Raw genomic sequence first — 72,089 nt, 5'->3', positions numbered from 1 at the left:
GTGACGCGGTTTCTTCCCTTCTTATAATTTTTGGCGCAAAATCATCACCTTGTTCGGCGCAATTGGTAACAAATAAAAACGCGGATCAATTTTTATCTCAGTATCCCCAGGCCGTCGATGCAATAAAAACAAAACTTTACATGGACGACTATTTAGATAGTGTAAATTCAGTAGAAAGTGCGAAGAAATTAATACAAGATATTACATACATACATGCTCAAGGCGGGTTTAAGGGTGGAGGTGAATGCGAAATTACCTACTACAACCATTTGGTCAGTCAGTAAGATATACATTTTTTACGGAATTTCTAGTTTTAAGACATTACCTCCTACACAATTTTTAGTCGTAAGATTTACATTTTTTACGGAATTTATAGTTTTAAGACATTACCTATTACATAATTTTTAGTCATAAGATTTACATATTTCACGAAATTTCTAGTTTTAAGAGTAGCATAAATATTTGTATGTTAGAAATTTTAATAAATTTAACTGGTAATTTTCGTAGACAAGCAGTAGGTACCTAATAAAGATAACAGTCGCATTCTTTGCCTATTTTGTGAAGTATCTTCACGGGAGGAGGTATGGATCTTCGAGAATGCGACGTTTACATATTGCTCAATAAAATTTAGCCTTCAGGAGGCCCGTTCCCATAGTTCGTATTTTCAAAGTTAATGTAGCTTCCCACATTTGCAGATTCGACCCTACAATAAAACAATTCTTTGGCCTGGTATTTTTATAAACATATTGCCTTGTTTGTATCATTTATGATTTAAGAATTGGTGACATTTTACTGCAAGCGGCGGCAGTTTTCAAATAGAGCTGTTCGCCTTCGATTTTATGATGACCCTAGTTAAACCATTATGCCTAAAAATATTTGCCAATACCTTTCCCACCCCTGTCCCATAGTAATAAAAACCCCAAATAAAGTTTCATCTTCCTCAAAATAATTCCTTTAAAATATTTCTATTGTTTAAGTCACGTTTGTATCATTAAGAATAGTTAAATGCATTTTATTTTATGTTAAGAATGTTGTTTGCCAACGAGCGGGTGGAACATCTTTATTTTGGTAAAATGTCCTTCAGAATTTAGTTTAAATACAGATACCTCCCAGAAAAAGGACAGTATTAGAGTGTTGCTATAACTGGTAGGTACATGCGTACCTACGCAGTCAGTCGTGAGATAATTACTAGGTTTATGTAAACCTAGGGAAAACTGAAGAATAAAGGAAACTAGACCTTTATTTCTTTCAGTTTAAGTTTTAGCAGAGGAAAATAAGATCCTCTGCAATTATATTGTGAATTAATAAATTTTTATGTCAACAAGAAGAAGTGTTTTCCTGCATTCCATCTGACGGCGTGTTCTCGTACCACGATAGCAGAAACACTCATAATAGTAGGATTTGCGAGACTGAAAGTAATAATAACTAAAATATGAAACCTTGTCAGTTTTTTTATAATAGATACAATGATATTTTTGTTGACAAATACATTAGAGACGTCAGAAATAATTTACATTTAAAATCAACACCGTTAGTAAACTCGAAAAAGAATTTGTCAAAAATTTAAACGTAACGAGTACATATTTCAAATAAAGAAATATTATTTTTTAATTAATTGAAATATAAAAATTTCTGCCCTAATTTATTGCTTTCTCAAATTATTCCTACAATCTGTTCCAATTTTGAAAATTACAGTAATAAAAAATTAAAGGAAATACGTTTATTGAACTTTAGGAATATTTCACATCACGGATATCATTACAGACAACCAAATTTGGTATTTAGATTATAATGTCATGGTAAAGGTTTTAAAAACGGATTAGTTACTAGAATTATCGGTTAGTCTTTTTAAAGAGAAAACCATTGTGTGACTGAGGGGAGCAGGTTATGGAGAGATGGAGACAAGGAAGTATAATATTGTGTGACTGAGGGGAGCAAGTTATGGAGAGATGAAGACAAGGAAGTATAATATTGTGTGACTGAGGGGAGCAGGTTATGGAGAGATGGAGACAAGGAAGTATAATATTGTGTGACTGAGGGGAGCAGGTTATGGAGAGATGGAGACAAGGAAGTATAATATTGTGTGACTGAGGGGAGCAGGTTATGGATAGATGGAGACAAGGAAGTATAATATTGTGTGACTGAGGGGAGCAGGTTATGGAGAGATGGAGACAAGGAAGTATAATATTGTGTGACTGAGGGGAGCAGGTTATGGAGAGATGGAGACAAGGAAGTATAATATTTTGTGACTGAGGGGAGCAGGTTATGGAGAGATGGAGACAAGGAAGTATAATATTGTGTGACTGAGGGGAGCAGGTTATGGAGAGATGGAGACAAGGAAGTAAAATATTGTGTGACTGAGGGGAGCAAGTTATGGAGAGATGGAGACAAGGAAGTATAATATTGCTAAGTACATGTTTTTTTGATCTGGTCATTCAAAATTTCATCACCTGAACGACACTATACAACAATCTGACGACACCATCAAAATAAAAGTGTATGCTACTTTTGGAAACATATTAAAAGCTTGAAATACAAAAATGGCAAGCTGGTAAGCAGAGATGTGCAAAATGGGTACCCAAAACCATTTGAAATGCAAAATGGAAATGGGTCAAAACTTTTCCATTTGAAAATGCAAAATGCAAAATGGGTTTTAGAAAAGCATTTCAAATGCAAAATGCAAAATACCTATTTTCAAAATGAATTGAAAATGCAAAATGGTTTCTCAGGTCAAAATAATTATAGAATTTTTAAACAATTTTGTCATTTAATAATGGACATCAATTTAGAACAAACATATTACATGATGGTAAATCCAAAAACACCACGACTACAGATTATGAAACCACAAAAAATTTTCGCGGGACTAATGTTGCCAACGTAAAAACATAGAAACTGCTATCTAACATTTAATATTACAGCGTCATGGCCCATGTTCAGTACCTATTTGAATCAGTATTTTTTGTAATCACTCAATTGCCAGGGCTCCTACCAGGGAGCAACTTGACAAATGTAAATTATCTCTCCTTGCGAGGTTTAGGACCGACTGATATTTGGGTCTTATGAAAAAAAGATGAGTGGAGATGGTAGGAAAAATGTTGCAAAAAAGCATTTAAAATGGAAAATGCATTGAGAAAAGCATTTAAAATGGATTTATTTGAAATAAAGCACATCTCTGCTGGTAAGTAACTTGATGGTAAAAGCAGTCGCTCGTAAAACAGAAAGACTCGAGTTTTTTATTTGTTTAAAAAAAACATTTAAATTGCATATTTATTCCAAATTTTGTAAAATTTCAAAATTGTTAATAGCTGGATGATATTTCTTGGAGAGATGAATGTGAATAAGAACTGTTCTTAGTCGATCGGGGTTATCATTATTTCTCCAATATAATGAAATATAAACACAAAATGGGGTTATTCCAAATTAATGAGACACAAAAATATGGTTGAAGGACAACTTTTTTGTATTTACATTAAAACTTTTTTTCACTTTGATTTGAAAATAATTTTAATCCCTAAATCATCTGTTTGACTAGATTTTGGCAAAAATATGAATTTGTTGCGTTTGTGTCCAAAATGTCTTTGAGGTCTCATTTTTCATTCAATATTCAGTAGTATGCGGGATAGGCACCGTAGGCGGCATAGGGAGCGGTGTAGGCAGAAGAATAGGCCAGGGGGGCGCTGTAGGCGTACGGGCTATAGGCACTGTAGGGAGAGGCGTATGCCACGGGGGCGGCGGCGTAAGCCAGGGGGGCGGTGTAGCCAGCTACCACGGCTGAGGGCTTGGCGTAGGCCATAGCGCACAGGGCAGCGAAGAAGAACTAAAGAAAACAATATAATACATTATTAAATTATTACCATTAAAACCAATACCATTTCGGAAATAAGGTGTCAAATGAAATAAAAACAAAAACATTAGTTGAATTTTGGTTTAATTATTTAACGTACCAGTTTGAACATTTTGTACTAGGGTTTGGATATTTCTTCAGGAGAACAGAAGTGAATGATGCTCTTTGTGGATGTGTCATTTGCTTTTATACGGCCGGTCAATGGGACGTTTTAGCCTTGTATACAGTTTGTACATGTACTGACTTAGTAAGTTCATAGTCTATTCGGTTTAAAAATACACACGAAGGACAACTAATACCTCCATGATCCGGTTCCTACGTGTGTTTACAAAACAAAGGTTAAAAACTGACATTTATCTAACAACAATTTGGGTACATGGCGGCTAATCTGATAGTATTATTGTCCCAGCGTCTGGACGATGTAGGCCCTCTGATTGGTCAAATTAAAATTGTCTGTTTCGGGTAACTTGAATATTAAGACACGATTCCATACTAAAATAGGATCGCCTCATAATAATACGAGATTTCTTCAAAAGCATCGTTTCTGCTCATATAATTTTTGGATAATATCGAAGAAAATATGTTTTAGAAAGTTCATAATCCATTGGATTAATTACATTACAGTGAAAATTCTCCACAGTTACGTGATTATGTTTGACGTTTATAAAAATTCACGCGTTTCTTCAAGATGGCCGACAGAGCGCACCTCTGGCGGTTTAAAAACGAACCAAATGCCTGGCGCGAATATTTAAATATGCAGCTCACAATACTTGACTACTTACCATTAACAAGCGTTTTATAAGAAGATTTCTTCTGGAAGCTTATTACTTTGTAATGGCATTTATCATTATTATTTATATTTTTTTTCTTATTAATTATATCTGATTTTATATTGGCATGTTTTATAATTTCTAAAATTTCAAAATTATTTATTTATAGCCCTGCGATATTCTTTAGTTCTGACTTCAAAGTTTCTATTGGTTCTACCTTTGTAAAAGAAATTAAAATCATCTCAATTGAGTTTTTAAACTCCTGATTTTTTTGTTTGAATTTTGCTATCTTTATTATTAAGAATATATTTCTTCATTGTTATTAGTGTAAAACGCCAGTTGAATGGTACCAGGATTGTTTAAATATATAATTTTAGAAGTATCGTTATCCACAAACAGAATTCTACGCCATTGTTTATTTCTATCTTAAGAAAGACCGTTTGAAGAGAATGTGTTTAATTTTTTTATTTAGTATTTCAACTATCAATTTATTAGAATAACCGTTATTAAATGCTATTTGTCTTATGAATATATTGTTTTATGGTTATATGCTATTTGTTTTTTTCAGGTCTTAAAATACTTCACTATAAATAATTTTGAAATTTAAGAAATGAGGAAACATATTAATATAAAAGCAGATATAATTAACAAGAATTTTTTTATAAACTCTCTTTTAAATATTTTCCCACTCAACTGGTATTTCCCGTCTAACGATATTGTAATTCCTAATTATTATAAACCCAGCCTACTCTTACCCCTCCCCCCTCCTTCCACTTCTTCTTTCCCAATTGCAATCTATATTTAATTTTTGACTTCGGTGTATACACAATAAAATGTAAACATTATATTTATTTATTTATTGGACAATTTGCATAGCGCCGCTTTTGTGAGATATCACCTCAGGGGCGCTATATTGTAATAATCTACCTTTATATATAGATTTTTACTCTCCTGATGAAGGTGTATATATAATCTAGCTTTAAACTTTATTAGATACAGTAACAGTTGTAGGTAAAGAATTACCACCAGTTGGAGTAAAATTAACACATTTTAATTAAACCGACTGCTAATGTCATCGCACAATTACCCTCCTTTTATTCATAAACACGGGTACAATTAATCAATATGTAATAATCTATTATTTAAGTCAACTTTGTTAAAACTATCTTTAATTGTGACAAACTAAACGATATTGATTCAACTTATAGACATTTACGGTTGTAACACATATTCAAGCACTGCAAGTCTCCTATGAGCTAATTATATTAGGTACGATAACAGTTAATATCAGTTGTAGACATGTAGTCAATAATAGTGTTTCATTTGAAATAATCCATCACAAATACGTAAAATTTAATTTATTCAAACAACTGTCATTCTTATTATGCGTAAATTTAGCATGTTATTATTAATTAACTCCTTCCTGTTCCGTGTTTTAACAATATATATACCTACTCACCCTCTCTCTGTGAATGTTCTAATATCTATCTATTAAATGTAACTGTTGTTAATATCACTTAAAATGGGCGAAGCCCAAGCAAGAGCCGCCCGCAGGGCCTAGCAGAAAAAAACCCGCGGAGCGGGTTTTTAACTGCTAGTCATTATTATTATAGAAAAAATACAATTTTCATAAAAAAAATTTAAGCCTCTAATAATCACTGCAATACACAAACTTTTATGATCACTTGATAGATATAATGCAGAATCCGAAATAGATAGTATCTATTTTACATGTATTTCTAGCATATTATTGTACATCAGAGCATCAGTCAAACTAGGGCAAGACTTGGCGGTTAATAAATGTAGGCAGCGTGAGAACGGGTCGTTTGTCCAACTTTTTCTTATCTAAAACGATACGCATATTGAAAAAAAACAGGATTTATTATTTCACTGGTTTTAACTATCCCGCAGCCAAGTAGGGGAGTAGATAGTACCCAAAATTACTATCCTCCTTATATTAGCTTAAATACTTGACATGTAATTTTAGTATTTTACGTATTCCTGCGCAAATACATAAGTTACCATTAATAATTAACTGAATAATTGTGATTTCTATAGTTAAAAAGCCCATAAGGCAGAAAAATGCATGGGGTCGTCGGGAGACCCAATTGGTTACAGACGTTTTGTTTGGCATCTTGGCCTGTCAAGAGTTAAGAAAGAACCGCATTACATAATTCCATTTTATGGCCCTTTTGTTAAGGTGTAATTTAGATCAGTTGGTATTTGTCATTATGTGGCAACTCACATTGTGGGGGAATTCTTGTGAGTTGTAGTATAACAATATATCTATTTTATCACCAAATTATACACGCCAATCAATTCAACCCACGTTATAAGGGTTTCAATGTCAGTTGAAGTAGATGTATGATATGCATCTAGATTCAATATATATTTGGGACATACCCCGATAAAAACCCAATGAGTATATCGAACAACAATGCAAAAACATTAAATTATTGGACGCTTTAGATGTCTTTTAGTAAAATGTCAATTGCAAACATTAATTGTATCTAATATTAGATTTGGTTTTAGTCAAATAACTAGTTACAAAATTATGAAACAGACAACTGTAGGTACTATTACGAATATTCTGTCAATATAAAACGTCAACAACAATTCAAAGCACTACAAGGAAGGTCAGATTTCATTTTAACGATAAACAAATACAAATTTTAGTAAATCAGCGTCATAACTTTTAGAAAAATAAATCCACGAAAATAAAGTATTTTTGATTTTATGCAAATGGATCCCGTTTTCATAACTATTTTACGGGGTATTTTTTTTAATTCTTTCCTATTTTGGATTCTTAAAACCGGTAACGTTTGTATCCTTTTATTATTTCTTCAAAAAAAAAACTTTTTTTACAATTCCTTGTAAACTTTCAAAAGAATGTGATGTTACAGGAGCACCTCGTTCCAAGTCACATTGTACATCGTTTCATGTATTAATTGTAAATTAGGTTAAACTTTTATTAAGTTTTGTGTAAGTATGCTAAAAAACGTGAAAATTGTAGCAGAAAAACCTTACATAGTGTTTATCCTTGTTAGGTTAGGTTAGGTTAGGTTGCATCTATATTCTTCCTTTTGAAGTCGGTTATTTTTTGAATGGTTGTTATTGCAAGAAGGAAGATTTAAAATAGTTTTATAGAAAAATTATTCTTTTCTCTGCCTAAAAGTCGTTTACGTTGTAATTTATGTTATAATAAGGATCTTGTGAATCGTCCCGAGTTTGTATGTGCAAAATTATCCTGGTTTTTTTAATGCACTTATTGAAATATCGTTTGAATATTTTATGTTTTAGACTATGTTTTTAATGGCATTATTACACAATTTATATTTATTACACAATTGGTTCTGGTGGTGACTCTAAGGATAATTTTCGAAATTGCCTTTTTTGCTATGAGAATTGGATTAAGTGTGAAATCAGACAACTTTCCCATAAGATAAGACCATATTGTAGATAAGATTAGCCTAAGTTTAATAAATTTTCATAAGTTGTTCTATTTCTAAAATGTATACATATTATTGTTTGGGAAAACTAGTTAAGTGTTTTAAATTTGTTGCTTATCTTTTCGACTTGGGAGTTCCAATTTAAATTTTGATACTTAATTATTCCTAGGTATTTTATTTTTTTTATTTCATTCAATTTTGGGCAGTTGCAAAAAAGTTCTTGGTTCACGTTTATACAAGTATTATGTTTAGGTTTTGTAAGAAAGGTTTTTGGTGGTACGCCTGCTTGTTGAATGCGTAAGAGCGAGATGACTGATAGGGGTATAAAAGATGACGGATGCATCTGCTCGCCCTCTTTACCAAACCGACAGCTCAGAGATAAGACGTAGACAATCCGCACTTAATTGTTAATAAATTATTATATTGGAACACGCGTTCTATTATTGTGTTCCCACCAAGTCTGTAAATGACAGTATAACAGTTATTTAACAGTGGCGCAGCCTACGGAAATCAGTAAAACATTGATTAAAAGAATCAACGCGCGAGATTTCGCTCAAAGAAATACGCGATATTATCGAAAAAGTTCGGATTGCAACATATTATTCGGGTCGGTAATAAAGGCCGGACCGAAATTATTCTTCACTGAAAGGAGTGAAGAAGAAGAAGCCACTGAAGCCAGCCAGCTTCTCGGAAGGGGGAAGCACGGAAGGGTCCAGGGCGTCAAGCGGCAGCATCTCCAAGGGTCAAAGGATCGGAGGGGTCCGGGCCACAAGAGTGGTCTGGGGGCAGCCATCAGCAGCACCAGGGTCAAGGATCGGTGTTGCCAGGTCTCAGAGCGGTCTGGGAAGAGCCATCCAGCAACAAGGGTCAAGGAGCGGTTTCCTGAGAGGGTCCAAGGAGCAGATTGGAGAGCGGAGAAATCTTTGGGAAGTTTTTTTCTGTTTTTCTTTTCTTGTCTTGTGGGTACCTTCTGGGTAGAGGAAGCATGGAGTCAGGATTGGGGTCCTTCAGTTTGCGTGACGGTAACTGGGAGAACTTCAAGGTCCGTCTCGAGCAGTACCTCCTTGTGAATGATGAAAAGTACGCATCGGATGTTAAAAAAAGAGCTATTTTCCTAAATGCTTTGCAAGATGATTGTTTTTCTTTACTGGTAAATTTGTGTATTCCAAAAAAAGTAACAGAGGTTGATTTAAAAGATTTAATATCTAAGCTCAATGAATATTGTTGTACGACAAAATGTTTCTTTGAAGAAAGGTCACAGTTCTATTCAGCTAAACAAAGGAATGACGAATCAGTTCGCGATTTTGCTGTTTGTTTAAAATCTCTTTCTAGCAATTGCAAATTCGGGAATAGTTTATTAGAGAAATTAAGAGATTTCTTTGTATTAGGTTGTAAACCCGGTAAGATTAGAGAAAAATTATTTCTCGATAGTGAATCATATACTTTCGAAAAATGTGTGCAAGTAGCAGAGTGTATTGAACTTGTAGCATCAACCCAATCTCAATCAGCTGATAACAGAGTTTTAGCTAATTTAACAGTCGGCGGAGGTCGTGTCTCACCTAATACGCATGTGAAAAAGAGAGATGAATGTAGTTTCAAGCGAAGCAGTAGCTGTAATCGGGCTCGTTCGCCGATTCATCATGTTACAAAGCGTAATTGTACGGTTTGTGGTTATAATAATCACACGGCGGTAGAATGTAGATTCAAAAATTATGTATGTAAAATTTGTGGTACTAAAGGTCATTTAGCAAAACAGTGTAAACAGGTGACAACACGTAAAAACGTGAATATTTTGTTATCGGATGGAATGGTTGGTGATGTACTAAGTATTGAGCCATATTATATAGAAGTTTCACTCGACGGAATAAATAATAAATTCATGGTAGATTCTGGAGCATCTTGTAGCGTAATTCCGGAAGAATGTTATCTCAATAAATTCAGCAGTATTGAGTTATTGCACGAAAACGTGAGCTTACGGAGTTTTGACAATACGCTCATTGGTGTGGTAGGTACTTTCACACCGATACTAGAGTATAATGGTCTACAACACCGACTAAAAATTATTGTCGTGCGTAGTTCGTCACTTTCGATTTTAGGACGTGATTTCATGAATCTCTTTAACGTGGGGATAACGGGGATCGTTAATTGTGTAAAACAAAATACATTAAAAGAGCGATTAGTGAAAAAATTTCCAGAAGTTTTTACGGATAAAATAGGAAAGTTTAACAAGTGCGAAGTGAATTTAACCTTAAAAGATTGTGCTGTACCGATATTTCGTAATCACAGAATAATGCCGTTTGCTTTGAAGGATAAAGTTGAAAAAGAATTAAGTAATTTACTTTCTAACGGTATTATAGAACAAGTTCAGTATAGTGATTTCGCGAGTCCAATCGTACCTGTGATTAAGAAAGATGGTAGCATTAGATTATGTGGTGATTATAAATCTACAGTGAATAATCAGTTATTAATTGACAAGTATCCGTTACCTAGAATTGAGGAATTATTAACCAAAGTGAATGGAGGCAAGGTTTTTGCTAAAATTGATTTAAAATCCGCATATAATCAGTTTGTTTTGAAAAAGGAGTGTAGACGTTTCACAACAATAAATACCCACTTGGGATTGTTTCAATATAAACGTTTAGTGTTTGGGTTAGCACCAGCGCCAGCAGTTTTTGCTAAAGCAATGGCAAATTGTTTATCAGGATTACGGAACATGACGTTCTACTTGGATGATATTATTGTTATAGGAAAAGATGAAGTCGACTTAGAAAAAAACGTGTGTCTCGTTTTAGATAGGTTAAAAAGTTGTAATTTAACGGTGAATAGTGAAAAGTGTGAATTCAATTTAAAAGTTATTGAATTTTTAGGTTATAAAATAAGTGAGCAAGGGATTCAACCGTGTCAGCGGAATAAAGAAGCCATTTTAAACGCGTCAGCGCCTAGTGATTTAAATAAATTGAGGAGTTCATTAGCAGTATGGCCTTATGAACCTGAAGTATGGTTCAGGGTGCATATTGATCATGGTAGTTTACATAATAAAAACTTTTTAATTGTGATAGACTCTTCTTCGAAGTGGATCGAGTGTCTGGAAGTGAACAGTCTGTCTTCAAAAGAAAATGTTGAAGTACTTCATAGATTATTTTCACAATTTGGTTTTCCAGCAACTTTAGTTAGTGATAATGGTACGTGTTTTTGTTCTGAGGATTTTGAAAATTTTTGTAAGAAAAATGGTATGAAACATATTACTAGTCCAGTTAACCACCCGAGTAGCAATGGGCAAGCTGAGAATGCTGTTAAAACCTGTAAAAAATTTTTTAAAAAAATTTGTAAAAATAATAGATTTCCTTCAGATTATAAAGAAAAGTTAGGTAACTTTTTAACTGACTATAGAAATACCGTTCATGCAACAACAGGGTGTGAACCATCTGTATTATTAATGGGAAGAAAAATTAGAACAGTATTTGACTCTCTGATTCCTAGGAAGGTTGAGGAAAGAACGAATACTTCAAGTTCTACTCGTCAACAAAAAGTAATAAGAAAGGTTATTCAGAGTCAAGTCAATCAGAAAAGACAATATAAGGGTAGAAATAAGTCAGATTTGAATATAGGTCAGAAAGTGATGACTAGAGATTTCAGAGCTCAGGGTAATAGGTTATGGGTCCCTGGGGTTATTGTTGAAAAAAAAGGTAGAAAAATATATATCATAAAAATTAACAAGTCTAATATGGTGTGGAAAAGACATTTAGACCAGATAAAAAAAATACATGTTTCATGGCAGGAGGGAGATAAGACGGAAGTCGGTACGTCTGACACTAGGGAACTGTCGACGGATGAAGTTAATCTCTCAGGTATGTTACGTAATAGAAGTGACTCTAATACTGTTTCTCCATGTTTCAGGTCTAATCCATGGCAGGGAAGACTTCGGCCAAGATGAGGACCTCGCAGTCCAGGAGGAGGAGTGGACGGGCGACGAGACAAGAGAAGGGAAGCAGAAAGAAACGCGGCATATGATAGTTAATTTTATAAAAAAAAATATGTTGTGTTAATTGTTTAGTAAATGAAATATATAAAATAAAATTGTAAATGAAATATGTAGTAATAGGGTATGATATATATAGATAGGGGCATTCAATTTTAGTAGGGGAGGATGTAAGAAAGGTTTTTGGTGGTACGCCTGCTTGTTGAATGCGTAAGAGCGAGATGACTGATAGGGGTATAAAAGATGACGGATGCATCTGCTCGCCCTCTTTACCAAACCGACAGCTCAGAGATAAGACGTAGACAATCCGCACTTAATTGTTAATAAATTATTATATTGGAACACGCGTTCTATTATTGTGTTCCCACCAAGTCTGTAAATAACAGTATAACAGTTATTTAACAGGTTTTTATTGAGGTTATCTGTCTGTTGGTTATGGATTTTAAATGTAATTTAAATTGTTTTATTTTCGTTTAATATTAGTGAATTTGAATCAATCCATTGTTTTACCGGATGCATCCCTTCTTCAGCTTGTTCAGCGAATACAGTCTCCTACGACTCTCCATCTGCGAAACTAATAATTGAGTCGTGACAGCTTAGATTGCAAAAAGCATTCATGTAGAACAGTAATAACAACGGGCCCAAGACAGTGATAAGCATTTTAAAACATAAAATTTAATTTAATTTGTAATACGAAAAACAAATTTTTTGATTGTATTAAAAATATTTCCTTTAAATGAAGTATTTATTTAGAAAAAAAATTCAATCAAATATATATTCTTAAAAGCAAATAAACCGTTTGAAAATTACTACATCGGGATCAGCTGGTTTTGTTTACAATTGACGGTAACCGGATAAATCATCACAACGATAATTCATCACATCTTTAAAAAGTTATATAAACTCATGGAAAGTGATGAAACAAAAACTTTATTAACTGGGTTATGTAAGTTAGGTTAGGTTAGGTTAAAAAAAAATTTTTTCATGGTTTCTAATGACTTTATATCACTTTTTGAAAGTGTGTTGAATTGTCACTGTATTAAGTTATCAAGGAATCACAATTGACACAGGTGTGCCTTAATTATATGCGTAAATGAACGTGTACAAAAATATACCATGTGCCCAAATGCAGCAAGGACAAACTGTGCCATTGGCAATCATATAAAAGCTAAGAACTGATCAACAGAGTGCATCATTCAGTTCTGTTCCCACTGAAGTGACATCAAATCCTCAAACAAAATGTTCAAACTGGTTGGTTTATCTTGTGGAAACATTTTTAAAATCTTTTTTTTATATGTGTGCATGAAAGCTTTCCAATAATTAAACACAAACATTTTTTGAGTTCCATAATATTCATAATTATTTTGTTTGTGTTTTTTTTTTTCGTAGTTCTTCTTCGCTGCCCTGTGCGCCATGGCCTACGCTAAGCCCTCTACCGTAATAGCTGGCTACACCGCCCCCTTGGCATACTCCGCCGCCCCCGTGGCATACGCCTCCCCCTACAGTGCCTACAGCCCTTACGCTTACAGCGCCCCCCTGGCCTACTCTTCTGCCTACACCGCTCCCTACGCCGCCTATAGTGCCTACCCCGCATACTATTGAACACAATAAGATAAAATAAGTTACCGAAGGAACCTAAGTTATATGATCCAAATTTGAACCTAAAACACAATCTTCAAACTTGTGCTCAGTGAGCCAATTAAAGGCAATGTACATATTTTTATAAAATCTATAAAAAAAAATTCTTCAAATAAAAAAAATATACACCAACATAAGTGCAAATCTATTATACTATTCAAATGTCCATTTTTCGGTTTATTTTAAAACAATAAAAAAGTAGACCCTACTATTACCACTTCCGTAATACTGAAAAAGGGGAGGGACAAAGCTGATGTGGTACCCTTTAGCCTTTAGCTTAGCAAGTACTACTTACATTTAGGGCCTTATTAACCCTTAGGATACGACCAACAACAATAGCAGTTCAGTGAAATCATGACTACCTTCAGGTGCACTGCAATTTGCTAGAGGTCTACTTCAGGTATGCTTCAGGTGCACTGCAAGAGAAGAGCTAGGTTTTAGAAGTTTTGAACGCATTTCAATATTATTCCTGAAAATTCCTCAGTAAAACGTTGCCATTGGAGATGCCTGTCAATTATTTAAATATAATTTTCAATATTGTATTTTGCTTAGAGATATTTACAAAAGGGTTAAGAAAAATGTTTTGTGGGTAGTGTATAAGCATACGTGGTAAATCACTTCTTTCCGCTTAAAAAATTACATCTTTTAGTAGTCATATGTTAGATCAAAAGTAATGTTACCAATTAAAAAAAATCGCTTTTTGTTCGATCTGGTTGGTTATAAGCATTTTAATATTAATTTGTAAAAAAATTATGTATCTTTAAATATTTAAAAAACTTATGTTTAGAATACTAAAAATGGTCAGACCTGAATCCATGTAAATGAAGAACTTTTTTTTTGCTAACCAATTAAACTTTTCTTAAATAACCTGTAAATCTGAATTGACGCCATGTAAATATGGTTCGGTAGATTACCTCACTGTAAATATGCATAGTAAGAAAATAAGCATTAATGTTGCAGTTTTACGCAGAATGACTGTTAAGATTTCAGGTACTGAAATATTAATATTGGTGCTTGTCACCCTAATGGGTGTGGCAACATTTATTTTGTGTTAGCGATTGCCGGGGCAATTTCGTATTGCCACGGATTTTTAATCCTTCTTCTCTTGTTACCATCCGTCTTGGGCGGGTCGTTTTTGACAAAACGGCAGAGCTGCCAGGTTTTCACTTACATGTGGTTTATAAAACCGCGGAGAGAGATAGCAATATTGGGCTCACCGTACATGAGCTGCCCTACGGGTCTTTTTTATTGAAATATTGAAGACAATATTAGTGATTCTTAAACGCAAATCTGAAACAGAAAAATCAGAAAAGGAAACGGTCACATCTGGGACTCGAACCCAGGACCCTTGTCTTTCCGGGACAATGCTCTACCAACTGCGCTAATGGGACCCTATCCTCATCGGTCACTTTTAACTGTATCATACTTCGAATAAGAACTACCAACGTTGTCTTCATTTTTTATCGCACATTTTATTATAAGTGACCGATGAGGATAGGGTCCAATTAGCGCAGTTGGTAGAGCATTGTCCCGGAAAGACAAGGGTCCTGGGTTCAAGTCCCAGATGTGACCGTTTCCTTTTCTGATTTTTCTGTTTCAGATTTGCGTTTAAGAATCACTAATATTGTCTTCAATATTTAAATATTATAATTTGAGGTTTTACTCAATAAGTTATTCCGAAAAATAATAATTCTTTTTTATTGTTTAAATAAAGACCAATATTCAAGAGCTGGAGTTATTATTGAAGAGTTACTCCAGTCACACTTCCTTTGGAATCTGGTGGTACCACGCCGGATTGCTCTGTCAGGAGCGTGAAGTTAAGATCCTGAACATTGGTCCTTCGAGCCGGATTGCTCTGTCAGGAGAGTGAAGTTGAGATCCTGAACATTGATCCATCGAGCCGGATTATTATTATTTGGATTGATACATTTGAGACGGAAGATCATTATTTGGAGTGGTCCAGTCGGGCCTCATCATCATCGGGAGTGGTCCAGTCGGCGTCCTCATCACCATCATTGGATTGATCAAGCGAGCCTATGGATTTACAGTCCACGTATTCATGCCTTCAAAAAATCAACTAATTTAGTAAGTTCCTATAACTACCTGTAAAGTTAGTTCCATTATCACTAAAGAGTCGTGAGGGTTTACCCCTCCTAGCTATAAATCTTTTCAATGCATTCATAAATGCCATTGAAGTTAAATTAGTCACTAATTCTAGGTGAATTGCCTTCGTTGAAAAACAACGTTGGTAGTTCTTATTCGAAGTATGATACAGTTAAAAGTGACCGATGAGGATAGGGTCCAATTAGCGCAGTTGGTAGAGCATTGTCCCGGAAAGACAAGGGTCCTGGGTTCAAGTCCCAGATGTGACCGTTTCCTTTTCTGATTTTTCTGTTTCAGATTTGCGTTTAAGAATCACTAATATTGTCTTCAATATTTAAATATTATAATTTGAGGTTTTACTCAATAAGTTATTCCGAAAAATAATAATTCTTTTTTATTGTTTAAATAAAGACCAATATTCAAGAGCTGGAGTTATTATTGAAGAGTTACTCCAGTCACACTTCCTTTGGAATCTGGTGGTACCACGCCGGATTGCTCTGTCAGGAGCGTGAAGTTAAGATCCTGAACATTGGTCCTTCGAGCCGGATTGCTCTGTCAGGAGAGTGAAGTTGAGATCCTGAACATTGATCCATCGAGCCGGATTATTATTATTTGGATTGATACATTTGAGACGGAAGATCATTATTTGGAGTGGTCCAGTCGGGCCTCATCATCATCGGGAGTGGTCCAGTCGGCGTCCTCATCACCATCATTGGATTGATCAAGCGAGCCTATGGATTTACAGTCCACGTATTCATGCCTTCAAAAAATCAACTAATTTAGTAAGTTCCTATAACTACCTGTAAAGTTAGTTCCATTATCACTAAAGAGTCGTGAGGGTTTACCCCTCCTAGCTATAAATCTTTTCAATGCATTCATAAATGCCATTGAAGTTAAATTAGTCACTAATTCTAGGTGAATTGCCTTCGTTGAAAAACAAATAAATAAACATATGTAAGATTTTACACTCTTAGCATTTCTGGTTAAACCAGACTTAATTATAATTGGACCTGCTTAATCTATGCCGGTTACATAAAATGGTCTTTGGATTCGGAATCGGTCAGCAGGAAGGTCACCCATGAGCTGGCGACACTCGCGCGGACGGACTCGGAAACATACAATACATTTATCCAGTGCTCGCTTTACTGCGTTTTTACCAAATATTGGCCAAAACCGTAAACGCAGTAATGCGAGCAGAGCATTACATCCTAAATGCAAATTCTCATAATGCAGATGGGTTATTATTAAGTCAGTCAACTTATGATTTTGTGGTAACAAAATTGGATGTTTTTGAGAGACCGAGGTAATATCAGATTGTGATAGTTGACCTCCAACACACAATAACCCATCCTGCATAAAAGGATTTAGTGCCTTTACCTTGCTCTGCCTAGATACAAATCTTACATATGTTTATTTATTTGTTTTTCAACGAAGGCAATTCACCTAGAATTAGTGACTAATTTAACTTCAATGGCATTTATGAATGCATTGAAAAGATTTATAGCTAGGAGGGGTAAACCCTCACGACTCTTTAGTGATAATGGAACTAACTTTACAGGTAGTTATAGGGAACTTACTGAACTATTTGATTTTTTGAAGGCATCTGATAAGGAAATCCATAATTTTTTAGCCCAGCAGAATATTAGCTGGAGTTTCTTGCCTCCCCGCTCACCGCATCACGGTGGACTTTGGGAAAGTGCAGTTAAAATGACCAAGGTACATTTAAAAAAAGCAATGCGGTCAACTGTTTTGACATACGAAGACATGAATACCATACTAATACAGATTGAGGCTTGTTTAAATTCCCATCCTCTGACTCCATTAACATCAGATCCAAATGATTTAAACGCACTCACTCCTTCACACTTCCTTATTGGCGACAACCTGTTAGCATTGCCTGAGCTTGATATCCATCATCTGCCTACAAACAGGCTTAATATTTACCAAAAGATGTCTACCGTTGTTCAATCTTTTTGGCACAGATGGAGCCGGGAATACCTAGCAGAATTGCAGAACCGAGTCAAATGGCAAGAAGGACGTCAACGCAGTTTACAGCCTGGTGACATGGTCATCATCAAAGACAACCAACTACCTCCGCAGTACTGGAGGATGGCGCGAGTGACGGAGATCCACCCTGGTCAAGACGGACGCGTCCGCGTCGTCTCCTTGAGGACGGCCAGAGGTGTCACCAAAAGAGCCGTGACACAGCTCTTTCTACTTCCCATGGAGGATCCTTCCTCCAACCTGGATTAAGAACCAATTACAACACTAAAAATGATGTTATGTGTGAATCAAAATGCCGTCAGGCTCAACAGTGCCAAGTGATAAGCTATTTTCTCATAAGTGGGTGCAGTGCACCAGAAGTTTCTACGTTATTAAACTTTTATTTTTTAATGTCAAGTCTGACATAGGGTTATATACGTTGTTATAAGTTTTTTGTTATTATTTTGATATCCATATATTGAATATTGTTTATTTTTGTATGTGAACTTGTTGGGTAAATTCTGAGTACCAATGTTGCAATCTCTTCCTACATTATTTTATGAAAAACGACTATTCCTTAATACTCGTTTTGGGGCGGGAATATGTTAAGATTTCAGGTACTGAAATATTAATATTGGTGCTTGTCACCCTAATGGGTGTGGCAACATTTATTTTGTGTTAGCGATTGCCGGGGCAATTTCGTATTGCCACGGATTTTTAATCCTTCTTCTCTTGTTACCATCCGTCTTGGGCGGGTCGTTTTTGACAAAACGGCAGAGCTGCCAGGTTTTCACTTACATGTGGTTTATAAAACCGCGGAGAGAGATAGCAATATTGGGCTCACCGTACATGAGCTGCCCTACGGGTCTTTTTTATTGTTTAAATAAAGACCAATATTCAAGAGCTGGAGTTATTATTGAAGAGTTACTCCAGTCACACTTCCTTTGGAATCTGGTGGTAGCACGCCGGATTGCTCTGTCAGGAGAGTGAAGTTAAGATCCTGAACAATGACATTCATTGTTCAAATACACTACCAATAGAGTTTTATATTTCTGATCGGGCGGTGGATGCAATCAGTTATTATGATATAGATTATTTTTTTGTAATGAAAGACCATGTTTGTGATTTACAAATAATCTGAAAATATTTTAATATCTAGGATAGAGCCTAGGAAGTAGTAAAAATCCAGCAACCTTCTGGCGAATTTTAACAAAAACGGTAGTAAGCAATTATCGAAATTTAAAGTGTATATTATTATTAAATGAAATATAACTGTCATTGTTGACGGCGCTATTTTTAACATCTGGAATTGAACGAATATATTAAATTATATTTACAAAAATCAACCCGTAAAAACATTTTTTTGTACAAATGTCTTTTAGATCTGGATTTGGTTTTGGTTTACGATGGAATCTTTCTTCTCAGGAACTGGAGTCAACAACTCTACCAACCTAGCCAAATCCCAATTGGATAAGACCGACATTTATTACGTATATTAACTGCTGATAATCTATCTGCCGAGTTTCAGCCCAATCTGATGTCGGGAAATGGGTTAATTTTCCCTTCTAAGATTTGCGTTCATCCACGAAAACAAAAATTAAATTCAAATACATATATTTAAAAAACAATCCGTCAAATCAACACGATTATTATTATTATGCAGTGGAGTCGCATCATAATGTGACAATACGTAAGCGTTACTACATGGTTGCTACAATGTATTTTATATGAGTTGCCCCTCATCGCATTCTAGACAAGCTGCCGATGGATTTTAGTATTTCGTTTTAGTATCTGTTTAGTTTTGAAATGACATTATTAATAGTTCCTACCGAAATGAGTTATCCAGTTCCTACCTATCTCCAACCATCACCTTGCTGGAAAAGGATTTGAAATACAGAACAATAGCAAGAACACTGCAAATTCGATTGCGTTTGTTTGGAAAAAAAAACAGAAGAAAAATTAAAGTACTGGAGACAAGTTGTTGCTGGTTACCGTGTACATAATCTTTGAAAGGAATTGGAATTGCTTAATATCATTTAAGTACCAATTCGTTGTGTTGTGGCGACAATTACCTCAAGGTATCGCGGTGGAACTCTTATAAATTATATTGTGTTGTATTCTTCTTCGTGGTAAGTGATTGGTCATCCATTTTATCCTTCTTTCATACTGTAACGTGTTCTATTACACGTAAATGAACTGTAAATCAAATCCACTAAAAAACTACAATGTAAAGCTCATTCAATTGGTTTTGAAAAATCACGAGAAAAGTGGAAAAAAGGAACAGCCTACCTTGAATACCCAAGAATCCCGGTAATAGGGCTCTCGACGAACTTGCACTGTTCACGGGGTAAAATTTCCTCCAAAACGAGATAATCTTAAATATGATTTTGATATTTGCAAACAGAGGATAAAGCATGTGAATAATACGATGAGGACACGACGATTGCACCTTCTTGCTACACGACACGAATTCAAATGTTGACTTGCGGCAATTTACAGTGCAACAAATCATCTTCTTTCCAATGTGGGTAAGGCTGTTTTTAAGGAAGGAAATGGATAGTAGGTATGACAGTAGATATATAATAGGAAAAATGGTAGATATTATCCAAAACTGTTTCAATACTAAACACATACCTTGCTTCGTCCTTACACGTATGATCACAAAATTCAAATTCCTTATAGTTCATAATTCATACTCATCTGAAGCTCTAATTAGGAAGCAGTTTCGGATGAATCATTGTAATTTTTATGATATTTTAACTACCATGAAAGAAGTGTTGGAAATTGTTAGATAACATTTAAAGATGTATGCAAATACATTATTTTATCGCAATACTTCAGCTGCCCACTGAGAAATAAATTACTACAGTGAATATTTTTGTACGTAAATTCTTGTAAATGATGTTATTGTAACATATTTAAAACGATTTAGGTAGGTACCTGCGTATCCTATTGTGGGTAAAGAGATAGGTCAAGGAAAAGGGGAATAATAAATACCTGGACATGCAATGGCGACAACTAAATCTGGTTCAGGCCATTTTTCAAATATGAATTACCGAAATTTAATAAGGACTATTCAAATTATGTATCTACAACTCGATAAAAATACATAACTACAAATTATATTTTTGCACAAACATAGTTGTTAAGTAAACGCGTTAGGAGATAAAAAAAAAAAAAACAAATAATTATTGGCAAATTTTAACTGAATTATTTTTGTATTTCGAAAAATAATAATATGTATAATTTTCCATATTTGTATAGCTATTTTCACAATATTTTGAAATTTTGTTTTTCTAATTGATTGACTAGAATTTAGCATAAGATTGACGTGTTTTCAATATGTTGCGTTAGGGTTATGTATCCTTTTGGGTTTTTATTTTTCAGTAGTATGCGGGATAGGCACTGTAGGCAGCGTAGGGAGCGGTGTAAGCAGAAGCATATGCCAATTGGGCGCTATAAGCGTAGGGGCTGTAGGCGCTGTATGGGGAGGCGTAGGCCAAGGGGGCGGTGAAGCCAGCCACTATGGCGGAGGGCTTGGCGTAGGCCATGGCACACAGGGCAGCGAAAAAAAACTGTGAAAAAAATTCAAAAATATCTGATAGTATTATTTTCCTAGCGTCTGGACGATGTAGGCCCTCTGATTGGTCAAATTCAAATTAACTGATTCGGATAAATTCTGCATTGGGGGTCTGCAGGCAAAAAATACCACTCTGCCGCTCAATTTGAAGCAACCGTAGGTTCATTTCGGTATGCAGGCGACCGGATACAAAAAAATTAAGACATTAAAAATTAAGACACGATTTCATACTGAAATAGAATCGCCACATGAAATACGATATTTCTTCAAAAATATCGTTTCTGTTCATAGAATTTTTGGATAATATCGAAGAAAATATGTTTTAGAAAGTTCATAATCCATTGGATTAATTACATTACAGTGAAAATTATCCACATTTACGTGATTACGTTTGACGAAAAAAGCACACGTAAATTCAATATGGCCGATACGCACCGCGGCAATAGGTGGCCGACAGAGCGCACCTCTGGCGGTGTAAGAACGAACCAAATGACTGGCGCGTATATTTAAATATGCAAAATTACTTGAACATCAAGCGTTTAATAATAAGATTTCTTCTAGAAGTTTATTTTAACTTTGCAATGGCATTTTTCATTATTATTTATATTTTTTTTTTGCTTATTAATTATATTTGATTTTATATTGACATGTTTTCTAATTTCTAAAATTTCAAAATTATTTATTTGCGATGCTTTAATCCTGGGTGAAGTATTTTAAGACCTGAATTTTTATCGAAAGTGTGATTCAAAAGATGATTTGCAAACTCAGATTCACTATTTCCATTTAGAACCCTGAGATGTTTTTTAGTTCTGACTTCAAAGTTTCTATTGGTTCTACCTTTGTAAAATAAATTACAATCATTCCAATTGAGTTTATGAACTCATGATTTTTTTGTTTGATTTTCGCCATCTTTATTATAAAGAATATATTTATTCATTCTGTTATTAGTGTAAAACGCCGGTTGAATAGTACCAGGAATGTTTTTATATATAACTTTAGAAGTATCGTTATCCACAAACAGAATTCTACGCCATTGTTTATTTATATCTTAAGAAATAGGGTAAAAATACCGTTTGAAGAGAATATGTTTAATTTTTTTATTTAGTATTTCAACTATCAATTTATTAGAATAACCGTTATTAAATGTTATTTGTCTTATTGTAACGTATGTTAACTCTACATACTCAATAATAACAATGCTTGTATTATAATATTTATTAGAAAGAAGACTATCACGGTTCTGGACTGAGAGGCTCATTCCCGCTCATACGATCTCTTATATACGTCTCGTACTCGCTGTCTCGCTCTCATGCTGTCCCCCTTACACACATACACCACACCCCCACACTTAAATCATAATTACATCTTTTTATTTTTACAAATTTATATAAGCCAAATATATTTAATTATTTCCATTATGTATTTAATTTCCAATTTATATGTAATTATGTATGTTCTTGACTCTTCATTCGGTGTAGCATGGGCGTTGTCCTCGAGGGCGTAACCTCCCCTCCCATGGTGTAGGTGACCTGCAAAAATCAGAGGAATTAGGAAACTTGGTCATGTCCACGTCCGAGAGTGGACCCAGGTCCAGCAAATCATCAGACCTGTCACTCTCCCCCCACCTAACCTTCCTCTCTGAAATTTGATCATGGTGGCGTTTCCACACTTGTCCTGTAGACATAATTTTTACTAAATAAACCCTATTCCCCAATCTTTTATAAATTTCTCCTAAAATCCATTTGTTTTTATCACTTCTCAAATCCCTGGTTAAAACTTTAGATCCAACATCAAAGTACTTTTTAATTTTTTTTCCTCTATAATACTTTTTTTGTTTTTGCTGACTCAATAACATCTTATCTTTAATCGTGTTATCAATCCCTTTAAAACCTTGACCTTCAACATTATCTAATATTGGAATGATTGTATTAAAAATTGATCTAATTTTCCTTCCCAAAATTAATTTACTAGGTTCAATCCCCGTAGACATAGAAGGCGTATTCCTAATATCAACCAAAAATGTTAAAAGTTTATCCTCAAAATCAGCAGGCAATTTATTATTTATCATAATTTTTTTTTTTAAATTCTTTACCGTTCTAACCCCATTTTCGGCAAGTCCGTTAGAAGCTGGATGGTTGACAGGAGATGTCAACGATTTAATATTAAAATTATGACAAAATTCCTTAAAAACTGTTGAAGTGAACGCTGTACCATTGTCACTTACTATCTGCTCCGGAATTCCGAAATTAGAAAATAATTTTTTCAAAACTTTTATTGTACAAAACGAATCTACTTCATTTACGATGTGACAGTCTATCCATTTTGTAGTTGCATCAACGATTATCAAAAAATTGTAACCACCAAAAGGTCCCATGAAATCAATATGCAATCTATTCCATATTAATCCACTGATTGGCCACGGCTGTAACTCAACTTTACATGGAGTGGGTAAACACTCCAAGCATCGAACGCACTGCTTCACAGTTGCTTCTACCTCTGAGTTCATACCTAACCAAAAAAAATAATTTCGAGCAAGATTTTTAGATTTAACAATACCTAAATGCGATTGATGTATGAAATTCAATATGATTTCCCTTAATTCCCTCGGAACCACAAATTTATTATTATAAAATAAACACGAGTCATAAGTCGATAATTTATTTCTAAAATACCAGAATTTTAACAAGTCATCCTTTAAAAACTTTTTATCCGGCCAACCATTGATTACGAACCCAGTAATGCTTGCTATGTTTACATCTTTAATCGAAAACTGCTTCATCGTTTCTTTTGAAATTGTCGTTTCCGCCTCAATTATATTTAAAAAATCCGATTCAATCTTATCAACGTTCAGACTACCAATATAATTTAAGAAATATTCGCTACCGTCGACCTCGTCGATACAATCACTTAAATTATTATTACTATTAACCGGCAATCTAGATAAGAAATCCGCTTTGTTCTCACCCGACTTGACATATTCTATATTATAGTCAAATGTTTGTAAAATCAGCGCATAGCGCTGTAGCCTATTTGCCGCTAGTATTGGCACTTGTTTTTCAGTGTTCAAAATATGTACCAAAGCTTTATTATCACAAGTTAGAACGAATTTATTACCATATAAATATTGAAAGAATTTTTTTAATCCAAATATTATTGCACACGCTTCCTTATCTAGAATGGAATACCTCAATTCCGTTTTTGACAATAAACGGCTAGCGAATGCAATCGGTCTTTCCATGCCATTCTCATATACGTGACATATAATAGCAGATATACCTATATCACTCGCGTCTGTAATTAGCTTGATAGGTAATTGGGGGTCAAAATGCACCAAAATATTGTCTGACGTCAGCAGTTTCTTAACTTGCTCAAACGCAATATTGCATTCCTGAGACCATACAAATTTTATCCCTTTTTTCAACAATTGGTATAAAGGAGACAAAATACCTGACACATTCTGTATAAAAGACCTATAGTAGGAAATAACTCCCAGCAAACTTCTAAGTTCCGAAACATTTTTTGGTACACTCATTTGGGTAATAGCATATATTTTATTTTCTAAAGGCATAACTCCTTTCTGCGAAATTCTATAACCTAAATATTCTATCTCTGTTTCTAGAAAAGAACACTTATTTTCATTAATAGTTAATCCGCAATCACTTAGCTTGCTAAGTACTGCTTCACAAATAGAAAATAATTCCTCTTTAGAATTCCCAAATAAAAGTAGATCATCTAAAAATACACGAACGTTCCTAAGTCCACCAACTATCGCCGTAATGACTTGCATAAAGATGGCCGGACTCAAGGCGAAGGTAAATGCTAAATCACTATTTAGATTAATCTTTGCTACGAATCGGTATACACTATGAATGCCAAAAAATATACTATGCATAAATTGAAGCTTTTTCTTTCTTTATTATTGATCGGAATTGGAATAAAATTATTGGTTGCGTTAAAAAAAATATAAACGTAAACCCCTGATAATTTTGTTTTTTCTTGAGGTAACTAAGAACTCATATAAGAAACACCTTTAAAAAAATACCGTTTTATGGCTAAGATTATTTTTTATAATTATTATTGACTAACTTTTTTTCATTCATATAAAAATATTCAACAAATAAATAAAACTCACTTTGGCGCTTACGTCAAATATATCCAGACTCCACTGGTTAAGCAATTGTCGCCTCTATTCGTGGTGATATAAGACGCAAACATTCTAGCATCTGTACAGAAGTCCGCGGAACGTGGCACGGAACGGAAGTCGGTTGGTGACAGTTTTTTCGACGGTTTTTTCTTGTTATTATTTTGGTTACGAGCTTAGAGTAATAATATACACTCTAAGGTTACGAGTATTATTAGTTCTCAAACGGTGAGGGAGTTTTGTTATTATATTGTTATTATTCATCACCCAAATATTATACTTTTTTTATCTCAAAATACTTTTGAATGTATAGTTTTATTCATTATTTAACAAAATTAATGATTTACTTCTTACGGAAAAATGCTTTCCGTTTGCATTTATGTTGACCAATAATGCGTTTTTACAGGTCCATAATTTATTGAAGATGGGGAATAAAACAAAAAATGTCGTCTTACTTTGCGATATTTTCGGAAGAAAAATCGAATTCAGCGACACATGAATCGGAAAGATGCTGAGTATGGAGAGTTCTGCATAAAACCAGATATTCCTGAATCTATTTTCGAGGCGGAGAAAGAAATACTTTTGGATGAGTTGAGAGAAAAACAAAAAGATAGGAATAAAATAGAAAGGGAAACAATTTTACAGAGTAACTGCAGTGAATGGATGGAGTTGCGACGTAAAATGATCACAGCATCTTCATTTGGAAAAGTTGTACGTAGAAGAGACAATATAAGCTGTGCAGCTCTTGTAAAATCGTTGCTGTACAAAGTCAATATCTCTCATGTATCTTCAATAAGTCACGGAAGAAAATATGAGAAAGAAGCTTTACATCAGGCTAGCGTTGAACACGATATTGAAATTCAACCGTGTGGGCTATTTATTGACAAGGAATTTCCATTTCTAGGAGCTTCTCCGGACGGTTTTAGCGGCGATATGCTAGTAGAAGTAAAATGTCCTTTAACGTCCTTCAAACTTGGCTTAGAAAGAGCTATTCAAGAGAAGAAAGTTACTTTTTGGAGGACAAACAAAGATGGAAGTATGAGCATAAATACAAATCATGATTGGTATTTTCAGGTTCAAGGGCAACTTCGCATTACGGAAAAAAATGTCTGTTTATTTGTTGTATGGAGTGGACGGAAATATCCTTTAAAAACTGAATATATTTATAAAGACGACAATTTCTGGAAAATAAAAATGGAACCCAAATTGGTCCGATTTTATTTACATTGCTTACTTCCTGAAATTATTGATCCAAGAAATAACAGGAATATGCCAATTAGGAATCCTCCTTTTATAGTCGATGCAATCAATGACAAACTAAAAAAAACACTCTCTCAACCTCCAACAAAGCGTAAATTAACATATTCAGAAAAAATACCAGATCCGTGTGATGTTGTAGAAATTACGCCTATAACGCAATCATCATCAATGGAGTTACAAAATGGCATAATTACAGACGATGTGTCATCAACAATTGTTCCTGATTTCAACTCTATTGATATTTAGAATGTTATATCATTTGAGAAATTTTTGGTTTATAAATATGCTATATAAATTCACAATATAAGTATTTTTTGTTTTCCAATTTTTTTACATTATAATAAAAGCAGGTATAAGTACATTGTTTTAATACATGTAAAGCTAATATGTTCTAATTAGTGGTAATAATACCTCCCTAGTTGAGAAATGATCGTGATTAGAGAGGGAGTACTATCACAAGTTGATATTAGATTATATATTTAGTAGTTGCTACAATTAACATGCATATAGAATTATATACTCATGCACTATTTTTAGAAAAAAAGAACTTAAGAATTGTTCCTTGATAATTTCTAATACTGGATATTTGTTTGGTAATTTGATTGTTCTTCAAAAATTATTTGTAAATTGAATTTAAAAAATATATTAGCAACATAAATTTGATAAAAGTGTATTTAATTTTTTTTTAAATACTATATGTAAGTGACATTTCAATGTAACGTATTATTAACAAATATTTTATATGTATTAATAATGCATACAAATAATAAAAATCAATAAAAAATATTCATTATTATATTAATCACTAATATCCCCACAGTTTGAGTCCATCCGGCAGCTATAGCTCTGCCGCTGTTGTCAAAATAAGATTGATAGTAATCGTCCACCAGTTAAAAAGGTATTAGTAGGTATACGGAAGCCTTGGCGAACGGGGTGGCCTGGTCGGGCGCTTCCTACGTATAGCAGGTACATAGTACGCGGCTACTGCAATTACTTGTCTCGTGCAGATAAGCAACAAAAAATGTGCACATTTTATATTCTGTTGGAAGGGGTAGAAACCCAAATATGTTTGGCGTTTATATTCGCCTTAAGCCAAAAGGCAATACTTTATGTGCAAATAAACCTATATGCGTACTAATCACACATAATTTTCTAGACTTTTCGTTCAATGAAATTTGTCCAAATGCATTTCGTAAGTCTATCTTAGCAAAATATTTTGCACCATTCAGAGATGAAATTAAATCGTCAATACGAGGTAGTGGGTATTTCAACTTCGCTAACATAGGATTCAATGTTGTTTTGAAATCAGTACAAATCCTAATTGAAGCGTCTTTCTTTTTTACAACAACAATCGGGCTTGCAATATCGCTTATTTCTACCTTTTCAATAATGTCTTCATGCAACATTCTCTGTAACTCTATCTCTACTTTCTCACGTAAACTAAAAGGTAATGGCCTCGGATTTACAAACTTTGGCCTAAAGTCCGAATTAACTTCAATGTTTGCCTCATAATTTTTAAGCCTACCCGATTTTTCTGAAAAAACATGAGCATATTTCTTCTTTAAACTTTCACGAAAAACAAGATGATTATCACAATTAATCTCACTGAATTTTACAGAATTTATTCCACTTAATCCGATACCGAAAATCTCTACCAACTATTGTAGAATTACCATTTTTAATTATTACGAACTGTATTTTCGCACTTTTACCTAAAAATGACACCTCTAAATTCACTTTACCTAAAACATTTAACTGCGTTCCGTCATACCCTGACAAATGAACATTATACTTTTCTAAATCGTAAGAAACAAAATATCTTAAATACACTTCATATGGTATCGCGTTTATCGCAGCTCCCGTATCTACCAACGCCGGCAATATTATGTTACCAATTAACAAATCTATATATGTGGGTTCCGGCCCCACATTATTATTAACCACGAACACCGAATTCAACCGTTTATTTTTAGTACCTACATAATTTTTATTGTATTTACACAAATTACTAGGATGACCCGATTTGTTACAATGATTACACAAAATTTTTTTCCAGCAATCTCTTTGCAAATGATTTTTTTTTCCACACAAAAAACAAGTTTTTAACGTACCATTAACCGGTGATTTACTCCGCATTGAATTTTTATTCCTGGAAGGACTATCTTTCCTGGATTTATGGAAATACTCGCTTTCCTTATGAACAACATTTAAATTCGGATTTAATTTTTTAAAAGCCACAACATGTTCCCACGTCGCCGCTAGATTAATGCAATCCGTAAAAGAAGTATTGATTGCCTCTACGAATAGCTTGTGTTTCAATTTTTCATTAAAAATCCCAATAACGAATATGTCCTTTAAACATGGTTCCAATCTCAGCTCAAAATTACAAGATAAACTTAACCCTCTCAATCTAGCCGCGTAATCTTTAACGGATTCGCTAGGAAACTGTTTACATTTATAAAATAATTCACGAGACTCAAAAATATTTTTAACTGGTTTGCAATGTGAATCAAATAATTTACATAAATCTTCAAAAGAACAAACAGAAACCTTTTTTGGAAAACATAAATCACATAATAGAGAGAAAGTTTCTTCCGTGAGGCAACTCAGCAAAAATGCTCTTTTGCGTTCTGGTGACAACAACTTATCATCATTTAAAATGAGGGCCTGATCCAATCGTTCCCTGAACAATGACCAGTCTCCCGTTCTGTAACAGAACGTCCCCAAATTCTTACAAATCGCCTCCATTGGGAGAAGAACTGAAACAAGTTGAATAAAATATACGTATCTCAGCCCTTCCAGAGGTTATGCTCCGAGCCCCTGCCCTGAGCTTGTGAATCACCAACGTCTCAGCACCCTTTTCTGGCTCCGTCTCCCTTCAGCTGCGGACACGATCACCTTCCAAGGTCTTCCTTCCCGCTGTAGCGACAGAACCCCGGTCCCGGATTCCGGCCAATTCACCCTTGATGCCGATCTTGATCCTGGATCTTCTGCGTACCCCGTGTAACGGTGTACTCTCGACAAAATGTTGCAATGTCGGCTCCCACACACGTGTAAAATTGCGTTTTTACCGCGCAATTTGCCCGGCCCGATCTGCGTGCTCGCCTCGGCTGCGTGTGAATTCTCCAATTTGATAGCCTTTTATTATTCTTCTTCTTCCTTCAAAATTTAGCGATCCAACGCCCAAAAGCGCCAGACTATACTGTGATCACCAAAAATTCGAATAATCTTCTTGAATCATCTGATTCTCCGTAAACTTTTAATAATTTACGAACTACCGTGCTGCGCCACTGTAACGTATGTTAACTCTACATACTCAATAATAACAATGCTTGTATTATAATATTTATTAGAAAGAAGACTATCACGGTTCTGGACTGAGAGGCTCATTCCCGCTCATACGATCTCTTATATACGTCTCGTACTCGCTGTCTCGCTCTCATGCTGTCCCCCTTACACACATACACCACACTTATGAATATATTGTTTTATGGTTATATGCAATTTTTTTTCAGGTCTTAAAATACTTCACACAGGATATAAAGCATCACAAATAAATAATTTCGAAATTTTAGAAATAAGAGAACATGTTTATAAAAGTAGATATAATTAACGAGAATTTTTTTTTATAAACTCTCTTTTAAATATTTTTCCACTTAACTGGTCTTTCATATTGTAATTCCTAATTCTTATACACCCAGCCTACTCTTACCCCTCCCCCCTCCTTCCATTTCTTTTTTCCAATTGTAATCTATATTTAATTTTTGACTTCGGTGTATACTTCGTTCATGAAACATGTATTGGTTGAATATAATAAAGTGATGTTAAAAAAGTTATTTGTTTTTTAATAAAATAAAGTTTAATCGGATAACATTATTTTATCTATTTCCATTGTATATCAATGCATACGTACATAATAAAATGTAAACATTATATTTATTTATTAATTGGACAATTTGCATAGCGCCGCTTTTGTGAGATATCACCTCAGGGGCGCTATATTGTAATAATCTACCTTTATATATAGATTTTTACTCTCCTGATGAAGGTGTATATATAATCTAACTTTAAACTTTATTAGATACAGTAACAGTTTTAGGTAAAGAATTACCACCAGTTGGAGTAAAATTCACACCTTTTAATTAAACCGACTGCTAATCTCATGGCACAATTACCCTCCTTTTATCCATAAACACGGGTACATTTAATCACTATGTAATAATCTATTATTTCAGTCAACTTTGTTATAACTATCTTTAATTGTTGTGACAAACTATACGATATTGATTCAACTTATAGACATTGACGGTTGTAACACATATTTAAGCACTGCAAGTCTCCTATGAGCAAATTATATTAGGTACCATAACAGTTAATATCAGTTGTAGACATGTAGTCAATAATAGTGTTTCATTTGAAATAATCCATCACAAATACGTAAAATTTCATTTATTCAAACAACTGTCATTCTTATTATGCCTAAATTGAGCATGTTATTATTCATTAACTCCTTCCTGTTCCGTGTTTTAACAATATATACTCACCCTCTCTCTGTGAATGACCTAATATCTATCTTTTAAATGTAACTGTTGTTAGTATCACTTAAACTGGGCGCAGCCCGTGCCGCCCGCAGGGCCTAGCAGCAAAAACCCGCGGAGCGGGTTTTTAACTGCTAGTTCTAATAATTGTATCTGAACGGATTTCTCGATGCTATTGACTCTTTAAAAATATTCATTTAACACATTTTTCATTCCAGGGGGATATTGATGCATAATATATAAATTGAAGAAAATTAATGTGACAATGTGAAATATTAGCCTTGTATACACATTGTACATGTACTGATTTAACACGTACATATTCTGTTAGACACCAATGTCTGTATAAACAAGTTTGTTCAAGTACCTACGTAAAATGTTAATTAGTAGGTACCTTGAGAAGATGCTTTTAAAAAAAGTTTTACAAAAAAAAAGCAATTTTAAATTTTGATCAAAAAGCCGGCGCGACTCCTAAGACTATTATTTCAAAACCTCTCTCTTATAATTCCTATATTCTGTATTCAATTATCGCACTATTAATAGTGGTTCTTTCTTCCAGTACAAGACAATGTTGAGAGAATGTAAGTTTAAGCCGCTCCCTGAGAGATTTTCTTAATTTAAAATTATCATCGTTAACTACTATACTCATTAAAAAATGTGTATTTATTATTTTTGTTTACAAATTAAAAATTATAATTTTCATATTATGAAAATTTATTTTGAAATAATAATCTTCAAAAACCCGATATTTTTTGCATTACTGTGTACATAAAATGCCTACATACTTAAGTACATAAAATACCTACATACTTAGGTACACGAAATACATACATACTTAGTACATGAAATGATATTCTTATTATAACAGCAGATTAAAAATAAAGGGCACCTGAAAAAAGCATGTTCGATCATCTGGTTTTGTTTACATTGGCATAGGTGAGTCATGACATATTCGTAATTGATTGTACAGTGGGTTGCCATATTAATAGGGACAGTTCCAATATTTCCTGATTTTAATGTTTACGTTGTCTCTACTTCTAAATAACTTAAATATGATGGCCATTCCTTCATTATTTTTGTTGCTGGTATCACCACTGACACTTTTAGAAAGTGGCAACACTCGAAAAGTGCCACATACCTCTAAAATTTAAGGTTTTTTCCAAATGGCCAGCATTTTTGTGAAAATGCGTGATTGAAGTTCTGGTAAATAAATATACATAATAATTATATTTACGAGTTTTAACAGTTTAGCTGTACAAAAATGTAAGTAATTATTAATTTTTTTTTTTTTTTAATTTTCTTTATTCATAAAAATATATTAGGATACAGGTTTTTTACATGCTTTTCGACTACCACACTAGACACATGTCCGTATTATGGTAGTCGAAATTTGTGTATAATTATATACATGTAATACATGATTCATTCAGTAGTAAAATAGGTGTAGGTTAAATAGGTTTAACTGAAAATAAGAAAGCGATGAAAATAAAAGATAAATTAAATAATTATTTTAAAAAGAAATTTTAAACAGAATTGAAATGAAAAAAAAAAGAATAATAAAGCAAATGAACTTATTTATGATGTCAGGTATTCCTTAAAATAGTTCTTTCCCTTCATAAATAACCAATACTGAATATATAATATTATGTACATGATCAAATACAGGAAAGGAATTGGAGTAGGTGAATCTTGTAAACATAAAGATAAAAATAAAAATAAGGTAGGGTACAAATAAAAATAATAGATAATGCTAGGGATAATAGAAAATAAAAATAATCGCATCAGCGTAATATAAAGTTTTTGTTGAAAGTTAAATTAGAGATAAAATTATCTATGAATTTTGTAATTTTTTTTTCCATATCTAATTTCAGTGAATAGTTTTTCCATATTGAGTCCAATGTTCGGTTTTTTCAGTATGGCTAGGTCTTCAGACACGTCCCCAAGAAAATATCCGAAAGTGAAGACACTTTTGTTAAACAATCAACATTCCCAAACGGAAATAGCAGCCATTACAGGTACTTTAAAGTCTATGGTTAACAGGATAAATTAGAAAATCAATCAAAACCTGCCCCCTGAATTGGATCACAATGGGAAATGTGGCAGAAAACGAATCACTACACCTCGTACTGACCGCAAAATCAAAGACTTCTGTCTCCAAAACCGCAAAAAAAGTGTGGCTCGTCTGACCTTGATGATCAACGAAAAATATATCGAAGTCTCCGAAAGGAGAGTCCAGAGGGGATTGGCTGAGGAGAACCTCATGGGACATCGGCCAGCTAAAAAACCTCGCCTCACAGTGGATATGAGGAAAAAAGTACTGGAATGAGCCAACGCACACCAAAATATGTCTATAGAGAACTGTAATATGGTAATTAACATTTTTGTGGTTTTCAAACTTTAAAAAAATTCATTTAGTTTGATTATGGCCCTTTTTTTAGGTGTGCTTCTCTGACGAGTACATATTCCAAATTTTGTTGGAAAATTCATCGTTCGTCCGACGACGCCCAGGAGAGAAATTTCATCTGAACTGCCTTGTAGAGACGATCAAATACCCTACCAGTATCATGGTGTGGTCAGTCATCTCTTCCAAAGGGATGGGGCGCCTCCAGATCGTGCAAGGAACTATGAGGCAGGATCAGTACAGACAAATACTGGAAAATCGATTACTGCCTCAAGTCGGAGAATGGTTCCCTGGTGGCCAGGAATACGCCTCTATGCACAACTCCGCACCTTGTCATAAAGTCAGGACTGTCACTGCATTCCTGGCTGAAAAAAATGTGCAGGTTTTACCTTTGCCGGGGAATTCCCCTAAAATGAACCCTATTGAAAACCTATAGGATCTCACCAAGAGGGAGATTGCCAAGGAGGTGATAATAACGAAGCAGCAGCTCATTGAAACCCTCATCCGGGTGTGACATCATTCTCCTAACCTAAAGATTACTGCAAAAATGTGCATTGAGAGTATACTACGGCGTGTACAAGCTGTTATTGCGGCTAAAGGCGAAATTACGAAATGTTAACTTTTTGTTCGATAATGTTTAAAAATAATAAAAAATAAAAAAATAATCGCAGATTAAGGACAAATACGGTATTCAAATTTTCAAAATTCAATATCCTTAATAAATAATAATAACCGCACCTAAAATCATAAACATCATAAAATCATAAACTGTGTTTTAGGAACACAAAGTGTGAAAAACACATTTTCCTTAGGAGTCCCTATTAATATGGCAACCCACTGTACTTGCGTATTATTATTAACAAGGACTAACACTGATTGACCGGATAAAGGTAAATACAAATCAACACGGAACATCACACACTTCTGTTCTCCCGAAGAGATTTCAAATTCTCTAACAAAATGTTTAAACAGGTAATTTTTTGATTTATTAAAAATCTAGGTGATCAAATATTTTCTGTCATAATTCTTAGAAATTATTTTATTACTTGACTGGTTTTACGATAACATTTTAAGAATTCATGTATTTCTTTATTTTCCTTAGTTCTTCTTTGCTACCCTGTGCGCCATGGCCTACGCCGAACCCTCCGCCGTAGTGCCTGGATATACCGCACCCCCTGGCCTACATCAAATGGATATAAAAATATATTTTGTTTAAATACAATTAAAAATACACATCTTTCAATCATTCCTTACGGGGAAACATATTCCCTAATGTTTATTTTGTTTATTAAGCAACTTTCTTTACAGGAAATTGCATTATGTGCTTTAGTCTCTTGTTGACTTCAAAATCAGTAGTGCTTGTTCCATTTTCTTTATTTTGTTGCTTTTTCCAATAAACAAAATATCTATCTATATTCAGTGCAAGCACAGAGGTGACCCAATCACTCGGTTTGTAGATGGGGTTGATGAAAACTTATTTATTTTATTTTTTTAATAAAATTTGACCAAAAATATAAATTTTTTTATCTACTATTACTACATAAATGATTTTCAAGATTATTTAATTCGATAAAAAATCTTCATTAGAAAAGAATTCATTCTTATTTGATGAAAATTATAATGCTTTGAAATCTGAGGTGTTTGAGAATGTGTTACTAATTTATTTTCATTATTTGTGCTATGACCATTATCGTTGAGTTAAGGAATCTCAATAACTTTATTAAGATTCACGTCATACATCAACTAGCCTTGAACCTTTTAATACGCGAGTTGAATTCATTGACTAATTTAACAAACGTTACTGAAACATTCCACACAGAGCTCAAGCTTCTATGTATCTCTTATATTTTGGTTAAAATTAAAATATGTACTTTTTTTAATGAATATATAGTTTGCTTTATCTTTTAAAGTTCCTACTTACACCTAAAAAGTAATTATAAAAATACTTAATTATTATTTTTTAAATATTACATAATAAACATTTGGGTAAAAAAATAAGGAATCAGTAAAAAAAGTTTATTTTTATATAACTGGGAACCTACTCATACACATTCAAAAAATATAATGTATACTTTTATGATTATTTCACTTTTACACAGATGTAGGTATCTAGATGTATCACTTCGTGAAATTTTATCACTCTAACATTACAAATAAAGCAGTAAATATGCTAAAAATCTGAATTAGCCATTTTGTAGACACCTGCGTGGAGAATAAGAATGATAATTTTAAAAAAAACTTTACTCAAACATTCTAGTTCAAATGCCAGAAACAAAAAAACAATGATTTCGATGACTAAAAAAGATTTTTAAGCCGTGGCGGTGGAATAATCTTATCTGGTGTAAATTAAATGCAAAGTCGGCAATTCTTTTATTTCACGAGATATTTTAGAAAAATTAAAACTATTTTATAATTCATTGTTATTTACATACTCGGAGATGTGAACGGCATCTGATAGTCCGACATCTGGACTTAAACACGTATACTTACACGTATAAACTAACTAGAATCTTTATTTTCTCGTTCAATTGAGCCGTCTATCAATTGAGTCGAATCCTTAACAAAAACGTTACCAAAATTTTGAATCAGAATGTACAAAAAATATTCATTTCAACAGTTTCATGAAATCTTTTTTAAATCCCGTAGATACGTTTTTAGGATGTCCCGGTTACAACTAATATACTAAGTAAAAAAATTTCAAAAAAAATGCGTTCCCATAAATTTAAATCTATTGTAAAGTTTTCAGCTTATCATTCTTACATTGTGTTACAAGTTTGTGTTTTATTGTTCCCATGGAACTAAAAAAAGTAAGTATGTTTTAAAAAGAAACAATCGAACATTTAGTAAATATACCATTTCAATTTTACCTTGAGTTTATCGCGTCATAATAAATATGACATTACCTAATCCATAATTCACGTCCAGTTACGAATTACATCCCATGGAATTTGTGGAAAGACTAGGAGCCTTAAATTTTACTATAATTTTACAATAGGCAAATGAATATTCATCATTTGTGAAAAATTTAAAACACGTTTATTATATAAGGGAGTAAGTGGTTATGTAACCATTATTAACGTACCGATTTTTTGCAAAACATGTGGTATCATCTGATTGTGATTATTTATGAGAAAAAAAATGTAGTATTATAGAAGTACTTTCTTATGTCAAGCAGTAATATACAAACATTGTTACTTTTGTGATTTTATTTAATTAATAATATTTAACCACGTTGAAAGAAGTTTAGATTATATTCCTATCGAAAAATAAATTGCTACATTTCAAGCATTCTAAATTATTACCTTCCACTATTATACAAAGTGCAAGTTCCTACGTTTTTTATAAGTTAACCTCTCGGGAAATTTTGAGGTTTGTTTATTAGCATAATGGTGTACCCTAAGATTTTAAGGTTTTTTGTAATTTATTTTTAATATTTCAAAGTTTATTCTTGTTTGTTCCAGAAGTGTTAAGAGGATGTTTCGGATGGCAGAAGAAGTCAGGGACATCCGAGGAGGACTTAACGCGATATTTCTGCACTAGAATGCATTAGTACCATTTATCAAAGACCTTGGTGTTATTTTTGACAGAAAACTTACCTTTGATCGTCACTGTGAAACAATTTCCAATAAGGCCATGCAAATTCTAGGTTTTGTAATGCGTAACACAAGGACTTTTCAAAACATTGAGTCAATTAAATTACTCTACTGCTCTCTTGTGAGATCGCACCTAGAATATGCATCTCCTGTATGGTCTCCGATTTATACCTGTAACTTACACCGCTTGGAGAAAGTACAAAGAAAATTTCTTCGATACGTTCAATTCAAATTGAGACAGCCTGTAATTGATATCTGCTATAATACATTAATGTCTGGTCTAAATCTACCACTTCTTTCTACCCGGCGAACTATTAATGACATTCTTATACTTTTTAAATTACTGAACAATCTCATAGACTGCCCTCAAATGTTAAGTGTTATAAATTTTCGTGTCCCTGTTAAATCAACTCGACTCCACCATCTTTTCCACAGTGACAATCATAGCACTAACTATTTGTATCATTCACCGTTGGCGCGTTTTCACCGCACTGCCAACACGTATACAGACCTTTTTGATATTTTCAAAACCTCACCGTCTTGCATCAAGGCAAAAATACTTGGTTATGAATGTAATTGATATGTTTGTGAAATGTTAAATGTCTGTTTGTACTGCATCATACTGACTGTTGTGTTCTTCTTTATGTGTAACATATATATGGTGTTCTATACATATACATTCCACATATATACATATATGTGAAATGTATATGTATAGCATCAATAAAAACTGCTTGTGGATGTATTATTTTAATGAAAAATGCTATTTCTAATTGTCAAGTCTCTGACAGCCCTGAACTGTGTACTTATAATCCCATGTTTCACATTACTGTAAAAGCCTTTTATGGCGTTTAATAAATAAATAAATAAATAAATGAGATGTGGAGTCGAATTAACTCGAAATAAAATAGATTTTTTATACAGTAACAACGTATATTTCATGATACTACATGAAATGAATCGAGAAAAAGTTGGGGACTCCACAGGAAGACATGATACGATTAAAGGAATCAAATACTTGTGCGTAGTAAAATGTGACATGTTAGATGAAGTCGGTGTCGCCCAAGAGAGACATGGTACGATTAATTGAAACAAATACTTTAAGAGGATAATTTTTCGATTCTTATAATTATATTACTACGAGTTACCCAGTTTTCAGGCACGAGAATTCACATCTTCAAAACGTCACTCCAACCCATTCATAATACCAAGCAACGCTGGGTACACGTAAGCTAGTAAAAACAAAAGTAAATGAAACTTCGTGATTGCTATAATAATACATTTTTTTAATATTTAAAAGATATGTTATATTGCAATGTTAAAAAGCTATCCTGGAAATATTTACATTTTAATGACACCCAGATCATTAATGAACGATATGTGTGACCGGATGTTAGGATAGTGCAAATATCTTGTTGTATTTGGAATTAGGATCCTTGATTCCTGCGAATAGTCATTTAGTATGTCCGTGTTCAATAATACGCAGGGTAGGCACTGTAGGCGGCGTAGGGAGCGGTGTAGGCAGAAGAGTAGGTCAAGGGGGCGCTGTAGGCGTAAGGGCTGTAGGCGCTGTAGGGGGATGCGTATGCCACAGGGGCGGCGGCGTAGGCCAGGGGGGCGGTGTAGCCAGCCAATACGGCGGAGGGCTTGGCGTAGGCCATGGCGCATAAGGCAGCGAAGAAGAACTAATGAAAACAAAACGAAATAGTGTAAAAAACCAAGTAATTTAATATTATAATATATTTTCTAATATGATGACTTTTTAAATTTGAAATAGCTGACAATTAGAAATATTATGTTGACATTTGATTTTTTTAATATTTCTATAAATTCTTATGATAAACCTACCAGTTTAAACATTTTGTATGAGGAGTTAGATCTCTTCAAAGGAACAGAATTGAGTGATGTTCTCTGTTGATGCGTCCTAGTTTTTATACGCTCGGTCAATGGAACATTTGTCCTTGTTGCATTTAGATAGACGATGTGTTTGTGCACAAACGTATTAAAGTACGAATACATTAAGGCCCACAAGTGCCAATTGTAAACAAAACCAGCTGATTCCGAAGCCTTCGTAAAAATGCCAGTAATTAACAACAGTTCAAGATGTACAAATTAATGATTAAAATTGATTAGCTCCTTTTTAAGTATAATGATTTAACATCTACTAAAAAACTAATGAAGTTCACAACGTTAAAGTCACGAGAATCACCTGATTAAGTATTTAGTTATCTTAATTATATTAAATATATTAAAAATCAACACCCAGTCTGTAAAATTGAAACGTTTCTTGAAATGTTTTCAGCCGTGTTTTTCTGACAAGATCTTAATAGCCAGAATGTTCCCCACCTTCCTCTTTCTCATCTCCTTCACATTCAGTCTAATACGATACCTCAATTGGAGATGCCATACTCTCACTGGCTCTAGATGGATGAGAACAGTTGGGACTCGGTTTCACATAAAAAATAACAACTCAAGTAATATCCAAACTGAATATATTTTAAAATACAAAACACATTAATATAGTGATTTATTTTGGGGTATTATGCCGTGTTGCGCTACCTCATTCTTAAGCCAACGTTTCGGACAGCATTACATCTATTACTATTAGATTATGAAAATTAGATAATGTTAATTAAGTGTTAATCTCAAGTGACCTACCAGGTAAGTATTGTACTGTATATTATCTCTATAAATAGTTAAGTAATAACATAGATCACTGTAGAAATGCATTTTAAGTTTGTACAGCGCCCTTGAGGTGATTTTGCACAAAAACGGCGCTATACAAGTCATCCAATTATTATAATTATTACTGCATTATACCTTTACAACACATCTGCTCTGATGATGGACACTGGCCGTGAAAATCTGAAATCATATCTAAATCCAAAAAAGTTCTAAATGATATTCCCAAAATACAGCTTTAGGAATTTATCAAATGGATTGACAAAGAAATAGTTGGTAGGTAATCTTCAACTTATTACTGATCTACCGGGCAAAATTATGTCTGTGACATTTTCTACTAATGACAGAAACATGCAATAGTGTGATTGCCTGTTTCAATGTTGACAAATTGCTATTTATTTTCCATAACTCGAATAACTGGTTATTTGATTTAAACTAACGCATTGAAACTAATTGACTTTTTAATCCCGCAGCTTTGATATATTTTTCAAATTTAATACCAGATGATTGCTCAATAAATATCATTTCATTCCACGCACAAACTTATTCAATGAGTTAGCTGTGATCATTTTTCTTGAGTAATGTTCCAAATTTCAAACAAAGATGCGTGACATAACCTGACTTTGAACCTTTTAATACGCGGATTGAATTAATTAATTCAGTACAGTTTTTTAATCGATAAAGGTGACGAATTACGTTTTGTAGAATGATCGCTGCCATCAAAATATGAAAGCCATTGCATTTTCGGTGATGAGTCTAGAATTATATGACGAATTATTAATTGATAGATTCTGATATATTTATCAGAAAACCACAGTTTTTGAAGTCCAACTAGCTACAATACAGTACTTTTGTATATTTGCAACAACAATATATAATACGTAAAATATTATTTTATTGAAGAAGAAGATAATACTTATAAATCTAAACCAAACATGAATAAGAAACTCACACAAATAAAATGGTAACGGTCTCAACTGGGAATCGAACCCAGGATATCTGTCATACCGGAACAATGCTTCTATTCACTTCACCATTGGGACCTGACTATTTTACGTAATGTTTGTGTATTTTTATCATATTTTTTTTAGTTTTTAAAAACAATTTTTTTTTATATTCAATAATAAAATTATTCAGTTTACATATAAAAGAAAAAGTAAAAATTTTAATGCAGTTCTACAAATTAAACTTGTAAAAAAAATTGTTATCTTCGTGGCTTTAAGGGTGGTGATTAAAGAATTAGACCATCGTACTCTTAGGTCGGCAAATAATTTATTTTTAGGGAAACAACATCTTAAATCTGAACTTAACTCGATTAAACCAAAACCTCCTACATCACAAGGCCGGGAAACTCATTCAAAACAGCCTCCTAACTTGTATGGGAACAATTGATACAACAATGTAACCAACACTGTTTTGAATACATAACTTATAATGCTCACGCTCAGGATTCGCCTTTGTGGGTTTTTTTTGTTACTGTCTTATGTTTTGTATAATAATATATGTACCTGTATGTCCTGTATGTATCAAAAAATATTTGTCAATCAAAAAAAAATCAAAAATTTAAACTTCTGGAGGTGAATCTAGAAGACAATGCAAGTAAAAAAGAATAACAACTTTTATGAAATTCCAACGTTTTAAGGTAGTTTTTAGGCAAGAAAGTTGAATTAATACCAAGGAAAAATAAATATTCTTCTCTAGATATATTTTTTTTAAATAAACATTAAAATTTCGAAAAAGCTATATAACTTTTTTACTTCTACCATCATGTAAAATCATCTCCCGAAGATAGCGCATTTTACTGCCAGTCACCCTGTATTATAATACTCGTACATCACGTTGTTCATTTGATTTAAAATGCCAAACAAATAGTTACGTAAACAAGTGGTCAAGTTTCATTCATACAGCCAAAATTGACTACCGAATCAAATTACGTGATAAGAATACAATGGATCCTTTGCGCTATTGGAATACCCACTCCGATAATATATTGCACTGTTCAAGTGTGCAGTAGCGAACATAAACTTGCATAGAACGACAACCGAGGACGAATTCATGTTTTCATTGTATCTCTATAAATACTTAGGATCGCCTATCAAAGGTATCATTCAGTTTCAGTTATCTGCAACAGATTATCCACTCTTCACAAAATGTTCAAACTGGTGAGTTCAAAAAATTGTTCATCTTTTTATTGGAAAAAACCTACGTACGAGCTTTCACGATTACTTATTTACCTTTTTATTTTTTGTCATTACATTTTTTTCTGTAGACTTTTGAACATCTAACTAACAACGTCATCTGATAGTAACCTGTAAAATTTAAAAATTCCCATACTTAAACCGTATCTTAATTAAATATTGTATTAAATTTCTGACAAGGATTGACAAAACGTGTTTATTTATTAAAAATTTCAATATAATTTTTTTTTTAAAATTTTTTAATGCGAATACCTCACAAAAATTCCAACTGTTTCCAACAGTCTGCAGCCAGTGATGTATGATAATATTTATACCTAAATTAGATATGTTGTAAGACTGAAGTTAGTGGAAAGTAGAACAATAATAATGATAGTTTGATATATCCCTTACATAAACTTTTTAACAAATCCTTAGCGTCTGGCTGTTTTCCGGCTCTGTGGAAAAAGAGTTATTTAACGCCCATTCATAAAAAAGGCGACAAAAGCGATATATCTAACTACAGACCTATTTGTATTATGTCTGCTTTACCCAAACTTTTCGAGTCATTAGTATTAGATACCATTGTAAAACCTATCAACAATATTATTGTTCCTAACCAATATGGCTTTATCAGAGGTCGATCTACCTTAAGTAATTTAACTATCTACAATAATTACATATCTGAATCGCTCAGTCTGAAACAACAAGTGGATTCTATATACACCGATTTCAGTAAAGCATTTGATAAGGTTCGACATCATATTCTTATATCCAAACTCCGACTGTTAGGCATCAAAGGTAGTTTATTGACATGGATTATTAGTTACCTCAGTAATAGAGTTCTTTGTGTCAGGATTAATTTTATAGAATCCTATGTATTCGAGGCCACAAGTGGTGTCCCGCAAGGGTCCCACCTTGGCCCAATATTATTCTTAATATTCATTAATGACATTGTAAACATATTTAAAGATGTACAAGTCCTACTTTTTGCAGATGATCTAAAATTGTTTAAAAGAATACGAAATATATATGATTGCCTAATTTTACAAGCTAATTTAGATAAATTTTTTAAATGGTGCGAACAAAATATGTTATTTTTGAACATTGAGAAATGTCAAGTAATACGATTTTCCAGAACTCATTCTCATATCTTACATGAATATAATTTAAATAATGTTAAATTAACACCAGTATCACAAATTCGTGACTTGGGAGTTATATTCGAATCAAACTTAACATTCACAGCGCATATAGATGATATAACTAATAAGGCTTTAAAGATTCTTGGCTTCCTTTGTAGAACCCTAACTGATTTTAAGTCATTGGATTGCATGAAAACACTCTACATTTCACTAGTTAGAAGCCAAGTGGAATATAATTCACCTATTTGGTCTCCTTTCTATAAAGTACACTCTAACAAATTAGAACGGGTTCAACACAAATTTCTTAGGTACTTAAATTTCAAGCTTAAAATTCCAATAGAAAACATTAATTATGTAAATTTGATGAGTGGACTTAATTTAATTACGCTGTCTGACAGAAGAACCATTTCAGACCTAATTTTATTATACAGAGTCATGAACAACCTTATTGACAGCCCTGCCATCGTTGCTGCTATTAAACTCTATGTACCGACAAGAAATACTAGACAAAATACAACATTCTTTTGCGACACATATAAAACCAACTATCAGTCAAACTCACTTACCAATAGGATGCATGATTTGGGCAACAAGTTTGGTGGTATTATAGATATATTCCATGATTCCCTTTATAATCTTAAATTCAAATTAAACCAACACTTTGTGGAATCATACAAATTATTGTAATAGATATGTTATTGTAATGTTTTATATTATATTTTGTTCTTTGTTATTGTTAAATATTATGTTGTTTAAAATGTTTCTTTACGCCATATTCTTCAAAAACTACTTGTATATTTTTTTAAAATTCTTCACTTTTATAACTCTTAGTATAAATTCTAACTCGATAACTTATGTAAAACTTATTTATAATCTATGTAAAAGCCCCTATGGGCGTATAACAACAACAATAAACAATAAGGATAGTGGGAATGTATCTTACTAATCAAATCTGTTTAAATGATAAAATTGAGTCAAAAATTCAGAACGTATTGTTTTTCCTTCATTTCATTTGTTTAAGCATTTTTATTCAGTTAAGAATTTTTCCTAATAAAACACATTAATTTAACATAAAATCTGTCTTGTATTTACAAGCATCAGAAGGTTATAGTAATAAGGCCAAATGAGTCGAAGTAATAAGCGCCAGCTAGTTAGAGAATTATGAAAAAATCCATAAAATCAAAAAAGTCATTATCTATGGCTTAAGCTATTTCAAGATGTTTCAATTTTGAATGGTTGTCTATCAGTCTACTTGGGAGTAACTTCTATTGCGTGCCGCAAATATACCTACCAAAATATTAATTTCTGTAATGTGTAAATATGATGATTTTATTATAAAACTTATTTCATTTTCAGTTTTTCTTCGCTGCCCTGTGCGCCATGGCCTACGCCAAGCCATCCGCCGTAGTGGCTGGTTACACCGCCCCCCTGGCTTACGCCGCCGCCCCCGTGGCATACGCCTCCCCCTACAGCGCCTACAACCCCTACGCTTACAGCGCCCCCCTGGCCTACTCTTCCGCCTACACCGCTCCCTACGCCGCCTACAGTGCCTATCCTGCATACTACTGAACTAAATGATTTTTTCTTCTGACATCTTCCATTTTCTTTAATTTATTTTTTGCAACTTACTTCTTTCCGAACTGATTTTCTCTCCAAAATAAATTTTTATGCCGACTCTATATATATTTTTTTTATTTTCCACAGTAAAGTACTTATATTCCATACTTGCAAATATATATTGTCATGTGTTTAAATTGATGAAAAAAGAGGAATTGTCTTCGTTACTATTTTCGAACGAAGAACAGTTGGTTCCTTTTCCTGGTATATTTTATTTGTAATAGAATATGAAAACTTAAAAAAAAATATGGTAAACTAATGTTTAAGAGACAATGTTTTTTATACATAGCACAAAGGATTATATAGGTATTATTTTAAGCAATAATTATTAGCCTAAAATAACTATCTAAATTGAAAAAAATCTTCCAAAAAAAATAAACGCCGTCGACGGGAATTGAACCCGCAGACTTCCGATTGCCGATCAGGTGCTCTACCAATTGCGCTACATCGGTTTATTCAAAACCCGCCCATTTATTCCATATTTACTGTTATTTATCATTCAACAATTATTGCTTATTAGATATTTCACTGGAAAAAAACCTACTTTATTTATCTAAGAAAGGCATTAATAATGCTAAATCTCCTACTAGAAATATAGAGACATATTATATATTAAAGGGTACTATCAAACACAGCTACCATCTTGACAGGATTGACTGGACTTGGAACAAACAACCAATTTTATAGACAGACGAAATGCAAAGTGGTCGAGTTGAAACTGGACTTCGCTACGCTCAGTCAATGATGTAGATATTCGTTGCTATTTTTGATTTTCAACTCAACAAAAAAATAAATAAAACATTACCAGAATAAATGCATCAAAAACATGGTGGTGAAAACAACTAATTCAAAAGTATTGAAATTACTTTTGTATTGCATTAGATATATTGCGTAAGTATTGCCGTTACAAATAGTATCTAAAGAAACGTGGTAAAAATGTTAATTTCCTTTATCACTGTTATTGTGATAAGATAACCATAAAATGATTTTCAGAAAATACTATCAAAATTTCTCAATAATTACTAAATATTATTTCTAGTCATATTTTGCAATGTGTTTTAATAATTTATCATCAATAATTTATAAAAATATATAAACTAAATTAGCTCTACCACGCGGTGCTGTTGTCTGTGCAGATAGATAAACAATAGCGCGTGTTGCGTGTTTCTGTTTTAAAAAAAAAACACACATTTGTACAGCAGATGGCGTCACGGGTGACAACTATATAATATAATTACATAAAAAATAAGCGTATTTGAGTGCAACGTTGTTTCATAATTTGAGTGCAACGTTGTTTCATAATTTGAGTGCAACGTTGTTTCATAATTTGAGTGCAACGTTGTTTCATAATTTGAGTGCAACGTTGTTTCATAATTTCAATAAAATCGGTGAAGAACTTTAGGAGATTTAAGATTTTGAGCAAAAGAACATTTACATTTTTTATTTATATGGATCGTGTTCTAAGGTATATTTGTCCACATATTCGCTTGGTTATATATATATTTTTTTTTTTCCTACCATCCGATTTTATGTCCGGGATAAATCTTTCCCATAGGAAAAACTAAACCCTTCCACACACTTTTCCACAAAAGATCATCTAGTCAATCAACATTATGCAAGTGCATTACATAAGTAAAATAAATACAAAACAATACAAGAACAACACGTCAACTCACCAGAGATCAAATGGGAAAATAATTCACCAACTCCAGATATTTTCATATCAGAGGGTTCGGCTCGGTAGAACTCCTAACAGGGCCTATAAATCCTACTGATCCCTCAACATAAATATTTAAAATATCTTTCGTTATCCTACATGTATATAAAATGACTGATTTTTGCATTTTTATATATAAATTTTTTGATAGATCTAATACACCTAAATTTTTGATGAGAGAGCTAGGTATAATGCCAGTAGCCGAAATAACGAATGGTAATATTTTTATAGTCTATTTATAATTATTATTTTAGTTATAAATTTCATTAAATTTAAATATATTCGTTATATTTAAATTTAATAAAAATCTTGACTTTCACGAAAATAAGTGATAATGAAAATTTAGATTCTCTTTGAATGATTAATTCCGGTTACCTTCTCTATAGATTCACGGTCGCTGTGACTTTTATTGAAATCTAAAACCTGGATCGATTGTTACTGATAAATATTCTATCGACCTCTTAGGCGTTGCCTTCAATGAGCACTCATCACGTGCTTTGCATCCTAATTAGAGTATTTTCCCCACATTAATTCTACATGGAATGCGATGTCATCGAAAGGTCAATTTACAGAATTAAAAACCAATTATTTTATCGAACAAACAATCCAATTTCTTAAATTGTTGTTATTTTAGAGGTTTTTTTCAAAAAAAGTTAAAGAAAATTATCGATACACCTGCCATAGAATAGGTACTAGATAATGCATTAAATAAAACTGTTTGCTGTATTGATTCTAGGGGACAACACATATTTTGTAAACGTTGGGGATGCGTGTAAACGTTGGGGATGGTGTTTTTAATTAAAGAGATTATGAAGTATGTATCTTGCCAAATAAGGTCTCGGTTGAATATAAGCGTCGACACAACCCTTGTACGTTTACTTAACTTTCTGCTTAAGGAATCGATATCAATTTTCAATAATAAAACATAGCAACGATAAATGGAGAATGCTTTCTCATGTTTTGTTAACCATTTTTGCTCACACTAATCCTTCAGTAAGATTGCGTTTTTATTTGATACGGCAGATAAGGACTGAATTAAATTGAAAACGACCAATATGTTACAAAACAATGTATTATTTGAGGTAGAAGTTTTGAGTATAGGGGAAGGAGATTTGGGAAGAGGAAAGTGGGCATGTACCTGGCTCTTCAGATCTGGTCATCAAACTCAGCTAAATCCATTTCAAGCAACGTCTAAATTCTCAATAGTGATCTCACACCAGGGAGATACTGAGAGTATCTTCCACTCTGGAACGTGACGCAAATATACTTTATATTATTTTTAATGCATAAATTGTAAAAATCTTAATTATTTTTAAAAAATTACTTCCACACGTCGGTATTTCAGAGCCTTGCCCCTCAAACACGGAGTCTAACACAAAATAATTTTGAAAATTTAATAATTTCCCAATTTCTCCGTTAAAAAAGTGTATTTTGCATGTTAAAAAGTGTATTCTGCATGTTAAAAAGTATATTTTGCATGTAAAAAAATGTATTTTGCATGTTAAAAAGTGTATTTTACATGTTAAAAAGTGTATTTTGCATGTTAAAAAGTGTATTTTGCATGGTAAAAAGTGTATTTTTCATTTTAAAAAGTGTATTTTGCATGTTAAAAAGTGTATTTTGCATGTTAAAAAGTGTATTTTGCATGTTAAAAGGTGTATTTTGCATGTTAAAAAGCATATGTACCTACTCATAATGAGTATTAATTACGTAAAAAATTTGTTTTGTTTTAATGTGAAACGGCACAACAGTCACGATAGGTCCCAACCGTCTGGAGCCAGGGAGACTATGGCATTCTCAATTAGAGTATGCTGTGAGGCTGAAGATTGTGGAAAGAGAAAGGAGATGGGGAAAGGTAGGTGGAAAGTACCTTACTATTCAGATCTAGTCCCCAAACATGGCCAAAGCCATTTCAAGCAATATTGAAATTCTTAGAGTATAAGTGAAGTGAGTATAAGTGAAACGTGCTGCAAAAATACGATATTTATTTTAAATGATTAATTTGTGAAATCAAATTGATTTGAGCTTGCGACCTCCGGCTTGCCATTCGAAAGCCTTACCTCTCGAACACGGAGGCTATTATTTTTCCAGTTCTATTATGTTCTTGGCTAGTATACTAATTATTGTAATGAAAAACAATAATAAACATTCTTACCAGCTGCATGGCCAATATGGTAAATAAATGTATGCAAATTATAAACTTGCATTCCAATACACACCTATAAAGGGAACAGGTTATATTTTTTTAAGAAATAGTAATATTTAACTCACTTGCTTACAAACTTCAGAAATTCAAAACCTATTTACTTCTTTAAATGTATTCTATTTACACGACGAAGTAAATTTTTTTAAACTTCCGATTTTATGTCCGGGTTACATCTTCCCCATAGGAAAAACTAAACCCTTCCACACACTTTTCAACAAATGATCATTTGGTCAATCAATATTATGCAAGTGCATTATATAAGCAAAATAAATACAAAACAATACAAGAACAACACGTCAACTCACGAGAGATCAAATGGGAAAATAATTCACCGACTCCAAATATTTTCATATCAGAGCGTTCGGCTCCGTAGAACTCCTAACAGGGCCTATAAATCCTACTGATCCCTCAACATAAATATTTAAAACATCTTTCGTTATCCTACATGTATTCAAAATGACCGACTTTTGCATCTTTATATATAAATTTTTTGATAGATCTAATACGCCTAAATTTTTAATGAGAGAGCTAGGTATAATGCCAGTAGCCGAAATAACGAATGGTAATATTAATTATCAGGTGAATTGTAATTAAATATTATTTAAATTGTAATTAAATTGTTAATTAAATATTCAAATATTTAAATGGTTTGATATTTTTATTGTTTTTAGATAAATGTCATCAATTTTTGTTTTGTTAATCTTGGATAGGATAATGAAGGTATTGTAACAAGGAGGTGATATAGTTATACTTCATGATAATTGTATTCTATGTACGTACTAACTCGCAGTGCTCAAACTGCACACAAGGCTAATTCATCGCCGGGCAGTATAAAAGGTTAGGACACATCCACAAAAGTATCATTCACTTCTGTTCTACTGAAGAGATATCCAAACTTTCACTAAAATGTTCAAACTGGTAGGTTTTAAAATGAGTATTATATAATCGTAGTTAAAAGTTCATTAAAATGTGTTTAAACTTAAACTTAATGTATTGAAAGTGGAGTCAAAGATTCAAAAATTTGTGACAGATTTTATAAAATTGTTTTTATTTTTTCTTTAGTTCTTCTTCGCTGCCCTGTGCGCCATGGCCTACGCCAAGCCCTCTGCTGTACTGGCTGGCTACACCGCCCCTCTGGCCTACGCCGCTGCCCCAGTGGCATACGCTTCCCCCTACAGCGCCTACAGTCCGTACGCCTACAGCGCACCCCTGGCCTACTCTTCTGCCTACACCGCTCCCTATGCCGCCTACAGTGCCTACCCCGCATACTATTAAACATGCATAAGTTTATTATTCTTTCTGCCATCTTCCTCTTAATTTATGTTTGCCTACCCCGCGCTAAACTTACTAAATATGACATCACAAATTAGTCATCAAAGGATTCCATGACCAAAAATAAAAACATTGAAAAAAAAATCCTAAAAATTTTCTCTGCTCAAAAAAATGATCGATCTGTTATTTATTATCGTATTTAAATGAAATAAACACTGCCAAACCAAAATATTATTCTATCATTATGTTATCATCGATTTTATTTAATGGTTATTTTATCACTGAAGACCGTAGAAAATATTTGTTTTCACTAAAGAACCATCAGCTCTATTAAATAACAATGCTAGAGTTGCAAGCATAAATAATATTCATCACCCATGCTTCGTAAATTCAATATTTTCAATTTGGCATGCGGCTATGGGTACCGCCGCCTTCGGAACCATTTATTGGATAACCTACACCTCTGCCTCCCAGGTCACCCCCAAGTAGTTTGCTACGTTTGGTGACTTAGCAAGGGTGCCCGGGTTCGTGGGGTGAGGTTTGTCTGGGTCTTGGCGCTGGACGAGTTTGCCCTCTTACTGCGTGGTAGGCCGGACGGAAGAGACCAATCGCCTTGTACCGCAGTGGGAGGGATGGATTAATACGTCTGTTACTCCTAATCACACTGATACTCAGATTTCTACCCACAACTCAAACCTCTTCCTCTCCTTCCATTTCCATTAAAAGACCCTCCATACTGCATCTTCAAAGACGACATAGGCCCTGAGGGAATTTATTTTCCTAATGTAAAAAAAAAATGTTTTTATTTTAGCTACTTTCATATTTCTGGTGAAAATTTTTCCAAGATTTAATTAAATTTTGCAAGTGTGCACCCGAACCGTGTGAATTATAGCAAGTGTGAACCCGATCCATTTTTATTGTAGTAAGTGTGAACCCGATCCGTGTTTATTGTTGCAAGTGTGCACCCAATTCGTGTTTATATCTATTAAAATTGTTGCTAAAAATCATATACATATGCTAAATACAAACATTTTTCAACTTTCTTCAATTTCAACTTCATATGGAATCCGAATGCTGACCAGTTTATATATAACCCATTTCATAAATACCACCACATCAGGCTTGATTTAATATTATAATCATTTTTGTCAGTGTGTGAACAAAAATTAGATGAAAATGCTTTTCACTGATACCACAATAAAAATAACATAACTATTATGATAAAATACTGGACGCATTCCATTATTTTTGCGTGAATTTATTAATGTTAACATAATAAAAACCTTGATTTGTGATTTATTTTGGGGTATTATGCCGTGTTGTTACTTCCTTCTTTATCCAATGTTTCGGACACGCTGTCCGAAACTTTGGCTAAATAAGGAGGTACGCGGCATAAAATTTGTTTAGTCTTGGAAATCTTAAATCGTATCTTGGCTATGTTCTTGACCATGCCGGAGTTTGGTTTGTGATTATTTAAAAGTAATATGAAAATAATATGAATGTTTTTCGCCGATTGAAACCCTTTAATCAATTATATTTGCAGCTATAAGTTCGGGAGGTTGGATTATTATATCCACATTATGGCATTCAAGTAATGTATATTTTTTCTTAACCACTGAGTATATTAACCGCTTCAAGTACTAATAATAACTAAGAATTATTTATACGACAACAATAACGAATAGTAAATATACTAAGCATGAGTCATTAGGGGAGAGTAGTACGTTAAGTAGGGCTTACAAAACTAAAATCAGTAATAAGTAATTTATTTATAAAAATAACGCAATCATAGCTTTGCGAATAAACTCAAGATAGTAGCCGCAAAAGATTGAAATCTTAATTAATAATACATATGTAATGATTTTAAAGTTTTCCCCAAAAAGATCGCCTTATTAAGACTAAAAAGTTTGTACACAGTTTTTTTTAAATTTCATTTTATTATTCATTGCATAAGTTTCTAATAGGCCAGAAGTTAAGTTTTTTACCGATGACAACTTTTTGTACCTCTTTTTAACACTTTTTGTTGAATTGTATCTTTTTTTTGAAAGAAAGAGTGCCCTTAAGGTAATTTTTACAAAAACGATGCCTAAATCATCAACATACAGTGTCATGAACGTACATACAACATACATATTAAATCATTAGTATACATTCATACATGTTTGCCTAGCCGAGCGACAATAAACGTGAGTGTACGGTGACAGCAAATATCACCGCCAAACCACGATACAAAAAAAATATTAATATTATTAGTACAATCGAGATAAAAAAACAACACACACAAAACAATACAATAATTACATAAACTTCTGCCTTAAAAAACGTATTACCACAGACATGTCCAAAAAAAAAGTTACAAAACTTAAGGGCCAAATAAACAAATTGAACAAAAATATCATCACAAATTCACAACGAAGAGTTAAAGTATTATATAGTAAAATATTGTCGGAATTTTAAAGACGTAAGTGAAGAAGCCATGCACACAAATATGCGACGAGCAACCCTGGTGTATTGGATAGACCTGCGTTTGAATTTATTCTAAATAATATTTACATCTTAAAGAAGTAAGTGATAAAGTCGTGTAAAACCAATATTAGGAGCGTGGCCCGGCGTAATGGACGGAACTACGGTCGAATTTGCCCTAGTAGACCTAGAAAATGTATCATTTCCGTGGGGTTTATTTTAATTATTTCTGATGAACGTGTTACTAAAATCTCAGATGTTTCTAAAGTAATCCCTCAGGAAGTAACTAATTCTTCTCTCCCTTCCTGAAAAATAACATCTGATGCTTCCCTTTAATTTTAGAGTTGAAAAACGTTTTATAAAATTTTCAAACCGTCTTAAATAAAATATTTTAACGGAAAGTTACTGTTTATTAAATTTAAAAATTAATAACTTGCATCCGTAAAGATCGCTCTAAAAAAATTTTTTTTATCTTATGAATTCGTCGGAATTAATGCAAGCCTTGAGCAAACCCCCGTTAGTAGTCTTGTGTCGCCTTAAAAAAACTAACTTTTATGAATTAATATTCAAAACATTTGATACAGCGGCCCTACATAATTGGGACCACAAAAAATGTAGTAAAAGTATGTGTTATGTTACTCAACTAAATCAGAGCTTTGAATTTATTTTTGGTACAGTGATTTAACTGATCCAAAGCGAACCACTTCAAACCACATTGAAAAGTCAGTCTTAAAAGTGAATCAGTGCATTATTAAAAAAAAGAAGTAGAAATTTGAATTTGGAGGTATTCCAAATAAAGAAAAAAATACCAGAGCTCGTTGAGCTACGTTTATTCACCTGTACATGTGCACGTATTTACAGTGAGCACGTAGTTATCGTATACCAAAATGCACTCAAGGTTATAATGTTTCATTGACCAGCCGTATAAAAGCTTAGGACGCATCTACAAAGAGCATCACTCATTTCTGCTCACCCGAAGAGTTAACCAAAACTAAAACAAAATGTTCAAACTGGTAAGTTTAAAAATATGGTCGAAATTTCACAAAAAATTGTTTACACTTGAGTCAAAAAGTAATTTAAGTTGGGTAATGAATATAAAAATAACTTGAAAATTAGTTACACGCTTTGATTTGTTTTATTTTTATTTTCCATAGTTCTTCTTTGCTGCCCTGTGTGCCATGGCCTACGCCAAGCCCTCCGCCGTGCTGGCTGGCTACACCGCCCCTCTGGCTTACGCCGCCGCCCCCGTGGCATACGCCTCCCCCTACAGCGCCTACAGCCCCTACGCCTACAGCGCTCCCCTGGCCTATTCTTCTGCCTACACCGCTCCATACGCCGCATACGGTGCCTACCCTGCGTACTTCTGAATATCTAAAAAAATATAAGACCGAAATGCAACCCATAACAAAAGATTCGTAATGGCGATGTAAATATTTTGATGCCAGGAGTACAAAATTGGAAATGAATATATTTTACAGAAATACAAAAAAACATACTCGAATAAATACAAGTTTTTATTATTTTCTGTATTATTACCTTACCTCTAATATGTCAAAATCGAGTATCTACTCTATATACAATGTGGCAAAGAGAAATTCTTTCGTGATGATCAAAAATCATGAAATATCGCATAATATTGAATTCGTAACCAAATTTCGAAAGACATTGGCAGTATGTCAATGGAACAGTTACTTGGTATTATCTAGTTCTATGAAATATTATGTATGTCAATTATTAGCGACACATGTCGTTACACATGGAAGATCATATTGTGATTTCAGCAAAAATTGTATTGTGGCTTTTTTTATATTAACTCCACACAGGAGGCCCTGAAGAAAATAATTTCCCTCAGGGCCTATGTCATATTTGGGGATGCTGTGTGGAGGGTCTTTTTGTGGAGAGGAAGGATTGAACATGGGTCTTGAAGAGTCCCATGTTGTAGGAGGGAGGAAACACAGAGGCCGGCAGCTCGTTCCACAGCCGAGCTGTTGAACTTAAGAACGAATCGTAGAAGCGACCCGTTCTCATGTGACAAATGTCAACCATGTACAAATGTTGGGCGCACGTTTGGCGTGTATCCCGACTACGCACCGGTGCCGAAGGGATCAATGACGCTAGTTCCTCAGAGCATCTTCCATTGTAATACCGATAGAACAAGGACAGCATACCTACCTGACGCCTGTGCTCTAAAGATTGCAGTCCGTTTGTTAAGATTGGGGAATCTATCAAACGGACCGCCCGTTTCTGCATAGTCAAGGGTTTTTTCAGGTATTTTGGGGCTCCGGACAAGGGATGGATGCAAAATTCGACAGTAGGGCGCACTTGCGATTTGTACAGGGTCAGCAGTTGTGTACTATTAAAGTATCTGCGGGCCCTATACAGTTCGCCCAGCTTCTGAGAGGCCAACTTTACTCTGGCTTCGATGGAGCCCCCGTACCTGAGCTGGTCACTTATAGTTACACCAAGCATATCAATGGAAGGCCTGTTCGGAAGATTGCTTCCGTTGAAGGAGACTAGATTATCATTTGGATCCCTTTTAGACGTAATCAGAAAGGATTGGGTCTTTGAAACATTAAATTCGACGAGATTATTTTTACCCCAGGAGGAAATACTCACGAGATAACCGTCCATTCTCTGCTTCAAAGCCCTCCGAGCCGTTGGAGTTTGTGTGCCCTTTGGGGGCTTGTCAAAAAAAAAGCTATCTTGAACTGTATTGTCATCCGCGTTACAATGAATCGGTGCACATGTCAAAAGGTCATTGATGTGCAACAAAAACAAAGTCGGAGACAGAACCGATCCCTGTGGGACGCCAGCATTATAAAAGCTATCATTATAAAAGCGATAAAATAAAATTAACTGTTTTCTTTCCTCGGCAAAGGATAATGGGGTCATGTTCTGTAGGAATTCTCTAAATCTGAAGGATAGAAGGGACAAATGTCCTCAAATAATTACTTAATTTGTCAGCTGTGTTGATTTTTTGCTTTCTACCGATTTCGTTTTTTCGCTCAAGCTCTCTTTTATTTATTTATTTTATTTTTTATTTATTTATTATTTTATTTACGCCCTAATGGGCTTTTACATGAAAATATACATTTAATAATAAGTTGAGGTATATACGTTCTTCAAAGGATATGTTCAAGAAAAACAAGTTTTTTTTTCTCACCAAAAAACTGGATTCCAAAAATTAATTTAAAAAAAATGGCTTGCTGAATGGTTTTTAATTGACCTAATTTAATATAGTAAATACCCTTAATAACCGGAAAACCTACATAAACCATTAATATTTAGATTTATAAAAACAGTGTATGAAATGAAAAAAACCCTTTTTATCTTGGTTGAAGCTTCATTTAGTTAAAATTTTAACTAGGGCTTTAAGTTTCAAGTTGTTATGCTTACCGCTCTGATAAATCCACGGTTGCATCCGAAACTAGTTATAATTATAAATTGGTGTTTACACAATTGATTTCTCATACTCCAAAGTTACACGATGTACTTTTATTTTTAATAATGTTCCACCACAAAGTTCAGAATAATGAAATTATTCCCCCCCCCATGAAATTTATTTTTCTGGGGACAAATTTTATATTTTCTTGAAATTCTCTAGCCACCCCCCATGATTTTTTTTATTTTCTGGGGACAAATTTTATTTTTTTGAAATTCTCTAGCCACCCCCCCCCCCACGAAATTTTTATTTTCACGTAAAAAAATCAATTTTAAACATGTCCCACCTAACAGCAAATTCGGCTACTTTACCCTACCTTATGAATGAGAAACGGCGATATTAGGTCAAGACCAGTTGGCAACACTGAATTACTGACAGGAAATTTCCGAACGTTTGCGTCGACACAAACAAAAAATGTATGCAAGAGCTGCGTTCCACATGACGTCATTCGGTTTTTTCCATTCGGTTTCTCCGAACGCGCCGGCCGGCTTGAATTTGTTCCGTTCGGAACTAAAACGAACGTGTGCGGCAGTTAATGTATTTTCTACTGATTCCGTGCATTCGGATGTCCGAATACGGAAAACGAATTCGGAAATCGAATACGGAAAACGTATGTATGCGGCCAGCCTTATCCGTTACCGCATTTTTTACGATTACTCCATAGAAATGGAAATACTCCATTCAGCTGTGTTTGTAAAATAAAGCTGAAACTAGGTTATTTTAATACTTAATACTTCTAATACAGGCCTGGTACAAATTACATTCTTGGACCGAGCGCTCGCTGTAAGAGAAACTGTTTAATGTATGCACTAACGTTCAGAAAATAGCTTCGAAAAACCGCTAAAGGTGTTCAGTGTCTGACAACTGAGCGCAGTGAGTTATACACTTACTATCTGAGTAACTTATTTTTGAAATCAGAAGCACACTAATTAAAAAGTCACTGCGGTTTTTCTTACTATACAGATTTCCTGAAAATGATGTCTAAATATTATATTTTAAGTTCATTTTATTTTGACCAAAAAAAATATGACTTTAAGCAAAAAACAATCAGATCCAATCAGGTTACTCTTTTGGACGATGACTTGTGCTGCTCAGACCACCGGAGTAATTTTGAGCATATTTTGTCATTTTGCAAAAACGTTTTGAGACATCGCTTGTCATAATGTGCCATATTTATAGAACTTAGGAATATGGGATAAACAAAGAAATCTAGGTGAATTCATAGGCTTTAACTGCAGTAAGCAGTTTTATATGTTTTCATATTAATATTTCGAGGAATGGTATTGTGATGAATCAAGGTCTCTCCCGAGATAAATGATATAAACCATCATAGTAGCGCCATCTATCGGCACAGTCGCATATGAATTACAGGGAACTGCATACAAAGGTGGGGGAGTTTCCTTTAGGGTTGCGACGAAAGGGGTAGGCGTGACTTTCTGACAGGACAAAGGAAATTACAGATAGGGGGCGTGTTTAGGCTTTGATTTATATAGCATCGACCTTGGAAATATTCCCACAAAATGAATAGGTGAACGAACGGGGCTAGGATCAAGGTTAAATCACTTGACATTCTAGGGGTTCAAAACCTTTTTTTTTGGCATAACATCACTCGGACGAAGCGAGATTTGGTGGAAACAGGTCTGTTACTCGAGGTTAAAAGAACTAAAGGGGTTGCCGATTTCAGACACTTGAGAGTGTTGATTTTGGGAGAAATCCGAACATGGTTTTGCGTCATTTAGTCGGTAATAACCGTTATCGAAAGTACTTAATTTTATACGTGGCTTATGGAAGACGAAAATACATTAATATTAATGGTTAAACGATTAGCAGAGGAATTATGACCGAGTACATACGAGTTTGTTGTGAAGGGAACTTGAGACCTCTAATTAATGTGAAACGAGTTGAGGGACGGAGACAGAAGATAGGCGTGTGGCAGAACCATTAGGGTCAACACCCATAATTGCAGAGAGGAATCGTGAAAATTCAGTAGTAGTTCTTAAAAATAAAACTGGCCAAAGAAATAAACAGGTTATCAAACCGATGCGGTATCAAACAGAAGGCAAGGGGTAAGCGACATGATGTGTAGTGGGACATTTCAACTAGAACAAATACCGAAAAGACCTTAGGAGGTTGGAATAATCAGTGAAAAGTGTGATTGTTATACTAAACTACGGAAAAGGAAGGTGAATAAATGTGCAATGTAAGAGACGACCTTACGCAAGGGATTTATCATACGGAGGAATGGGAATGTTTGTCAGAAGTGATCGATTCGGAATGTAAAGGGAGGAACGGACGTGTACACCATTCAATTCGACAAAAGGCGAGTTGCGAGTTCTATTTCCACACGGAAGAAAGAAGACTGAAGGTAGGCTGTAGGAAATGTCCACGAAAACGGAAAGTTAAAAGGAAAAGTTTGGCTAGTTACGCGTAAGAGGGTGTCTTAGCGCGCTAAAGGGAAGGTCATCAGAACACATATCACGGACCAAATAGGAACGCGAAAAATTTAAATTAGAAAAACAGGTCAATTTTGACAAATTAGAAGGCACCTGCCAGATGAGGCAAACTTAAGAATTTCACCAGTACGGGCCTGTGTTGTGAAACAGCGAATGCTCATTTTTTCTGAAAAACGCAGGAGTATAGGCCTGATAAGTTTTAAGTGACACAGAGGATATTGGGCGAGAAATGTAAGGCCGTAACGCATCGATAAAGGTTGGATCGCAATGACAAGCGTAGTTAATTACTGTTATAAAACATCATGCGCGGGCACAAATCGGGGAGTTCGTCACAAGTCGCCGAGGGCCTTTAAGGAAGTATACGCGCCGCGTTACGAGGAATTATCACTTTGGTAAATAATTCTGGACTTCAGAGATTTTCTGGTCAAAAACATACAGTTCAATTCAGTGTTTGAAGAAATTAGACTCAGTGTCCTTGACGTAATAATAAATTCAGGTTGAAAAGTTTAATTGGTCTAAATGAATCGTAACTAAAACTAATAAACGTTAAAATTCCTTCTCGAATAAAGAAGAACGCGATTTTTATGTTTTAAATAAAGTCACGGATTATAAATGAGTTGTAATTAAAATTAATAAACGCTAAAATTCCTTCTCGAATAAAGTTGAACGCGATTTTATGTTTTAAATAAAGTCACGGATCATAATCGAGTTTTAATTAAAATTAGTAAACGCTAAAAATTCCTTCTCGAATAAAGTTGAACGCGAATTTTATGTTTTAAATAAAGTCACGGATTATAAATGAGTTGTAATTAAAATTAATAAACGCTAAATTTCTTCTCGAATAAAATAGAACGCCAGAGTTAAAATCTCTCGCTTCACTTTGGTGAAGCCTCGGACTAAAAGTTAAATTCATAATTGGAAATCTATATACCTAAGTATCTTGCTATTCGCGCGATGGTCTCGATCGAAGCTACTACTAGGTTAGGGAGGGGATATCGAAGCACATTCATTACGGCCGGTAGAGGGGGTAACACAAGCAAAATTATGAAGATAAGGTTGAGGATGTATCAGGTAGAGGTAAAAATTATTATGTATAAGCTCAGGGAAAATCTAGTGATATTCGCGAACACCCCCCTCAGAAATGGCAACGGTTGTGTAAAACCCAACCTGGATGTTTTTATTTAGCGGACAGGGGCTGGGTAAGTGTTTTTTATTTCCAATTCAATTCAACCAAATTCCCAGATGGACTTGGAACGCGTGATGCTGATATTTGCCGACTGACAGTTACTACTAATCCACTTTAATATGTACATAAAACCAACATGTCAATTTTCAGGATTCCCCGACAATATCAATATAATTACCCTCAAGCCTTACCCCATTCCCAAATTTACCCCTCGAATAAACTTCATAGTTGGGTAATGTCTGATAGTGTCGCTGCAAATCCGTTTCTCACAAACACGGACTAGACAGAAGGATTTTTTTTCTCACGCTATCACGTGAGAAGGGTTGCCAGCGTGGACGGATCGGGCCAACGAAGCGCTGGATGGACTACACCCTCTGACGGAGCCGTGTGGAGTTATTGGGCACGAAAGTGGAACGGAAATAGTGATGCCAATTGGTAATGAACGGGAACATGGCCTGCAGTTGGGGCGTGTAGGACGAAGGCACTTTGGACGTCTGTGAAAATCCACGTGGAGGGCGACGGCGTGAGATGACGTGGGGATAAGTCCGCAGCACTATCACATTATCAAATGGTGTCGACCGAGAGGCTGATGTAAGCCAACTGGAACGCTCCCTTGGCGGAATTACAGCAGCTTCTTTGAGGTGAACTGTAGGTCTGACGGCACGTGGGAGTTTGAGCTTCATCAGGCAAAACCTACACGACACACTTTTTCGCGTTAGTATCATGATATGGGATGCAATTACCTTCCCTATCTAGACTCAGTAAAGTAGTTCGTCCGGAGGAATGGGCGTTGGAGCGATTTCGGAAGTGGCGTGATGACTTAATTCGCTTTCTCTTGGACGTGAATGGATCCGACAGGTCAGGGTACCTTTATGAAATGGGTCGCCAGCTGTGGGGTATAGTCTAGCCACGTCGGAGTCAGCGTTTGATTTCTGATCACCATCCACCGTTCTCGTATTTGGTCAGCGGAGGAGCCAACGTAATTTGCAAAAAAAAAACATTTCGATCACATAGTTTACCCTTCCTCTCCCCCCCCCCCCCCCTCTCGTCCATTCCCTATAAAAGATTAAGTGTCGAATAACAAAATTAATATATGTAAAACAGAATGGAGGCGACCCCGGAGCTGAGATGACGAAAACCGTCGCACTATGCATGTCAACACCATACTATACTAATTTATGCAATAACGAAACTATTTCATGTCCTCGGATTTATTAAAGGTAGGAAAGAGCTTAAAGGAAAGGTTTACAAGCGATTACCACTGTATAAGAGTTAGGCGTACTGCAGGTGACAGGAGTAGGCTAAACACGCGGTCTTGTAAGAAAGTTTTAAAAATTTCAATGGTAAGGGGATCATTCACTCTAATTTAAACGAACCAGGATTACCACAAATATATGCATTAATAGCCCGTTCATATCTCATATGAATTTCAAAACCAAAAAATACACAACGCTGAAAAAGGGGCATTATTGCGAATTAAATCTTAAGATCTTCTGCCGTATGTTCCATACGGGGGTCGAAAGACTTAGCTAGGGTTTCTTCTTAAGGTAGTCCTTTAAGGGCGCCACCAACAGCTTAGGAAAATCGAAGGGCGATGACCAGGATGTTACAACATTTTGCAGATCAGACAGGAGAAATAACCATTACTTCAATATAGGTATAAATGTAGAAGGATGGAATCATTACAGTATTAATTTAATAATTTGGTAAATGTATACATTGACACCAATCACTCCAGTGGATATCAGATTTCTTATTTAATGTTAAGATTAAGCTTCGTAGGAAATGTTAATAATACTTTTTTACCGTCTCCGTTGTGAACCTGCGTAGATGATGGACTTCCGTAACTCTCACAACTTTTTTTATAAACACATTAGCAGGCAACTTTCAAAGTAAAGCGAAGAGTTAAAAGTTTCTTATTTTCCTATTTTGTTCAAAACACTTGATCAACCCTTAAAAACAATGCCAGGGCTGAGCATTTCAAACACTCGCTTGTATCTAGATTACACGAAGTTAGTAATAGATACGCAGATGTAGCGGATCTATTTAACAACATTGCATGTTGTATATTATATATTGCCTATTATAAGAAGGCTTTACTACAATATCGTTTCAATCAATACTAATTTAACCTAAGTCTAATCATAAGTTTTGCATGTATCTTACTTTTATGTTCGTTGAGAGTTTCTGTTTATTTTATACTAATGACGTTTTTCGGAGGTGATCAATTAAAGTTATTTACTAAGTAATTTTTGTTTATTTTTTACTGATGATTTATTAGTCAGTGAATTCAACGCACTCACAAAAGGGTAAACTAATTTATTTATTTAACATCAACCGTATAAATATACCATAAACAATAAATCATATTCAGTGACATCAGAAAGAATAAAATAAACAGAAAATCCACAAGGACTTAAAAGTAAGATATATCAAAAACTTATGAGTAGACTTAAGTTAAATTAGTATTGATTGAAACGATATTATAGTATAGCCTTCTAGTACATACATTGCGTGATGTTAAATAGATTCGTTACATCTGCGTATCTATTACTAACTTTATTTAATCTAGATACAAGCGAGTGTTTGAAATACTCAGTCCTTGCATTGTTACATTTAAACTCTATTTTGGAAAGAGTAGCTCTCGTAGGTATATGAAATTCAATGAAGTTAAGTAAATCCGGGCTGTTTATAGTGCCATTTACTATTTTGATCATATATATTAAGTCGGATATAATACTTCGATCTGAGAGTTTTAATAAATTTAATTAATTAATTAAATAATTATAGTTTATGCTTTCAATGGGAATACCGAGTTTAAAATGAATTTAGGAATTTACGTTGAATTTTTTTGATTGAATCTGAATGTATTTTAAAATGGCGGGAACAGACTGAAGAGTTATATTCGACTTGACTTTGAACTAAAGAAGTATTCAAAATTTTCCAAAGATAAAATATTCATAAAGCCTCTTGAATTTCGAAGAATGTAAACAAGAATTTTCATTGCTCCGTTAAATTTACTTTTCATGGAATATAAAGTATGATTTAGAGTCGGGTTCAAGGTTAATAGGGCTATTAATATAAATTGAATATTTGGGACATCATTACGCAACTATCGTTATTGGTCACAGCTTAGTCTGCAAATATTTTTTGTGCGTGAAATGAAATGTAATTTTGTGATCAACAATTTAATGTCAATTAGCAAAATGTTTAAGAGCATTGTGATTAGAATCTGATTGTTATTTTACAATTTAACAAGTTCTATCAACATTATTGTAGTTATCGTAATTTATTTTTGGGTTATCGTGCCGTGTTGCGCTTCAGTGTCCATCACCAAGTCAGATGTGTAAATTGTTTTATTTATTTATTAATGCATATGATCACAATTACATGATTTTATGATTACCAGGACAACACGAACTCTTACTATTGCAGCGCTGACCAACGTTGACTTAGAGAGTTTACAAAGCATTTTAAGGTAATCCAGTGCATCAATCAAAGTTTTAGCTGACAGTAAAATTATCTGACGTCCATAAATGTTTTATTTTTATTTCTTAAAAAATCTACTTCAATCAAAATGTAGATCTTTTGCGAAAAGGGGAAAACGGAACATCTTTAAATAATGATTTCTTTGTTATGTTATTTTCTAAAATCCTCCTTCAGAAGTCTCTCAAAAATTGACTGAGCGTAAGGAAGTCTGTTTTAACTCGACCATTTGGCTTTTCCTGTCTATAAATTTGATTGTTACGTTCAGGTTCCTTTCAAGATATTATTGGATGTAATATCTTGATTTTATATTTTATTTGTCTTAATGGATTCTAATGGTTTTTATGTTGCCAGAGTTCGCATGTTCGTGAGCTGCTAAATTGAAAAAAATCAATACTATGGTAGTACCTACCGATTTGAAAAATGTTTGACAAACGGATTGTCATTGAGATGGCGACATTTCTTTTTTATAATTCCTTCTTTGGAAAAAAAATGTTACCTAAAATATGCATGGCTTAACATTAATTGGGTAGGTATTTACGTACCTCCAAAAAAATCTTAGGAATTCACAGGAAATTTTCTTTTTGATTTATTAAAGTAAGAGAAAATTAGAAACACACCTTTTCAGACGCGAGGCTTACTGTTCACAGAACTTCGAGTATTATATATTTGTGCTACAGAATATTTATAAATAATTTTATTTGGAAGTGTGCAAATGAAAACGATCAGCTGTTTTCGTAAACAAATGGTGGAGATGATTCCTTGCACGTTCCCATTGTAATATATCAATTTGTATACAAACATATGGTGCATCACAATGTACACAAGGACAGTTATAAGTACGTTCCATTGATCGACCATATAAAAGCTGACGATCGACCCACAGAGAGCACTACTCACTTCTGTTCGCCTGAAGAGATAAAATATCCTAAAACAAAATGTTCAAACTGGTAGGTTCTTCACAACAATTTGTTTGCAAAATTTCAAAATATACCAAATGCCTGCCTGCTTTTTTAAGCCTGCAATATTTTTAAGTTTTCAAATGAGACATCTTGTCGATATTTTTGTGGATTTCTTTGTGTTAAGTGTTAATTTTTTTTCCACGGTATTGGGTAATTTTGATAAAAACATTTTTATCAAAACGCAATATTTTGAATAGAATAAGGATTAAATTATTCAAGCTTTATACTTGAGTAATATTAATTTAAGAAAATAATAAACTCAATAAAATTATGAACCAAAAGATAAAGTAAATACTAAAAAAGTGTGGTCGTGACTGAGACTCGAACTCGGAACTTCTATTCTTTCGGGAAGTGTTGGAATTCCGTTATTTATTATATTATTTTTAAAATTATTTTCCATAAATTGTCAGCCATCTTTCTTAGTAAATAATTTTATTTTTATTTTTTCTTTAGTTCTTCTTCGCTGCCCTGTGCGCCATGGCCTACGCCAAGCCCTCCGCCGTTGTGGCTGGCTATACCGCCCCCTTGACCTACGCCGCCGCCCCCGTGGCATATGCCTCCCCTTACAGTGCCTACAGCCCTTACGCTTACAGCGCCCCCCTGGCCTACTCTTCTGCCTACACCGCTCCCTACGCCGCCTATAGTGCCTACCCCGCATACTACTGAACATAATAAGATAAAATGAGGTTTTACAATGTACCAAATGTTAACACATCTGAAAAAAATGTACATAAACCATGTTATACAACAATATCAAGCATTTTTAATATAAAACTTGTTTGCGCTCGATTTTATCTTTGCGTTAATTAATTTCGTTTGAAGAATATCTGTGATCCTGAAATTGAAACAAAATTTATTCATTATTCAATTTTATAAAAACAACCAAAAACACCTATTTTTAATTAAATGTCAATCTCTTAGGACGGGTTGTTTCGGAGAATTTGAACAATTCATCAAATTTCAACGTTCATTTTCAAGCTCTGTGAAAGATTTTTTCAAGTTCTGTTTTTATTTCAGTTTTGTCAAGCAACTAGCCTACAATGATATAGTAACAGAACTTGAATAGGACTTTCACAGAACCCGAAAATGAACGTTTAAATTTGATGAATTGTTCAAATTCTCCGAAACAACCCGTCCTTAATATTTATTTAAATCTGAGGTGTTCTGTTTTGATAGCACTAAAAATCTAAGTCAAGCAATGTTACTCTTAAATAAGATTAGACGTGTAATTATATTTACACCCTAAATTATACGTTTGAGAAACAAACTGAACGTAATAATTTCACATTGTTCAAGTTGTCTGTGTACTCTGGAGCTCTCGCAACAAGAGACTAGAAACAAATTAGTTTAATCATACCTCGGTGCAAAGGTTACATAGAACACTTAGGCTGTGAAATGAATTTTAGTACCCTAGGTATTTTTGATGTCCCATACTTTGTGCTTGCATGCCCTGAACATAAGTATAATCCTGATAAAGGTGATCTTTACCGATTTAAAAAAAATGTCAGGACTTCAGATAATAAATTTCAACATAAAAGCTAGTTAAGTTTAAACGCGACGTTCGTTATAATATACGTGTTCATAGATGGAGTTAATTTAATTATTTTATTAAAATACGCCTTTTGCTAGCTATGCTTTACAATATTGAGACTAATTTTAAGATAGCGCACGTACATACAATTGGAATATAAATAAATAGTTTTGTCCGAATTAAAACTCATAAAAGAGGCATACAAATATAATTCAATTCAATATTTTATTTGTAAAATGTAGGAACGTAGCAGCTCCTAATATACACATGTCAGGAAACATGTACTAAAGCGGAAAATATGTGAATCTAAATCGGACTGGTTTATTCGAAAACGAAAGCTTTAATCAAAAAAGTTATACCATAAAATCGACTGTAAATTTGATGTAGATACACCAGTTTCCCGCTTGTACTACAAGTTTCCAGACACCGTGTATTTATATATATATATAATTATTTAATCTAATATATGTATATATTAAACTAAATTAAATAATTTACTTAATTTATTTTGTTTTTATATTACATTTAAAGCTTTTATTATTGTAACTATTATTGAGCTATTTCGGCGATCAAGGCAAACGATTAGAAACCTTAAAAAATAATTGAAGAAAAAATATCTTATTTCCATTAAATTTTATTTTAAAGACAACTTACCATTATAATTCCTTAAAGTAATTCAGGGATTTACCAAACACTTTTTAATTCGTTTCATAATAGAGTAATTACAATAAAGAATAAGCACAGATTTAATAATGTTACAAAGAATACTACATTTTAAAATTGACTGTCCCGAATTACTTCAATGTATCAATATCCATGTTCCCAAAAAATCATGCCAACATTTATTACCTTTTTACTTCAATAACCCCAGGACACTAGCTTACCAAAATTCTCTGATTCCGATACTTCACAATCTCGGAAACAAATATTCTGATCTGGGTGATATATTTCATTTGAAAACTAATCAGTATAAATGTTGTATATTTTATCACTTTTATTCTTCTAAACACAAATAGACCTATGTACCCATATAACTTCTCCGCTTCTACTATTTTGTTTTGTTGAATCTTTTAAATTCAATTATATGCGTGAGGATTCATTTTTGCCTTTGTGTACATTCTTCTTTATTGTATTAATTTCTTAAGTGTTTACTCTGATACAAAATGCTTGTATTTTTTTAAGAGAAAAGAATACTAAGGCGTGTAATAAATAAATAAATAAATTAGCTATAAACTTTAATAGTATTCATGTCATTATAAATTATAAAACAATGAAGAAATCCTGCTTCTATGAGCAGATTATCATGAAAGTGTTTCACACAACTGATTATAGACGTAAATTGGCCTTTAGCGAAAATATCAAAGTCATTTTAAGTGTTCGCTACGTTTGGTGATTAAGCAGGGGTGCCCGGGTTCATAGTGTGAGGATTGTCTAGGTCTTGATGGCGGATGCTTTTATCCACTTACTGTAAGGCGGGATGGATTTGGAAAGAGAGGTTGGGAGAAATCTTTTTACCTCCATAGCAGGACTCTCTCGACCCATCGCATTGCACTTCAGTGGGAGGAGTGAATTCAAACATCCGTCATTCCTGGACACACTGACCCCCGGATTCCTACCCACCCCTCACATTTTTTACCTTCCCAGATCTTAATCTCTTACCTTCCCTTAAAAAAACCTTCTACACAGCATTTCTAAAGATGTTATGAGGTAAATTATTTTCTTCGGGTCCCCCTGTTTGGATCTAATGTTAAAAAAAAACATCATAAAAAAAGGTTGGGGAAAACAAAATCGTACAAATAAGTCATCTTAATTTAATAAAACTTAAATATATTCAGAATTTTATTAAAAACATTATCTAATTTCATTAACTATAAATTTGAACGTAGAAATAAATGGAGTTTTACGAATTAAATACGGTAACTACCAAAAGCTCACGACATATTCATACGCACGTTAAACGCAAATATCATGCATTCTAAAACGCGAATTTTAAATTATGTTTAGACATAATTTAAAATTCGTTAGTTAACATTACGATTAGTCGTCCTAATATTAATTTTCCTACTTTCGTGTCTAATTAATTAATTAGGTAAATAATTCAACAAAATTATCGTGTGTACAGTTCGCGTTATTTGGGAAACCATAATTTTTCTACACATTTATTTTTATGTTGGTACAATTTTTTTTACATTTCAGAGTTATCCAGTAATGTTGGCCTCACTCGGTGGCTTACCCGTGCTGAGGCCTTAATTTTATAATACAAAAATATAATCTACACAATAAGAGAAAACAATACATTTAAAATATAATCTTATGTGTTTGTGAGTGATTTGTGTTTTATATTGGTTTTGTGTGTTACGTGTAGGTTTTTTTTATTTTATGTTATGAAATTTTGATAATATTGTCTTTTTTTTTCTTTAATCCATTTTGTGTCTGAAGTTTTTTTCCTCAATTTTATTTTCAAGTGTTAGACTGTCGAATGCTTTTATAACATGGTATTGATAGTGTCTTTGTCCAAAGCTTGTATTTACTGTCGGAGTTTTTTTTATATTTTCTTGTACGCTTGTCTAACTGGTGTGTCAGTGATATTTTGTGAATATTGAATTTTTTTTTGTCAAAAATGTAGTTTAGTAGTGTTTTAACGTATAATTAGCGTATATCTGGTACTTCATAGCTGTTGAATATTTGTTATATATTACAATCGAAAAACATTTTCTACAGTCATTTGATTGGCTTTCATTATTTCGAAGATCATTTATTTAAGTTTTTAAGGGAATATTTCAATTCTCCATGGCTAATGCTGAAAATGACGCTGCAAGCTAAATATAGATGTGTTGATCTAAGGTCGAGAACATCTACAAATATAGATGTGTTGATCTAAGGTCGAGAACATCTACAAATATAGATGTGTTGATCTAAGGTCGAGAACATCTACAAATATAGATGTGTTGATCTAAGGTCGAGAACATCTACAAATATAGAGGTGTTGATCTAAGGTCGAGAACATCTACAAATATAGATGTGTTGATCTAAGGTCGAGAACATCTACTAATTTTATAGACATCTACAGAGCTCGCTTTTGGGAGTATTAAAACTTTTCTTTATAATTAAAATCACAATTTTGTATTACAAAATATTATATGAAGAATGTTTTATCAAATATAAGCTTCAATGATTTCCTTATTTATTTACGCCCTTTTTGGGGTTTTTTTTTTTTTTTTTTTTTTTTTTTACAGTATTACCGCACAAGAGTCCCAACTGCTCCCGTCTGGAGCCAGTGAGACTATGGCATCCCCAATTGGGGTATGTTGTGAGGCTGAGGGTATTGGGGAGGGGAGGGAGATGGGGAAGAGGAAGGTGGGGAAGTACCTGGCTATTCAGATCTGGTCACCAAACACGGCTAAAGCCATTTCAAGCAACGTTTCAATTCTGAATGGTGGTCTTACACCAGGGCGATACTGAGAGTATCTTCCACTCTGGAACGTGCCGCAAATATACTATATATTATTTTAAATGAATTAATTGTGAAATAACACAAATTAATCAAATAAAATTTATTTGCGCACGCCGGGTTCGAACCCGCGACCTTCGGATCTGTAGTCGAAAGCGTATACCACTAGACCACGCCGGCCATCATATGAATGGTAAAAAATTGCAGTATATATTATAAGAAACAATAAAAATGCAGTAAAAATCTTGTGAATTTGTGATAAATTAAAGATACTCACTGATGCAATGAGGAATACATATGGAATGAGGAATACATATGGTAGTTAATCCCAGAATTTCTGCACCGAAATAAATCCAGACCAGAGCAAGCAATTCTGGACTATAAAACACATAATTTAGAATTTTATATAGAAATACTGTCAGTGAAAATCGTTCTGTTTGACAATTTAAGCATTTTCATATCATTTATGAGTGTTGTAGTACAACAAAATTGCTAGAATTTTATTGCTTTTTTTGTATTCTTTCAATATCTTGTACGCTAATTTTGTATAAATAAATAATTTAAGTTAATTGTTTTTAAGACTTTGATTCCTTACTCCTATGATCATAAATCTCTCGTTGAATTGGAAGTTGTAATACCTCTCAAACGCGTCAACAACGCACTTATATGGGTATTTCAAACACAACACTGTGAAATAATTAAAACGGAACAGATTATCTTGGAATTTTTTTATTTATTTCTTAGGAGAAAACATTTCATTAAATGTGTAAGAATTTTTTAGATTTTCAACTTGAAATGTAGTTTGTACTCGATATCAGAAGCATTGTAGAATATTTTAGATAAGCATCTTAAATATATTAATATCTTTTTGTAGTTTCATTTTCAGAGATTCGTCTTATGTTCAGTAGTAGGTGGAATAGGCAGCGTAGGGTGCGGAGTAGGCCAGGGGGGCAGAGTATGCGTAAGGGCTGTACGCGCTGTAAGCGCTGTAGGGCGCGGCGTATGCCACTGGAGCTGCGGCGTACGCCAAGGGGGCGGTGTAGCCCGCTACGACGGCGGAGGGCGAGGGCTTGGCGTAAGCGAAAGCCAGCAGGGCAGCAAAGAAGAACTAGAAATATATATATGATTAGATTCATAACAACCATTTATTTAGAAGAGAAATGTCTGCAAATTATTAAAAAATTTGTCTAGATTTTGCAAATAAAATGTAGCAGAACAATAAATATCATAATAATCTTTAGTGAAAAGATTGTTTAACCTATCGGAATACCGGCCGCCAAGATAAGGGGTGCACTTTTTTCGCATTGGCATATTGCCCGCCCATCGAGCGACTAAAACTTTTCCCAGATACTTGGTTCACAATAAAATTATAATCTATATAAAATCTTAAAAAGTGTTTAATTTGGGGAAATGTGGGGTGCAATACTACACAGTAATAATCCTTATAAAGTATGCACAGACGTCACAAATAAATATTAGTATGCCGATGTAAAAACACTTTAATGATTTTATTTTCTTTGACACAGGTTGAATTTGGAACTCATTAATTTTCAAGGAATAAAAACAAAACCTTTCATTTCAATCGAATTATTGTTTTGGAAACTGTTCATTCTTAGTTGGACACAATAAGTTCAATAAATAAAATTAATCCACTTCTTGTTTTAGACAGTACAGATTATTCTCTATTATTTCCACGCTCATACCGCAAAACTTTGGGGCGGTTATTCGTGATAATCAAAGAAACAACGTTTTTTAAACTAATTCTAATTTTTAAAAAATGAACAAAAATTGTATAGCGTTATCGTAGTTTTACTTTTGCGAGTAATGCACGTGTTTGTATAGCAAAATGGGCACTCTGACATCTCAAATCCTTTTAACATAACAGTTGACCGACAGCGAAGAAATAATAATTATAAATCTCCGATCGTACGAAAGCTCTGTAAACCGCACAATTATAAGAAATTTATCATAAAGTTTGTTTGAGCACTAATGAAAAAAAAACTTCAGTTTTTTATGTCTGAACCCAAAAAAATTCGAGGTACGAGGGTGGAACACGGTGCATAAGCTTTTAAAAGTGAGTGGCTTAGCGAAATATTAAGATTAAAAAAAAAAAATTTCAATAAGTATTTTTTTTTTGACAAAAAAATAATCACAGTAAAACAATCAAACACTAACCAGCTTGAACATTTTGATTTTGAGGATATCTTCTGGTTCACTGAAACTGAATGATGCTGTTGGATGATCTGTCTTGGTCTTTTATACTTCACAAAATAACTATGACACTACCGATGTCCTTGTTTACATTTCATGTACTTATCTGTCCACCAATTGTTTAGTATGTCCTGCATGATCCTACAAGAAGGATCATTAATGCTAATCACGCTATTGCCAATAATATTGTTATTTGGCTGTTCACAGGTACTAACATATTTTCATTCGACAAGACGCAACGTCTAACCATTGATATTTACCAACATTCAATGTTGCAATTTTTTTAATCGCTATTGGTCCTTGAACTTGACATGCCATTATTTTGAAATTGTATATCATTTGAAGAGATATCCCACTTAAAATATTAATTAATTTTAAATAACAAAGAAGAGAACACAATTCGACAGAAATTACAGCATTTTAAAATTTATACAAAACGGTAGTGATTTTTTCAGTATTAAAACAAAACGGTAGCGTATTTTTCAGTATTAAAACAAAACGGTGGCGTATTGTTCAGTATTAAAACAAATCAGTAAAATAAATCTGTGCAAAGATTTAATTATTTGCGGTTTTATTAGAAGGTTGTTTTTAGTAATTAATTACATATTTAAGGATTTTAAATCATCGAAAACTAACAAAACTTTATATATTTTAAAAAAATACTATGACTGATGACAAATAAAAGAAAACTTTTGTAATTATATAATAATTATATTCCCTTCTTGAAAATGGTCTTCCTTTATTAAGACTTATTAAATATAGGTACATATTTACACAATCTTCGAATGCAAAAAAAATAAATAGGTTGG

At 33.7% G+C, this 72,089-nt stretch overlaps 1 protein-coding gene and 6 long non-coding RNA genes across 8 annotated transcripts; 5 read left to right on the top strand and 2 right to left on the bottom strand.

Moving 5' to 3' along the window:
• Positions 1 to 2,525: 2,525 nt before the first annotated feature.
• On the bottom strand, positions 2,526 to 4,032 carry LOC149422561 (uncharacterized). Its single transcript, XR_016302428.1, has 2 exons — positions 3,948 to 4,032; positions 2,526 to 3,820 (listed from the first exon to the last, which is right to left on the bottom strand). It is a non-coding gene; the product is annotated as an uncharacterized LOC149422561 (long non-coding RNA).
• A 9,152-nt stretch (positions 4,033 to 13,184) lies between these two features.
• On the top strand, positions 13,185 to 13,810 carry LOC149422560 (uncharacterized). Its single transcript, XR_016302427.1, has 2 exons — positions 13,185 to 13,296; positions 13,435 to 13,810. It is a non-coding gene; the product is annotated as an uncharacterized LOC149422560 (long non-coding RNA).
• Positions 13,811 to 38,638: 24,828 nt separating this feature from the next.
• On the bottom strand, positions 38,639 to 71,377 carry LOC149422555 (uncharacterized). The gene is made up of 4 exons (XM_089633587.1): positions 71,245 to 71,377; positions 69,972 to 70,177; positions 39,131 to 39,242; positions 38,639 to 38,967 (listed from the first exon to the last, which is right to left on the bottom strand). Exons 1-4 carry the CDS (start codon positions 71,254 to 71,256, stop codon positions 38,755 to 38,757), a joined length of 543 nt encoding a protein of 180 aa, XP_089489713.1. The 5' UTR covers positions 71,257 to 71,377; the 3' UTR covers positions 38,639 to 38,754.
• Positions 41,992 to 44,959, top strand: LOC149422559 (uncharacterized). 2 transcript variants are annotated; one of them, XR_016302401.1, is made up of 3 exons: positions 41,992 to 42,126; positions 44,640 to 44,859; positions 44,895 to 44,959. It is a non-coding gene; the product is annotated as an uncharacterized LOC149422559 (long non-coding RNA). The 2 variants fall into 2 exon arrangements; XR_016302400.1 differs by having other exon boundaries at positions 44,640 to 44,959.
• Positions 49,691 to 50,314, top strand: LOC149422558 (uncharacterized). The gene is made up of 2 exons (XR_016302404.1): positions 49,691 to 49,741; positions 49,886 to 50,314. It is a non-coding gene; the product is annotated as an uncharacterized LOC149422558 (long non-coding RNA).
• Positions 53,521 to 54,054, top strand: LOC149422557 (uncharacterized). The gene is made up of 2 exons (XR_016302403.1): positions 53,521 to 53,571; positions 53,713 to 54,054. It is a non-coding gene; the product is annotated as an uncharacterized LOC149422557 (long non-coding RNA).
• On the top strand, positions 63,999 to 64,840 carry LOC149422556 (uncharacterized). Its single transcript, XR_016302402.1, has 2 exons — positions 63,999 to 64,075; positions 64,541 to 64,840. It is a non-coding gene; the product is annotated as an uncharacterized LOC149422556 (long non-coding RNA).
• Positions 71,378 to 72,089: the final 712 nt, after the last annotated feature.

Source organism: Hesperophylax consimilis, chromosome 7 (assembly GCF_061612785.1).
Source record: "Hesperophylax consimilis isolate HC1 chromosome 7, BYU_Hcon_1.0, whole genome shotgun sequence".
In the NCBI taxonomy this organism is placed as follows: domain Eukaryota; kingdom Metazoa; phylum Arthropoda; class Insecta; order Trichoptera; family Limnephilidae; genus Hesperophylax; species Hesperophylax consimilis.
This window is presented reverse-complemented; position numbering and strand designations above follow the sequence as displayed.

Bases quoted from the DNA above. Each gene is read 5' to 3' on its own strand.
- LOC149422555 (XM_089633587.1), bottom strand. The intron at 39,243-69,971 runs AACATAAGACGA...AAATGCAACAAG, and splicing joins GCCTATTCCACCTACTACTG to GACAAATGTTCCATTGACCG. The intron at 38,968-39,130 runs GTAGGTTTATCA...TGTTTTCATTAG, and splicing joins CATACAAAATGTTTAAACTG to TTCTTCTTCGCTGCCTTATG.